At 43.1% G+C, this 62663-nt stretch overlaps 1 protein-coding gene across 3 annotated transcripts; it reads left to right on the top strand.

Moving 5' to 3' along the window:
- Nucleotides 1-37618: 37618 nt before the first annotated feature.
- SLC14A1 (solute carrier family 14 member 1 (Kidd blood group)) lies at nt 37619-60722 on the top strand. Of its 3 annotated transcripts, none has more exons than XM_032603685.1 (11): nt 37619-37671; nt 38340-38403; nt 40633-40784; nt 43949-44105; nt 44669-44858; nt 47428-47556; nt 49287-49479; nt 52358-52505; nt 52711-52845; nt 57493-57542; nt 59460-60014. In XM_032603685.1, exons 3-11 carry the CDS (start codon nt 40638-40640, stop codon nt 59631-59633), a joined length of 1323 nt encoding a protein of 440 aa, XP_032459576.1. In that variant the 5' UTR covers nt 37619-37671; nt 38340-38403; nt 40633-40637; the 3' UTR covers nt 59634-60014. The 3 variants fall into 3 exon arrangements, with proteins under 3 accessions (XP_032459576.1, XP_032459575.1, XP_032459577.1); XM_032603684.1 differs by having other exon boundaries at nt 40629-40784; XM_032603686.1 differs by lacking the exon at nt 40633-40784 and having other exon boundaries at nt 37637-37671; nt 59460-60722.
- Nucleotides 60723-62663: the final 1941 nt, after the last annotated feature.

Raw genomic sequence — 62663 nt, 5'->3', positions numbered from 1 at the left:
GTCCCAGAGGTCTCTGAGACTGTCCTCAGTTCTTTTCATTCTTTTATCTTTATTCTGCTCTGCAGTAGTTATTTCCACTACTTTATCTTCCAGGTCACTTATCCATTCTTCTGCCTCAGTTATTCTGCTATTGATCCTATCTAGAGTACTTTTTATTTCATTTATTGCGTTGTTCATTGTTGCTTGTTTCATCTTTAGTTCTTGTAGGTCCTTGTTAACTGTTTCTTGCATTTTGTCCATTCTACTTCCAAGATTTTGGATCATCCTTACTATCATTATTCTGAATTCTTTTTCAGGTAGATTGCCTATTTCCTCTTCATTTGTTAGGTCTGGTGGGTTTTTATCTTGCTCCTTCATCTGCTGTGTGTTTTTCTGTCTTCTCATTTTGCTTATCTTACTGTGTTTGGGGTCTCCTTTTTGCAGGCTGCACGTTCGTAGTTCCCGTTGTTTTTGATGTCTGTCTGCAGTGGCTAAGGTTGTTTCAGTGGGTTGTGTAGGCTTCCTGGTGGAGGGGACTAGTGCCTGTGTTGTGCTGGATGAGGCTGGATCTTGTCTCTCTAGTGGGCAGGTTCACGTCTGGTGGTGTGTTTTGGGGTGTCTGTGGCCTTATTATGATTTTAGGCAGCCTCTGTGCTAATGGGTGGGGTTGTGTTCCTGTTTTGCTAGTTGTTTGGCATAGGTTGTCCAGCACTGTGGCTTGCTGGTCGTTGAGTGAAGCTGGGTGCTGGTGTTAAGATGGAGGTCTCTGGGAGATTTCCACCGTTTAATATTATGTGGAGCTGGGAGGTCTCTTGTTGACCAGTGTCCTGAAGTTGGCTCTCCTACCTCAGAGGCAGAGCCCTGACTCCTGGGCTGGAGCACCAAGAGCCTTTCATCCACATGGCTCAGAATAAAAGGGAGAAAAAGTAGAGAGAATTGGTAGAAGTATGAGGAAAGAAAGAGGGAAAGGAGGAAAGGAGGGAAGGAAGAAAGAAGGAAAGAAAGGAGGGAGGGAGGGAGGAAGGAAGGAAGGAGGGAAAGAAGGAAAAAAGGCAGAAAGAAAGAAGATACAGTAAAAATAAAATAAAGTATAATATAGTTATTGAATTAAAAAATATTTAGAAAAAAAAAGGGACGGATAGAACCTTAGGACAAATGTTGGGAGCAAAGCTATACAGAGAAAATCTTACACAGGAGCATACACATACACCTTCACAAAAAGAGGTAAAGGGGGAAAAATCATAAATCTTGCTCTCAGAGACCACCTCCTTAATTTGGAGTGATTCGTTGTCTAAAGGAGGGAAGGAAGGAAGGAAAGAAAGAAAGAAAGAACGAAGGTAAAGTATAATAAATTTATCACAATTAAAATTAATTATTAAGAAAAAAAATTTTTTAAAAAAACCATGGCCGGATAGAGCCCTAGGACAAATGGTGGAAGCAAGAGTATACAGACAAGATCTCACACAGAAGCATACACGTACACATTCACAAAAAGAGGAAAAGGGAAAAAAATCATAGATCTTGCTCCTAAATTCCCCCTCTTCAATTTGGATTCATTCCTTGTCTATTCAGGTATTCCACAGATGCAGGGTACATCAAGTTGGTTATGGAGCTTTAATCCGCTGCTTCTGTGGCTGCTGGGAGAGATTTCCCTTTCTCTTCTTTGTTCTCACAGCTCACAGGAGCTCAGCTTTGGATTTGGCCCTGCCTCTGTGTGTAGGTCGCTGGAGGGCGTCTGTTTTTTGCTCAGACAGGACGGGGTTAAAGGAGCCGCTGATTCGGGGCCTCCGGCTCACTCAGGCCGGGGGTTGGGGGATGGGGGAAGGAGGGGCACTGCGTGCGGGGCGGGCCTGCGGCGGCAGAGGCAGCGTGACGTTGCGGCAGAGGCCGGCGTGACGTTTCACCAGCCTGAGGCCCTCCGTGCGTTGTCCCGGGGAAGTTGTCCCTGGATCCCGGGAACCTGGCAGTGGCGGGCTGCACAGGCTCCGCGGAAGAGGGGTGTGGAGAGTGACCTGTGCTCGCACACAGACCCCTTGGTGGCGGCAGCAGCAGCCCCAGCGTCTCCCGCCCGTCTCTGGGGTCCGCGGTCTCAGCCGCGGCTCGCACCCGTCTCTGGGGTTTGTGCTTTCAGCCGCGGCTCGCGCCCGCCTCTGGGGTTCGCGCTTTTAGCCGCGGCTCGCGCCCGTCTCTGGGGTTCGCGCTTTTAGCCGCGGCTCGCGCCCGTCTCTGGAGATCCTTTAAGCAGCGCTCTTAAACCCCTCTCCTCGCGCACCAGGAAACAAAGAGGGAAGAAAAAGTCTCTTGCCTCTTCGGCAGGTGCAGGCTTTTCCCCGAACTCCCTCCCGGCTAGTCGTGGTGCACTAACCCCTTCAGGCTATGTTCAAGCCGCCAACCCCAGTCCTCTCCCTGAGCTCTGTCCAAAACCGAAACCCGAGCCTCCGCTCGCAGCCCCGCCCGCCCCGGCGGGTGAGCAGACAAGTCTCTCGGGTTGGTGAGTGCCGGTGGGCACCGATCGTCTGTGCAGGAATCTCCCCGCTTTGCCCTCTGCACCCGTCGCTGTGCACTACTCCGCGGTCCCGAAACTGCCCCCTCCGCCTCCCGCAGTCTCCGCCCGCGGAGGGGCTTCCTAGTGTGTGGAAACTTTTCCTCCTTCACAGCTCCCTCCCACTGGTGCAGGTGCCGTCCTTATTCTTTTGTCTCTGTTTTTTCTTTAGCCCTACCCAGGTACGTGGGGAGTTTCTTGCCTTTTGGGAGGTCTGAGGTCTTCTGCCAGCCTTCAGTAGGTGTTCTGTAGGAGTTGTTCCACGTGTGGATGTATTTCTGGTGTATCCGTGGGGAGGAAGGCGATCTCCGCGTCTTACTCTTCCGCCATCTTCAAGGTCCCCCTCTCATTGCAGTTTTGATTTGCATTTCTCTAATGATTAATGATGTTGAGCATTCTTTCACGTGTTTGTTGGCAGTCTGTATAACTTCTTTGGAGAAATGGCTATTTAGGTCTTCTGCCCATTTTTGGATTGAGTTGTTTGGTTTTTTTGTTATTGAGCTGCATGAGCTGCTTATAAATTTTGGAGATTAATCCTTTGTCAGTTGCTTCATTGCAAATATTTTCTCCCATTCTGAGGGTTGTCTTTTGGTCTTGTTTGTGGTTTCCTTTGCTATGCAAAATCTTTTAAGTTTCATTAGGACCCATTTGTTTATTTTTGTTTTTATTTCCATTTCTCTAGGAGGTGAGTCAAAAAGGATCTTGTTGTGATTTATATCATGGAGTGTTCTGCCTACGTTTTCCTCTAAGAGTTTGATAGTGTCTGGCCTTATATTTAGGTCTTTAATCCATTTTGAGCTTATTTTTGTGTATGGTGTTAGGGAGTGTTCTAATCTCATGCTTTTACATGTACCTGTCCAGTTTTCCCAGCACCACTTATTGAAGAGGCTGTCCTTTCGCCACTGTACATTCCTGCCTCCTTTATCAAAGATAAGGTGATCATATGTGCGTGGGTTTATCTCTGGGCTTTCTATCCTGTTCCATTGATCTATCTTTTGGTTTTTGTGCCAGTACCATACTGTCTTGATTACTGTAGCTTTGTAGTATAGTCTGAAGTCAGGGAGCCTGATTCCTCCAGCTCTGTTTTTCGTTCTCAATATTGCTTTGGCTATTTGGCATCTTTTGTGTTTCCATACAAATTGTGAAAATTTTTGTTCTAGTTCTGTGAAAAATGCCAGTGGGAGTTTGATAAGGATTGCATTGACTCTGTAGATTACTTTGGGTAGCAGAGTCATTTTCACAATGTTGATTCTTCCAATCCAAGGACATGGTATATCTCTCCATCTGTTTGTATCATCTTTAATTTCTTTCATCAGTGTCTTATAATTTTCTGTTTACAGGTCTTTTGTCTCCTTAGGTAGGTTTATTCCTAGATATTTTATTCTTTTTGTTGTAATGGTAAATGGGAGTGTTTTCTTGATTTCACTTTCAGATTTTTCATCATTAGTGTATAGGAATGCCAGAGATTTCTGTGCATTAATTTTGTATCCTGCTACTTCACCAAATTCATTGATTAGCTCTAGTAGTTTTCTGGTAGCATCTTTAGGATTCTTTATGTATAGTATCATGTCATCTGCAAATAGTGACAGCTTTACTTCTTCTTTTCTGATTTGGATTCCTCTTATTTCCTTTTCTTCTCTGATTGCTGTGGCTAAAACTTCCAAAACTATGTTGAATAAGAGTGGTGAGAGTTGGCAAACTTGTCTTGTTCCTGATCTTAGTGGAAATGCTTTCAGTTTTTCACCATTGAGGATGATGTTGGCTGTCATATATGATGTTGGTTTGTCATATATGGCCTTTATTACGTTGAGGAAAGTACCCTCTATGCCTACTTTCTGCCGGATTTTTATCATAAATCAGTGTTGAAGTTTGTCCAAAGCTTTCTCTGCATCTATTGAGATGATCATATGGTTTTTCTCCTTCAATTTGTTAATATGGTTTATCACGTTGATTGATTTGCATATATTGAAGAATCCTTGCATTCCTGGAATAAACCCCATTTGATCATGGTGTATGATCCTTTTAATGTGCTGTTGGATTCTGTTTGCTAGTATTCTGTTGAGGATCTTTGCATCTATATTCATCAGTGATATTGGCCTGTAGTTTTCTTTCTTTGTGACATCCTTGTCTGGTTTTGGTATCAAGGTTATGGTGGCCTCGTAGAATGAGTTTGGGAGTGTTCCTCCCTCTGCTATATTTTGGAAGAGTTTGAGAAAGATAGGTTTTAGCTCTTCTCTAAATGTTTGATAGAATTCGCCTGTGAAGCCATCTGGTCCTGGGTTTTTGTTTGTTGGAAGATTTTTAATCACGGTTGCAATTTCAGTGCTTGTGATTGGTCTGTTCATATTTTCTATTTCTTCCTGATTCAGTCTTGGCAGGTTGTGTATTTCTAAGAATTTGTCCATTTCTTCCAGGTTGTCCATTTTATTGGCATAGAGTTGCTTGTAGTAATCTCTCATGATCTTTTGTATTTCTGCAGCGTCAGTTGTTACTTCTCCTTTTTCATTTCAAATTCTATTGATTTGAGGCTTCTCCCTTTTTTTCTTGATGAGTCTGGCTAATGGTTTATCAATTTTGTTTATCTTCTCAAAGAACCAGCTTTTAGTTTTATTGATCTTTGCTATCATTTCCTTCATTTCTTCTTCATTTATTTGTGATCTGAGCTTTATGATTTCTTTCCTTCTGCTAACTTTGAGGGGGTTTTGTTCTTCTTTCTCTAATTGCTTTAGGTGCAAGGTTAGGTTGTTTATTCGAGATGTTTCCTGTTTCTTAAGGTAGAATTGTATTGCTATAAACTTCCCTCTTGGTACTGCTTTTGCAACATCCCATAGGTTTTGGGTCGTCGTGTCTCCATTGTCATTTGTTTCTAGGTATTTTTTGATTTCCTCTGATTTCTTCAGTGATCACTTCGTTATTCAGTAGTGTATTGTTTAGCCTCCATGTGTTTGTATTTTATACAGATCTTTTCCTATAATTGATATCTAGTCTCATAGCGTTGTGGTCAGAAAAGATACTTGATACACAGTTTTCTTAAATTTACCAAGGCTTGATTTGTTACCCAAGATATGATCTATCCTGGAGAATATTCCATGAGCACTTGAAAAAAATGTGTATTCTGTTGTTTTTGGATGGAATGTCCTATAAATATCAATTAAGTCCATCTTGATTAATGTATCATTTAAAGCTTGTGTTTCCTTATTTATTTTCATTTTGGATGATCTGTCAATTGGTGAAAGTGGGGTGTTAAAGTCCCCTACTATGAATGTGTTACTGTCGATCTCCCCTTTTATGGCTGTTAGTATTTGCCTTATGTATTGAGGTGCTCCTTGTTGTGTGCATAAATATTTAAAATTGTTATATCTTCTTCTTGGATCGATCCCTTGATCATTATGTAGTGTCCTTCTTTGTCGCTTCTAATAGTCTTTATTTTAAAGTCTATTTTGTCTGATATGAGAATTGCTACTCCAGCTTTCTTTTGGTTTCCATTTGCATGGAATATCTTTTTCCATCCCCTTACTTTCAGTCTGTATGTTTCTCTAGGTCTGAAGTGGGTCTCTTGTAGACAGCATATATATGGGTCTTGTTTTCGTATCCATTCAGCCAATCTTTGTCTTTTGGTGGGAGCATTTAATCCAATTACATTTAAGGTAATTATCGATATGTATGTTCCTATTCCCATTTTCTTAATTGTTTTGGGTTCGTTATTGTAGGTCTTTTCCTTCTCTTGTGTTTCTTGCCTAGAGAAGTTCCTTTAGCATTTGTTGTAAAGCTGGTTTGGTGGTGCTGAACTCTCTCAGCTTTTGCTTGCCTGTAAAGGTTTTAATTTCTCCATCAAATCTGAATGAGATCCTTGCTGGGTAGAGTAATCTTGGTTGCAGGTTTTTCTCCTTCATCACTTTAAATATGTCCTGCCAGTCCCTTCTGGCTTGCAGGGTTTCTGCTGAAAGGCCAGCTGTTAACCTTATGGGGATTCCCTTGTGTGTTATTTGTTGTTTTTCCCTTGCTGTTAATATGTTTTCTTTGTATTTTACTTTTGATAGTTTGATTAATATGTGTCTTGGCGTATTTCTCTTGGATTTATCCTGTATGGGACTCTCTGTGCTTCCTGGACTTGATTAACTATTTCCTTTCCCATATTAGGGAAGTTTTCAACTATAATCTCTTCAAATATTTTCTCAGTCCCCTTCTTTTTCTCTTCTTCTTCTGGGACCCCTATAATTCGAATGTTGGTGCATTTAATTTTGTCCCAGAGGTCTCTGAGACTGTCCTCAGTTATTTTCATTCTTTTTTCTTTATTCTGCTCTGCAGTAGTTATTTCCACTATTTTATCTTCCAGGTCACTTATCCGTTCTTCTGCCTCAGTTAGTCTGCTATTGATCCCATCTAGAGTATTTTTCATTTCATTTATTGTGTTGTTCATGGTTGTTTGTTTCATCTTTAGTTCTTGTAGGTCCTTGTTAAATGTTTCTTGCATTTTTTCTATTCTTTTTCCAAGATTTTGGATCATCTTTACTATCATTCTGAACTCTTTTTCAGGTAGACTGGCCTATGTCCTCTTCACTTGTTAGGTCTGGTGGGTTTTTATCTTGTTCCTTCATCTGCTGTGTGCTTTTCTGTCTTCTCATTTTACTTATCTTACTGTGTTTGGGGTCTCCTTTTTGCAGGCTGCAGGTTCGTACTTCCCATTGTTTTTGGTGTCTGTCTGTAGTGGCTAAGGTTGGTTCAGTGGGTTGTGTAGGCTTCCTGCTGGAGGGGACTAGTGCCTGTGTTCTGGTGTATGAGGCTGGATCTTATCTTTCTGGTGGGCAGGTCCGCGTCTGGTGGTGTGTTTTGGGGTGTCTGTGGACTTATTATGATTTTAGGCAGCCTCTCTGCTAATGGGTGGGGTTGTGTTCACATCTTGCTAGTTGTTTGGCATAGGGTGTCCAGCACTGTATCTTGCTGGTCATTGAGTGAAGCTGGGTGCTGGTGTTCAGATGGAGATCTCTGGGAGATTTTCACTGTTTGATATTATGTGGAGCTGGGAGGTCTCTTGTGGACCGGTGTCCTGAAGTTGGCTCTCCCACCTCAGAGGCACAGCACTGATTTCTGGCTACAGCACCAAGAGCCTTTCATCCACACTGCTCAGAATAAAAGGGAGAAAAAGTAGAAAGAAAGAATTAGTAGAAGTAGAAAGAAAGAAATGAAGGAGGGAGGGAGGGAAGGAAAAAAGAAAGAAAGAAGATAAAGTAAAATAAAATAAAGTAAGATAAAATACACTAAAGTTATTAAAATAAAACATAATTAAGAAAAAAATTTTTTATTAAAAATAATGGACGGATAGAACCCTAGGACAAATGGTGGAAGCAAAGCTATACAGACAAAATCTCACACAGAAGCATATACATACACATTCACAAAAAGAGGAAAAGGGGAAAAAATCATAAATCTTGCTCTCAAAGTCCACCTCCTCAATTCGTGATGATTCATTGTCTATTCAGGTATTCCACAGATGCAGGGTACATCAAGTTGATTGTGGAGCTTTAATCCGCTGTTTCTGAGGCTGCTGGGAGAGATTTCCCTTTCTCTTCTTTGTTCTCACAGCTCCCAGGGGCTCAGCTTTGGATTTGGCCCCACCTCTGCACATATTTCGCTGGAGGGCGTCTGTTCTTCGCTCAGACAGGACTGGGTTAAAGGAGCAGCTGATTTGGGGGCTCTGGCTCACTCAGGCCGGGGGGAGGGAGGTGTACGGAGTGTGGGGAAAGCCTGCAGCGGCAGAGGCCAGCGTGACATTGCACCAGCCTGAGGCGCGCCGTGCGTTCTCCCGGGGGAGTTGTCCCTGGATCCCGGGACCCTGGCAGTGGCGGACTGCACAGGCTCCCCGGAAGGGGGGGTGTGGATAGTGACCTGTGCTCGCACACAGGCTTCTTGGTGGCAGCAGCAGCAGCCTTAGCATCTCATGCCCGTCTCTGGGGTCCACACTTTTAGCCACAGCTCGCGCCCGTCTCTGGAGGTCCTTTAAGCAGCGCTCTTAATCCCCTTTCCTCGCGCACCAGGAAACAAAGAGGGAAGAAAAAGTCTCTTGCCTCTTCGGCAGGTCCAGACTTTTCCCCGGACTCCCTCCCGGCTATCTGTGGTGCACTAACCCCCTGCAGGCTGTGTTCATGCCGCCAACCCCAGTCCTCTCCCTGGAATCCGACCGAAGCTCAAGCCTCAGCTCCCAGCCCCACCTGCCCTGACACGTGAGCAGACAAGCCTCTCGGGCTGGTGAGTGCTGGTCGGCACCGATCCTCTGTGCTGGAATCTCTCCGCTTTGCCCTCCGCACCCCTGTTGCTGTGCTATCCTCCGCAGCTCTGAAGCTTTACCCCTGCGCCACCCACAGTCTCCACCCACGAAGGGGCTTCTAGTGTGTGGAAACCTTTCCTCCTTCATGGCTCCCTCCAACTGGTGCAGGTCCCGTCTGTATCCTTTTGTCTCTGTTTATTCTTTTTTCTTTTGCCCTACCCAGGTACGTGGGGAGTTTCTTGCCTTTTGGGAGGTCTGAAGTCTTCTGCCAGCGTTCAGTAGGTGTTCTGTAGGAGTTGTTCCACGTGTAGATGTATTTCTGGTGTATCTGTGGGGAGGAAGGTGATCTCCGTGTCTTACTCTTCCGCCATCTTCCCCTAGTCTCCTTGTTGCTTTTAATATATTGTCTTTGTCTTTAATTTTTGTCAGTTGATTACTATGTCTCTCAGTATGTTCCTCCTTGGGTTTATCCTACCTGGGACTCTCTGTGCTTCCTGGACTTGAGAAACTGTTTTCTTTACCATGTTAGGGAAGTTTTCAGCTATTATCTCTTCAAATATTTTCTTTGGTCCTTTCTCTCTCTCTTCTCCTTCTGGGACCCCTTTAGTGGAATTGTTGGTGCATTTAATATTGTCTCAGAGGTCTCTTAGACTATCCTCATTTTTTTCTTTCTTTTTTCTTTATTCTGTTCCGTGGCAGTGATTTCCACCATTCTGTCTTCCAGCTCACTTATCCATTCTTCTGCCTCTTTTATTCTGCTACTGATTCCTTCTAGTGTATTTTTCATTTCAGTTATTGTGTTGTTCATCTCTCTTTGTTTGTTCTTTAGAACTTCTCATTCTTTGTTATACGTTTCTTGTATCTTCTTGGTCTGTGCCTCCATTCTTTTTCTGAAATCTTGGATCATCTTTACTATCATTACTCTGAATTCTTTTTCAGGTAGAGTGCCTATCTCCACTTCACTTAGTTCTTCTTCCAGGGTTTTATCTTGTTCCTTCATCTGAGACATATTCTTCTGCCATCTCACTTTGTCTAATTTTCTATGATTGTGGTTTCTGTTCCACAGGCTTCAAGGTTTTAGTTCTTCTTGTTTCTGCTGTCTGTCTCCTGGTGGATGAAGCTGGTCTAAGAGGCCTGTGCAGGCTTCCTGGTGGGAGGGACTGGTCCTTTACACTGGTGGGTGCAACCAGGTCTTGTCTCTCTGGTGAGCAGGGCCGTGTCAAGGGGTGTATTTAGTGGGCAGCTGTGGGATTAGGAAGACTTTATGCAGCCTGTCTGCTGATTGGTGGGGCTGTGCTCCCGCCCTGTTCATTGTTTGGCCTGAGGCATGCCAGCACTGGATCCTACTGGCTCTTGGGTAGGGTCAGATCTTGGTGAGAAAATGGCGGCCTCCAAGAGGGCTCATGCCAATGAGTACTCCCCAGAAGTACTCCCACCAGTGTCTTTGTCCCCAAAGTGAGCCACAGCCTCCCCTGCACCTCTGCAGAAAGCCCTCCAATACCAGCAGGTAGGTCTGGCCCAGGCTTCTATGTGGTCACTGCTTTTTCCTCTGGTTCCTGGTGTGCAGGAGACCTTGTATACACCCTCCCAGAGTGGAGTTTCTGTTTCCCCCAGTCCTGTGGAATTCTTACAATCAAACCCCACTGACCTTCAAAGCTGGATGTTCTGGGGGCTCCTCCTCCTGAGGCCAGACCCCCAGGTTGGGGAGACTGATGTGGGGCTCAGAATTTTCACTCCTGTGGGAGAACCTCCGTGACATAATTATTTTCCAGTTTGTGGGTTGCCCACATGGGATTTGATTTTCATCATGAATGCACTCCTCCTCCCATCTTGTTCTGGCTTCTTCTTTGTGGATGTAGGATATGTTTTCTGGTAGGTTCCAGTATTTTTTTCATTGATGGTTGTTCACCAGTTAGCTGTGATTTTAGTGTTTTCATGAGAGTGGGTGAGCTCACCTCCTTCTACTCCACCATCTTGTCTCCACCACCCTCAGGAATATATTTTTTTTAACTTTATGTCCTTATTATCATTTCAGCTCAGACAGGCAGCAGCTCTTGTTGAAGGTGGCAAGATAGACTAGAAACTCAGTTTTAAAATAAATATTCCTTTTCATACATAATTCTCAAGGACTTTCCATTGCCTCTATGGAAGAGGAAACTTATAGGATTTATTATAACACCTTTATTGAGATATAATTCACATATCATCCAATTCACCGACTGAAAGCTTATAATATCCACAGAATTGTTCAAGCATCACCACCATCAATTTTAGAACATTTTCTTCACCCCAAAAAGAAACTCTGTACTCATTGGCAATCATTCCCCTTTTCTCCCCAGCCTCTCGAGCCCTAGGTCAACACTTATCTGCTCTCTGTCTCTATAGATTTGCCTAGTCTGAATGTTTCACATATATGAAACAATAGAATATATGATCTTTTGTGACTGGTTTCTTTTACTTAGCATAAGTAAGGTTTTCAAGGTCATCACACTGTAGCAGGGATCAGTACTTCCTTCCTTTTATGGCTGAATATGTTCCATTGTGTTGCTATACCACTTTTTGTTTATCCATTCATCAGTTAAGAAATATTTCGGTTGTTTCCACTTTTAGCTGTTATGAATTATGCTGCTATGTACATTCATGTACAAATTTTTGTGTGATTTAATTTCATTTTCTTACATCCGTAGGAGAGGAATTACTCAGGTATATGGTAACTATTTGTTTAACCTTTTGCGGGGCTGTCAGACTATTTTCCAAAATGGCTGCACCATTTTACATTTTCACCAGCAGGAATGTATTAGAGTCCCAAGTTCCTCCACTTGCTCCACAGTTATATTATCTGTCTTTAATTGTAGCTATCCTAGTGGGTATGAAGTGGTATTCCATTATGGTTTTGATTTGCATTTTCTTGAGGACTAATAATGTTGAGCGTCTTTTCATGTTCTTAATGGCCATTTGAATTATCTTCTTTGATGATATATCTGTTCATATCTTTTGCTTATTTTTAAAATTAGGTTGCCTTTTTATTATTGACGTGTAAGGGTTCTTTATATATTCTGAATACAAGTTCCTTATGAGATATAGGACTGGCAAATATTTTCTACCACTCTATTAGTTGTCTTTTCACTTTCTTGATGGTGTCCTTTGAAACCCCAAAGCTTTTAATTTTGATGAATTCCAATTTGTTTTTTTCTTTTGTTTCTTGTGCTTTTGGTGTCATATCTAAGAAACCATTGCCTAATCCAAGGTTGTGAATACTCTTCTTCTAAGAGTTTGACAGTTTTAGCACTTATATTTAGGTCTCTGATCCATTTTGAGCTAATTTTGGTATGCAGTGTGAGGTAGGATTCTCAGTATTTTTTTTTTGTTTGTTTGTTTGCGGTACATGGGCCTCTCACTGTTGTGGCCTCTCCCACTGCGGAGCACAGGCTCTGGACGCGCAGGCTCAGCGGCCATGGCTCACGGGCCCAGCCGCTCCGCAGCATGTGGGATCTTCCCGGACCAGGGCACGAACCCTTGTCCCCTGCATCGGCAGGCGGACTCTCAACCACTGCGCCACCAGGGAAGCCCAAAGGATTCTCAGTATTTTACAGGTGAATATCTACTTGTATCAGCACCATTTATTAAAGGCCACTCTTTCCCACTTATTGGAGTTTTCTTTCAGAACTCAGAAAAATCTTTAATTTGCATTCCTATTATTCTAGGGTAGTATTTCCCAAGCTGGTCTATTGAGAACTTTAATAAACATGTTACTAGAAAAAAGGGGAAAAAGTCACATGATCCAACAAGTTCCAGGTACATTAAGCTAAATAAAATTAAACATCTCCCTTTACTCTAGGCTTCTCAAAGACTTTAGTGCCAGCACGCTTTGATGGATCTCTCACCCTTACTTTATCAGTGAAGGCTTTTTATGTGGCCGCATATTAACATCTCTAGAAGCACACTTCCAGAACACTCACTAACACCATACACAAAAATAAACTCAAAGTGGATTGAAACCCTAAATGTAAGGCCAGACACTATAAAACTCTTAGGGGAAAACATAGGCAGAACACTCTTTGACATAGTGTTCACAGCAAAATCTTTTTTGACCCTAGAGTAATTAGAATAAAAACAAAAATAAACAAATGGGATGTAATTAAACTTAAAAGCTTTCACACAGCAAAGGAAACCATAAACAAGACGAAAAGACAACCCTCAGAATAGGAGAAAATATTTGCAAATGAAGCAACTGACAAAGGATTAATCTCCAAAATATACAAACAGCTCATGCAGGTCAATATCAAAAACACAAACAAGCTAATCCAAAAATGGATGGAACACCTAAATAGACATTTCTCCAAAGAAGACATACAGATGGCCAACAAACACATGAAAAAATGCTCAACATCACGAATTTATTAGAGAAATGCAAATCAAAATTACAATGAGGTATCACCTCACACCAGTCAGAATGGCCATCACCAAAAAATCTACAAATAAATGCTGGAGAGGGTGTGGAGAAAAGGGAACCCTCTTGCACTGTCGGTGGTAATATAAGTTGATACAACCACTGTGGAGAACAGTATGGGCGTTCCTTTAAAAGCTAAAAATAGAATTACCATGTGACCTAGCAATCCCACTCCTGGGTATTTGCCCAGAGAAAATCATAATTCAAAAAGACACATGCACCCCAATGTTCACTGCAGCACTATTTACAATAACCAGGACATGGAAACAACAAAATGTCCATCAACAAAGGAATGGCTAAAGAAGATGTGGTACATATATACAGTGGAATATTAGCCATAAAAAGGAATGAAATTCGGTCATTTGTAGAGATGTGGATGGACCTAGAGATTGTCATACAGAGTGAAGTAAGTCAGAAAGAGAAAAATAAATATTGTATATTAACACATATATGTGGAATCTGAAAAAATTTGTATAGATGATTTTATTTACATAGCAGAAATAGAAACACAGACTTAGAGAACAAACGAGAACAAATATATGGATATCAAGGGGGAAGTTGGGGTGGGATGAATTGGAAGATTGGGATTGACATATATACACTATTGATACTATGTATAAAATAGATAACTAATGAGAACCTACAGTATAGCACATGGAACTCTACTCAGTGCTCTGTGGTGACCTAAATGGCAAGGACATTCAAAAAAGAGGAGATATATGCATACATATAGCTGATTCACTTTGTTGTACAGTAGAAACTAACACAACATTGTAAAGCAACTATACTCCAAAAAAAAAATTTTTTTAAAGAAATTAACAGGGCAAATGACCTCCCAGAATGATCCCTGCAGCTTATCATTGACACATAAATAAATTCTGGTCAGCAGGGGGAAAAAAAAAAGAAGACACACACTTCCAAGAAACTCAAGTTTGGGATCCACTCTTTTAATAAACTTTTTCATTTGAATGCTCTTAAAATATTTTAACTTTTTGAGAATTAAGCCACCAGCGTGGCTGGGGGTTGTTTTGTAGAGTTGTATCTTTTATTTTTAACCAGGTGGTAGCAGAAATAAGATGGTAAACCTGTGAATTCCTCTGGATCTTTTTGGTAACTGGTTTAGGATGCATATTTTTGGTTTACTAATGAGGTATCAATTCTTAAAACTAAGTATTAAGCAGCGTGTTTTATTTATAGTGTGGTATAAGAACCATCTGTATCAGAATCACCTGGATGTGGTTTTAAAATGCAGATTTCTTTCTGACCTAATAATCAGAAACTCTCAAGCTGGAGCCCAGATGCTGCGCTCTCAGGCGCTCTGTTGATTCCTGTGCACACCAAAGCTTGAGAACTACTTACTGCTCAACCTTGGATCAATGGAGAGAGCCAAGTAGTCTGTAGCAAGATGGGAGGCGGGGATGGGGGAGCGTGGGCAGAGGCTGACAGGTAAGTAGGACCAGGATGGCTCTTCCTGTACTTCTTCCTTTCCTTCCCCATCTCCACTGACCACTTTGTGCCCTTTTGCATGTGTATATGCATGTATCCTGTGTACACATACCATCACTGAACTCAGGCACACAAAGCACTCCTTGGTTTCTGATACCTTCATGTTGTCACCAGAGGACGCCAGAGCATCTCCGAAAGCCACGCAAGTCTTGCCTTCCTCCTCACTCTCCTTTTGCACTACAAGCTCTCCAGCCAGAGTCCAATCTCACAATCTCAGGCCTGTCCCCCACCTCACTGATTCCCAAAAGGATATTACATCACACAAGAGTGCACAGCTGTTTTTTAAAAACCTCGTATTAGTTGTGAGGCCCTGAGGAATTTGCCTAATGCCTCTAAGCCCATGTTTCTCATCTTAAGGAAAAATACGAACCTGTTATCGTAGTTCTTTTAACAGTTCATTGAGATAATAAAATTAAAGCTCCTTGATCAGCTCCTGGATATTATTATTCTACCATAGGCAGTGATTTGCACTGCTAGAAAACCAGAAAACTTGAATTGCAAAAACAGTTTTAAAAATTGTATTATCGGGCTTCCCTGGTGGCGCAGTGGTTGAGAGTCCGCCTGCCGATGCAGGGGACACGGGTTCGTGCCCCGGTCCGGGAAGATCCCACGTGCCGCGGAGTGGCTGGGCCCGTGAGCCATGGCCACTGAGCCTGCACGTCCGGAGCCTGTGCTCCGCAACGGGAGAGGCCACAACAGTGAGAGGCCCACGTACCGCAAAAAAAAAAAAAAAAAAAAAAAATTGTATTATCAACAAATTATAAACAAATCCAAGTTCTGGCCTGGCTGTCTTTCATCCCTATATTCAGAAGCTTTTCTGCCTCTTCGATAATTTTTGGTCTGGACCTTATCATTTTGCTTGCAGCACAGTTCATGACACCAGTGGTGAGCAGAAATGCAGGTTAGCAAAGCAGTGCCTCCATTCCCACCAAGGGGCTCAGTTCCAGGCTCCACACTCACAGAGTTCTTCCCCAGGCCATGCTAGGTAATGACAAATAAATGTCATCTAAGTGTTGTTCCCTAATTAATTGTGCTATAATTAGCATTACGATAGTTCATTTTGTGGAGGCAGTTATTGCAGTAGGTGCTCTAGTGGTGGAGGCGGAAGTGAGGAGAGTAGTGGAGGTGGAGGTGGTGAAGAAGGTAGAGGTGATGGTGAAGTTGGTGGTTATGGAGCTGCTGAAGTTGGTGATGGAGAGAGGGTGGTGGTGGTAGAAGCAGCTGTGGGCTCTCCTACTTAGCAGCCTTCAGAGATTCCACCTGAAGGATAAATCCCAAACTCCTGAGCTTAACAGACAAAGTGCTTCACAAGCCAGCTGCTGCTTACTTCTTTAGCCTCACTTCTCACCAACCACACACACACACACTCACTAAACTCTTCTACATTAGAATATGTTATGAGCCTCAGACCCAATGCACCTTAATTTTATTCTGTCTTTCTACTATTCTTGTCATCCCATTCTTCCCACCAGAAACAGTCCTGTTCAGCCTTCAATACCCAGTTCAAATGTCACTGGCATCTTTTATGAGGGGTTCCCTGACTCTCAAGGCAAAGTTGTTTCCTTCCTTGACACGCTCGTGGTATTTTTTGCATACCTCCAGTCTAACATTTTTGATCTGGCTTGTAACAGGCTGGTGGGGTCTCCTTGCCCACCAGAGGTAGCCTTAAAATGACCTCTCCAAGGACCCCTTTAGACTGATCCAAGACCTCTGACCCAGTGTCCTCAGGCTGAGCCAGCAGGCACTCCGTTACAGTCTTGAATGCCTACTATGAAGTCAAGCGGCAGAGCTCAGAAAACCTGTAACAAATCCATTTTTAACATATATCCAGAAGAGTGAAAAAGTAATAAGTGAACACAAATAAATTTCCAATTAATGAACATACTCATGTAACCAGCACCAGGTCAAGAAACAGTATCACCAGCATCCAGAAGCCCTTCCACAATTGTATTGTAAAATGCAATTAACTCTTGGGACTTCCCTGGTGGCACAGTGGTTAAGAATCCGCCTGCCAACACAGGGGACACAGGTTTAAGCCCCGGTCTGGGAAGATCTTACATGCCGCAGAGCAACTAAGCCCATGCGCCACAACTACTGAGCCTGCGCTTTAGAGCCTGTGAGCCATAACTACTGAGCCTGCATGCCACAACTACTGAAGACCGTGAGCCTAGAGCCCAAGCTCCACAACAAGAGAAGCCACCGCAATGAGAAGCCCATGCACCACAAGGAAGAGTAGCCCATCCTCTCCGCAGCTAGAGAAAGCCCACATGTAGCAATGAAGACCCAACGTAGCCAAAAATAAATAAAATAAAATAAGCAAATAAATAAAATGCAATTAACTCTTGAAACTTATGATTTTTTAAATGAGCTATCAAATTCAAATATGCAAGTAGTTACTAGCTTTTCAAAGACATTTTAGAAATTACAGAAAACAAATGTCCCTGAGGAAGTCACTGAGAGGATCTGGAGACACTGTGTTCCTTTCCAGAGCAACACCCAAGCCCTTAGCCAACCTGGGCTGCACAGTGGGTGCTCCTGACCCTGGGAGCTGAGCCAGAATCAGGGGAGGCAGGTACACTATCTAATTAGTGAAACCACTTGAAACACAAGGTCATGTTGACTATCAGGACATTCCGGGTAGAGGTTAATGGAAGTGAGATGGAGAACAACTACTATTTGTTTTCTCTCTACCAGGGGCTTCCCGGATGCTACTCCAGCCGTACCACTGGGGGGGGGGGCATCCCCACCTTAAAGACAAGGAGACTGAGCAGAGTGCACAGGACTTGCCCCACATCTTCATATTATCATGCTCAGGACCCCCAGAACCAGGATTTCCATCCCTCTGACTCTCAAGAACATCTTTCTAGGAGGAACAGCCTAGCAAAGGTATGGGGTGGAAATGAGGACCATTAGTCCTAGGGCACTTGTACACTGAGGAACTGACACACCCTTCTGACATCCCATTGAGGAGCAATGAGAGTTACTGATGGAGGGGTGGGAAGCACCCCACTACAGAGGGAGGGTCCTAAAAACAGGTAGAGGAGCTTTGATAGAGGGCTTCTACCACTCACCCCCAACCAGCTACTTTGCCACTCCTGCCATCGCATGTGTAATGGTTAAGAATTCATGGTGGGGACTTTGGGGCATGTGTGTGTGTGTGTGTGTGTGTGTGTGTGTGTGTGTGTGTGTGTGTGTGTATCTTGATATGTATTTTTCTTCTGCATTTCTGCAGATGCCTTGATGTTTTATGTGGGTGTGTTTGGTAGTCCCTACTGCCCTGGTATTTTCCATTAGAGGAAATGTACTGGCTCTGTTATGGACATATTGCCTTGGCCCCCAGCACCACACAGGTGTTTGCGATGGCACCCTGACCTTCTGACCTACCGTGCTTACAGGGAAAGCACCAGCCCAGGAGCCCACATGAAGCGGTGGGACAACAAGCCTGTGTCACCTCTCTTTGTGTGCACGGATTCCAGCACATTGCTCCTTTATCTCAAGAGGCCCCTGTATTCCAAGGAGGAGAACCAGGCAGCTCATTGCCTACTCTCTCTCAGGCTAACCTTCAAGACCCTTCTGTGGGGCCTGCCCACCTGCCCAGATGCCTTGATGCCCTCTGCTGTCAGCAGCCGCAGGGTCAAAGGCATCACATGTCTTGCAGGTGGACGGCTGGGCTGGTGGCTCACTCCACCCTCACCAGTGTGAACCATTCACCTTGCCAGCCAGTCCTCTGTTTCTTCAGCTTTTAGGGGAAGATGATGGCACCTGAAGGGCTGAAGGAATATCTTTCCTCCACCCCATCAAAATAGAAGTCCCAAAAGACAGAAATCAGGGCTCACAGAGCAAAGCAGAGGGTCTTAGTGGAGGGAAGTGCTGAATTAGGCTTCTGATAAATGGCCCTGCTCACTCCTCACCCTCTTTCCTCCTTCTTATGAGACCTACTGCTCTTCTAGCTGACTGCTGTTTTAACTGCTCCCCTATTGTTCCAAAAACTTGCCCACACTCTCATCTTCCTGTCTCTTCTGAGTAAACAGCCCCCAAATTAAATGTCTCCAGGCCTGGGTTCTTGCCCAGACCAGAGTTCCCCATCTCCAACTGCATCCTGGGCATTTCCACCTGCCTGGCCAACCATCTCAAGCTCATTGTCACAAAATGGGCTTTCAATTGTCTTTACTTTATACTGTCATTTCAAAAACTTTTATTAAAGTGTAATAATAGATATTAAAGGGCAGATATCATAAGTATACAGCTTGCTGACTTTTCACAAACTAACACATCCAGGTAGCCAGTGATGGGTCAAGACACAGAACATTGTCAGCACCCCAGAAGTTCCCCTTGTGCCCCCTTCCAATGGTGATTAATATCCTGACTTCTCTCAGCTTAGCCTGTTTTTGAACTTTGGGTAAATAGAATCATACAGTCCGTACTGTTTTGTGCCTGGCTTCTTTTGTTCAACATTGTGAGATGCATTCATAGCACTGCATGGAGCTGTAGGTCATTCATTCTCTTTCTGTGCAAATAAATCATTATCTACTCTACTGTTGATGGGCAATTGACGCGTTTCACTTTTTTGGCTGTTAAGAGTAGTGCTGTGTTGAACTTTGTGGTGCTTGTCTTTCGATGTGATCATGTATACACATTTCTTTTGTGCATGTTCCTAGGAATGAATACTTGGACTGTGGATGTGCAGCTATCCACTCCCGTAGATGCTGCCAGGCAGTTTTCTAAGGTGGTTGTGTCCATGTGTGTCTCCTCTGGCACCATGTGTGAGTCCTGGTTGCTCCACTCCCTTACGCTTAATGCCATTTTGAGTCATCCATCCTTCACCCCAATCCTATCTCTTTTTCCTCCCAAATTATCTCACATTTGCAGCCTTTCTCCCTTGGCACTGCCCTGCTGCAGGCACCATGATCTTGTGCTGAGCATTCCCGGGATCCGTCCCTCCGTGCTCTCCCTACACGCTGCTCTCATCTTCTTGCTGTTCTGTCCACAGAACTTCAATCGCTCCTGATCTCCAATTATTTTAGAGCTGTATCTGTTTATTTGTCTGGTTGTTGACGCCTTGCATACCTAGCCGATGACCAAGCAGAGCCCATCTTTCCTTCCGGCCTCAGTGCTGCCTCCCTCATGTCCTTCTCCAGTGCCTCATGCCTCTCCGACATCAGCTTCTTTGGCAGGAAAACTGTCTCCTTTGTTAGCAGTTCTACAAGAAACCTCCAAGCTGGAGGGTTACTACTGGCAGAGCCTTCGAGAGACTGTTCCAAGACCCTCGTTTCCAGAGCATCCCCAAGAAACTTAAGAAAAAGAACTTAAGAAAAAAAGCCTAGTGACTTGGCATGACTTTCTCAAAGTGACAGCTATCACTTCTTATTTGCTGGTAACCTTTATTTGATCTGAAAGCAGGCAGAGTTTTTGGATATTAACTGGGTGGAGAGGAGAGGGGGTAACAGATAGAAATTGCAAGTTGGCTCTGCTTTTAAAACTGCTTCTCAGTGAGAGAAACGTCCTCATCAGCTACTGTTAACAAGCATCTGCCACATTTAAGGAGGTTTTGTTTTTGTTTTTGCGGTACGCGGGCCTCTCACTGTTGTGGCCTCTCCCGTTGCGGAGCACAGGCTCCGGACGCGCAGGCCCAGCGGCCATGGCTCATGGGCCCAGCCGCTCCGCGGCATGTGGGATCTTCCCGTACCCGGGCACGAACCCGTATCCCCTTCATTGGCAGGCGGACTCCCAACCACTGTACCACCAGGGAAGCCCTTAAGGAGGTTTTTGACCAGTAGAAAGTTTCATTATAGAAATACAGGCATGGGAAACAGAAAGCAGGCAAATTTTGCTTACTCTTCCCAAATTTTAAGGCGGCAAATAAAACTGAGTGTTCAGTGTTTGCTGACAGTATGTTATTGTTATTACTTGAATGTATACTTTACACAAGGGATCCCAATATACCCTAGTTAATATTGCCCATATTTAAAGCTTTGAGCATAATTTTGCTATTTAAATGGTCACAGAGTTTCACAATTCCATCTTTTCTTTCATAATGTAGTATTTTTCTTACCTATACTTTCTTTGATGCTGATTCCTTTGGTAGGGACCCAATGCCTGGTTAGTGTATTGTACCACGAGGAAGCAAATGTCAGAGTGCCTGTCACTTCAGATGCCTTATGCAAACATGAAGGAACATTGCTTTCCTTGTGGACACGAGTGGGGTGGATTCATGGCCTGTGACTCACAGCACACACTGTCCAGTGCAATCACGAGGCTGTTCACAACGCACAAGCATGCCATGCTTCTCTCAGCTGACACTCAAGTTTCTTCCTGAAAGGCTGTTCCCTCTTTTCCTGCCTTCACTAAGTGCTACTCAAATGTTAAGGGCCTTGGACTTCCCTGGTGGTACAGTGGTTAAGAATCTGCCTGCCAATGCAGGGGACACGGGTTCAATCCCTGGCTCGGGAAGATCTCACATGCCACAGAGCAACTAAGCCCATGCGTCACAACAACTGAGCCTGCACTCTAAAGCCCGAGAGCCACAACTACTGAGCCCGTGTGCCACAACTACTGAAGCCTGCGCACCTAGAGCCAGTGCTCTGCAACAAGAGAAGCCACCACAATGAGAAGCCTGCACACCACAACAAAGAGTAGCCACTGCTCGCCACAACTAGAGAAAGCCCGCACACAGCAGCAAAGGTAAATATAAACGCAGCCAAAAATATAAAAAAATAAATTTATTTATTTATTTTTTTTAAAATGTTAAGGGCTTTATGAGGCCCATATCCAACACAGCCAAAAATATAAATAAATAAATAAAGTTATTTTTAAAAAACTGTTAAGGGCCTTATGAGGCCCATATCTTCCGTAAAACTCCCTCTGCCTACTCCAGACGCCACCGATATTACCCAAACTCTTTTAGCTCTAAACTGTGTCTGCTCACAGTTTAGCACTTCATTGCACATCATCTCATATCATTTTAGAGAGCCTTAAAATCTGTCAGTTCTCAATTAAACTTGACAGGCATTCTGTCCCTCCCTGGAAGACTGCACGATGGGCTCCTTCATAGGCCAATGATATTACAGATCCCTTCTGTGCTAAGAAAAAAGTACTATTCTGCCCATAGAATGACCAGTGATCAGACACAGCCTTGACCCTGACACTAATGTTCCTTTGTGTCTTGTTGCTGCACCAGGATTCGAGAACTACACTTCACACCATGCCCTAGGGTCCCGAGGATTTACCTTTATCCACAGTAGGATGGGGAACCAGGGATGAACAAATGATGGTTAAGTGGAGGGGCAGTGCCTCAGAGCATGGCCTATAGCCTGAGAGAAGATGCTGAGTCCTAGGACAGCTGGAAGGAAGTGAACTGGCCAAGACATCATGAATTTATAGCCTAGGACCTAGGATGTAAAGGGAGGAGGAGCCAGCCATAATCCGCACCCAGTCTTTGGACAGCCCAGGCTTCCTGGGTTTGGATTGAGCCAGGTTTGGGCAGCTGGGGTAGGAACTGTCTTGTACCATCCACATTGATCTCTACCAAGGAGGCCCTGAAAATGCAGCTTCCTGTCTGCTTATCCACCTTCAGGATGACTCAGGTGCTTCAAGAACTGGCCAGTCTACACACCTGGAGCCAGAGCTTGGTCCTCCCCAGTTTTAGGAAAGTCTTAGAGGAAATTCAAAGCCTCTAATCACAGAGGTTGACCTGAAAACTGGAGTGCTGGGTGCTTGGTGCCTTAGGTTGATTGGCTTGTGGCAGCAGAATGAGAGCAAGGGCCACCTGTGTGTGTCCAGGCGGCAGGGGCTCTGTCCCATGAGCTATGTGTTCCAGCCATAATGTTGTACCCTGCTCTGAGGACTGTATTTGGGACAGATCTACACCAACCCCTTTGCCACACCAAAGACACACATGCCCATCTCAGTACAGTACTGTGCAAGAACTTGCCTTACCCTTCACGTTCCCAGAGTCGCAGAGTCATTCACCCACTCATTCACCTATGTGCTCAACTAATAGCTCACGAGGATCTCTGTGAGCCAGACACGGAGCCCAGAACTGGAGCCACAGCATGAAAAAGACCAGCCCGACTCTGCCCAGGAAGCTTGCAGTCCAGTGGGCAAATTCAATGAAACAAATACTCACAAAACCATGTAATTACGAACAATGGTCAACACTGTGAGAGAAAAGAGAAACACTCTGGGAGGTGTGTCCAGTGGTTCCAGCCCTGCCCTGAAGTGTCACCTTCCCTCAGATAGTGAGTCTTCATGGGGTAACATGTGTGGTGTGAAAGGTGTATTTAACATACCTACTGTTGTAATGTAGGCTGTAAAAAGTACAATTCCACACACAGATTTTTGCCTTTTGGCCAAAGGAGTTGTATACCAGAGTGGGATGGGGGGAAATCACTGAAGCGGCGCTAGTGTAAAAAGGCCAAGGAATCCAAGATGGAGGATTGAGGGATGGGGACCACCAAGGAAAATGCTAGAAAAGATCCCCAGAGCCTGGGGCCAGGGGCTGCTCATGCAGTGCAGGGAGTATCAGTCCTGTGAGTGGGCAGGATGCCGAGGTCTCTGGCTGGACACAGGAACAGCAGCAGTCCAGTTAGGCATGCATCACCCTCCCGTGACCTGTGATAATCTGTCATGGTGACTGGGAGCTGTGAGGCACTCACCAAGCCCATGTGAAGCAATTAGTACCAGGCAGAGGGTGGGACCTGACAGAGTGGCTTGATGGAGTCTAATGAGATTGAAGAGGCTTCGCCTAGAGTCCTGCCTTCTAGCGGCATGGCCCAGCATGTAACAGCATGCTCCCCGCTGCCAGTTGGAATGCAACCATGACTCACTTGGGCTCACCATGGCATCTCCAACCAAGACATTGGACTCCGTAAGCTGTCACCACTCCAGGAGCTTGAGTCCATCCCTTTTCACTTAGTCCCAAGGACAGGGAGGCTTGTAAGTGGTGCTTCCCAAACTTTACAGTGCATGCAAATCCCCGGGGGACCTGGTTAAAATGCAGATTCTGATCATGAAGTTCTGGGTGAGGCGGAGATTCCTTGATTCTAAACAAGTTTCCAGGGAATCACACAATGAAGACTTGAGAACCTTAGTAAGAGTGAATGAAAGTGAACCTTCCCCTCTCCTTCATGAGTGAGTATGGTCAGATCTACCAACTATTACTCATTCAGCAAGTATTAGTCGAGCCTGAGAACTGGGATAATGATGGCACCAGTGGTAGAAGTAAGGAAGTCAGAGGTAGGAACTATTTTAGGGGGAAATAATAATAAAGGTTACCTTTGCTTGAATGCCTGTCATGTGCCATGATCTTGTTTTATCTTTATGTTTGGCAAGGTAGATATTAGTAATCTTTATTAATTTCATAATGGAATAAAGTCTTGGAAAGATGAAGTAATTTCCCCTAGGGTGTTATATCTGGCTGAAATTTGAACCTGGTCTGTCAAACTCCAAAACCCGTCTGATCCCACAATGACACGCTTCCTCATTTTGGAAGGTAAGGAATTAGAATTAGATTCAGTCCAGTGGTTCCCAACCTTGCCTTCATGTTAGAATCATCAAGAGGACTTTTAAAGCTGCCCCACCCCAAACCAATGACATCAGACTCTTTAGGAGAAGGAGCCACTATCAACATTTTTAAAAGCCCTTCAGGTAATTCCAACGTGCAGACAAGACTGAGAATCAATGAGTTAGTCCAACTCCTCTTCTAATAAGTGAGGCAGTTGAGAAGTGATGGATGAAGTGCCAATCTTGTCAGAAGTAGCACCTCTCAATTCCTACTCCAGGACTCTTTCCAATAAACCAGCTAAACAAAAATTATGTAGTGGGATGAAGTAGAGTGGGAGAGGAAGTAGGATGGAGGTGCTTGCCAAAGGAATATATAGAGAGAAGAACAGAGAATCTTAGTGAACAAGAGGCATTTCACATTTAAGAGATGAGGGAAAGATTCAGAAAGATAGAAAAGCTCACCAAATGGAAATCTTTGAAGTTAGAACAACATCAAATTCATCCGTGAGTCCTCTACTTAGCATACATTAGACGATGGATGAGTGAATGGATGGAACAAGAAGGACAGGGTGGGTCCAATGGGCAAGAAAGTCTAGAAGTCAAGTTGAGTAGAGAAATGGGAGCCACACTGGAATTGAGGAAAAGGATAATGATAGAAGAAAGGACTTTACCTGGGATGAAGTGACTAATGTAAATGTGAAGGGTCACTACCAGGAAACCATGTTTGGGGATTTTATTTTTAGGACTTGGATTATTTTTTATGATAAGATGAAATGCACCAAGTGGAAAATAAGTGGAGCAACGTGTTTGAAGCAAAAGAGGCTTGAGGCTCTTCTAGGGATTTCAGTGCTTCATCTCTTGCCATAATCAAGGTAAAAGGCTGAGGCTTCCCACCACCTCCACAAATAAAAATCTCAGATTCTACACTGAACAAAGCTGTGGGTCCTCCACCTGCCCCCAAGACTGCCTTTAGGTAACTTTTTTCTCCCTTCAAGGCTGTAATGGATATTAATTTAAAGCTAGTTTCTTCTTGTAAGTTGTTGGGCATGAGAAGCTATTGAGAAATTGGTTGTCAGATTTACATGGCCGTTGACTCTTTCTGAGGTCTGTAAACCCCAGATTCTGCAAAAATGTGAGCCAGGAGGAGCCTAAAATCTAAATGATGCTGTGTATTAAGAGTCCACATGGGGATATTGTTTTGCTCATCACTTATCAGTATGTTTCTTTAAATTTCTTACTGGATTTTCCCCCTCACTCAACAGTGTTTAACTCATCATCAATGTCATATCTGGGTTCAATCATGAGCCCACAGACCCTCATCTTCAAAGATGGCATCCCTTGAGCTGTGTCCTAAGCACTCTTCTGTAAGGAAGAAGGACTTTTCCTCATCCATCCACTCTCCCTGGCCCACTCTGTGACCTCAGCTGACACGTGGGTATGGCTGGCCAGTGCATTTGGGGGCCAGAGAGCTTAGGTAACCTACTCAGGACTCTCATAAAACTACTCATAAATTCTGTGACTTCACTCACATCAGCACATCCTAACCGCCAAGGCCACCTGACATAATTAAATATTAGCTCTCTATTCAAATATGTCCCTTGATCCAGGTATTGGGAGAAAATAAACAACAACCTGGGCTGAGAGAGAAAAGACTGTAGGCAGGGGAAGTGGATAAAGCAGTGGAAAATCTGTTCTTCCCTGTCTGTACCCTACTTCTTTCCATATTAATATTTCTCCCAGTCCCAGAGTTACCCCTTAATTGGGAGAAGGCACCACTAGCTCCTAGAAGCTGAGTTCTAACCTGGCTTCTTCCATTTAGAAACAAAGTGAAACAAAGTCATTTCTCCAACTAAGGATAACAACAGGGAATTCTCTGGCTGTCCAGTGGTTAGAACTCCATGCTTTCACTGCCAGGGACCTAGGTTCAGGCCCTGGTCGAGGAAATAAGATCCTGCAAACCGCATAGTTCAGCCAAAAAATAAAAAAAGGATAAAAACAGTGTTGAGAATTGCTATATTTTTTTTTAAAGTGTTTGTGGTTAATTATGAATGTTTCTAGTTCTATCACTATTTTTGCATCATAATATTAAGTAATAAATTAATGTTTCATTTCAAATAACTATCTGCAGAGAATAATGGTGCTATAATGTTCAGCTGAATTTTTTAAGGTCTAATAAGAATGGTTGCATCAAAAAATATCTAAGTCCTTCTCCACCAGGTTTACTTTTTTTTTAAATACAGCACATTCTTATTACTTATCTATTTTATACATATTGGTGTATATATGTCAATCCTAATCTCCCAATTCATTCCACCACCAACACCATCACACACACCCTGCTTTCCCCCGTTGGTGTCCATACATTTGTTCCCTACATCTGTGTATCTATTCTTGCCTTCTGAACTGGTTCATCTGTACTATTTTTCTAGATTCCACATACATGCATTATTATATGATATTTATTTTTCTCTTTCTGACTTACTTCACTCTGTATGACAGTCTCTAGATCCATCCACATCTCTACAAATGACCCAATTTTGTTCCTTTTTATGGCTAAGTAATATTCCACTGTATATATGTACCACATCATCTTTATCCATTAGTCTGTCGATGGGCATTGAGGTTGCTCCCAAGTACTGGCTATTGTAAACAGTGCTGCAATGAACATGGGGGTACATGTGTCTTTTTGAATTATGGTTTTCACTGGGTATATGTCCAGTGGGGGATTACTGGGTCATAAGTAATTCTATTTTCAGTTTTTTAACGAACCTCCATACTGTTCTCCATAGTGGCTGTATCAATTTACATTCCCACCAGCAGTGCAACAGCGTTCCCTTTTCTCCACACCCTCTCCAGCGTTTGTGTTTGTAGATTTTCTGATGCTGCCTATTCTAACCAGTGTGTGGTGGTACCTCATTGTAGTTTTGATTTGCATTTCTCTAATAATTGGTGAAGTTGAGCAGCTTTTCATGTGCCTCTTGGCCATCTGTATGTCTTCTTTGGAGAAATGTCTATTTAGGTCTTCTGCCCATTTTTTGATTGGCTTGTTTGTTTTTCTAATATTGAGCTGCATGAGCTATTATATATTTTGGAGATTAATCCTTTGTCCATTGATTCGTTTGCAAATATTTTCTCCCATTCTGAGGGTTGTCTTTTCATCTTGTTTATAGTTTCCTTTGCTGTGCAAAAACTTTTAAGATTCATTAGGTCCGATTTGTTTATTATTCTTTTTCTTTCCATTACTCTGGGAGGTGGGTCAAAAAAGATCTTGCTGTAATTTATGTCAAAGAGTGTTCTGCCTATATTTTCCTCTAAGAGTTTTATAGTGTCCGGTTTTATATTTAAGTCTTTAATCCATTTTGAGTTCATTTTTGTGTATGGTGTTAGGGAGTGTTCTAATTTCATTCTTTTACATGTAGATGTCCAGTTTTCTCAGCACCACTTATTGAAGAGACTGTCTTTTTTCATTGTATATCCTTGCCTCCTTTGTCATAGATTAGTTGACCATAGGTGCATGGGTTTATCTCTGCACTTTCTATCCTGTTCCATTTATGTATATTTCTGTTTTTGTGCCAGTACCATATTGTCTTGATTACTGTAGCTTTGTAGTATAGTCTGAAATCAGGGATTCTGACTCCTCCAGCTTCATTTTTTCCCCTCAAGATTGCTTTAGCTATTCAGGGTCTTTTGTATCTCCATACAAATTTTAAGATTTTTTGTTCTAGTTCTGTATAAAATGGCACTAGTAATTCGATAGACATTGCATTGAATCTGTAGATTGCTTTGGGTAGTACAGTCATTTTCACAATATTGATTCTTCCAATCCAAGAACATGGTATATCTCTTCATCTGTTTGTGTCATCTTGGTTTACTTCATCAGTGCCTTATAGTTTTCTGAGTACAGGTCTTTTACCTCCTTAAGTAGGTTTATTCCTAGGTATTTTATTCTTTATGTTGAAATGGTGAATGGGATTGTTTCTTTAATTTCTCTTTCTGGTCTTTTGTTGTTAGTGTATAGGAATTCAAGAGACTTCTATGCATTACTTTTGTATCCTGCAACTTTACAAAATTCATTGATTAGCTCTAGTAGTTCTCTGGTGACATCTTTAGGATTATCTATATATAGTATCATGTCATCTGCAAACAGTGACAGTTTTACTTCTACTTTTCCAATCTGTATTCGTTTTATGTCTTTTTCTTCTCTGGTTGCCATGGCTAGGACTTCCTAAATTATGTTGAATAATAGTGGTGAGAGTGGATATCCTTGTCTTGTTCCTGATCTTAGAGGAAATGCCTTCAGTTTTTCACCATTGAGAATGATGTTTGCTATGGGTTTGTCATGTATGGCCTTTATTACATTGTAGTATGCCCACTTTCTGGAGAGTTTTTATTATAAATCAGTGTTGAACTTTGTCAAAAGCTTTTTCTGCATCTATTGAGATGATCATATGGTTTTTATTCTTCAATTTGTTAATATGGTGTATCACATTGATTGATTTGCATATATTGAAAAATCCTTGCATCCCTGGGATAAATCTCACTTGATCATGATGTATGATCCTTTTAATGTGTTGTTGGATTCTGTTTGCTAGTATTTTGTTCAGGATTTTTGCATCTATATTCATCAGTGATATTGGTCTGTAATTTCTTACTTTTGTAGTATCTTTTTCTGGCTTTGGTATCAGGGTGATGGTGGCCTCATAGAATGAGCTTGGGAGTGTTCCTTCCTCTGCAATTTTTTGGAAGAGTTTGACAAGGCTGGGTGTTAGCTCCTCTCTAAATGTTTGGTAGAATTCACCTGTGAAGCCATATGGTCCTGGACTTTTGTTGTTGGAAGATGTTTCATCACACTTTCAATTTCATTACTTGTGATTGGTCTGTTTATATTTTCTATTTCTTCCTGGTTCAGTCTTGGAAGTTTATACCTTTCTAAGAATTTGTCCATTTCTTCCAGGTTGTCCATTTTATTGGCGTAAAGTTGCTTGTAGTAGTCTCTTACGTTGCTTTGTACTTCTGTGGTGTCTGTTGTAACATCTCCTTTTTCATTTCTAATTTTATTGATTTGAGTCCTCTCCCCCTTTTTCTTAATGACTCTAGCTAAAGGTTTATCTTCTCAAATAATGAGCTTTTAGGCTTATTGATCTTTGCTATTGTTTTCTTTGTTTCTATTTCATTTATTTCTGCTCTGATGTTTATGATTTGTTTCCTTCTACTCACTTTGGGTTTTGTTCTTCTTAGGTGTAAGGTTAGATTGTTTATTTGATATTTTTCTTGCTTCTTCAGGTAGGATTTTATTGCTATAAACTTCCCTCTTACAACTGCTTTTGCTGCATCCCATAGATTTTGTGTCATTGAGTATTTGTTGTCATTTGTCTCTAGGTATTTTTTGATTTTCTCTTTGATTTCTTCAGTGATCTCTTGGTTATTTAGCTGCTTATTGTTTAACCTCCATGTGTTTGTGGTTTTTATGTTATTTTCCCTGTAAATTGTTTCTAATCTCTTATAATTGTAGTTGGAAAAGGCGCTTCATATGATTACAATTTTCTTAAATTTACCAAGGCTTGTTTTGTGACCCAGGATGTGATCTATCCTGGAGAATATTCCGTGTGCTCTTGAGAAGAAATTGTAATCTCCTGGTTTTGGATGGAAGGTCCTATGAATATCAATTATGTCTATCTAGTCTTTTGTGTCATTTAAAGCTTGTGTTTCCTTATTAATTTTCTGTCTGGATGATATGTCCATTTTAAGTGAGGTGTTAAAGTCCTCCACTATTTTTGTGTTACTGTTGATGTCCTCTTTTATAGCTGTTAGCATGTGCCTTATGTATTGAGGTGCTCCTATGTTGGGTGCATATATACTTATAATTGTTATATCTTCTTCTTGGATTGATCCCTTGATCATTATGTAGTGTCCTTCCTTGTCTCTTGTAACAGTCTTTATTTTAAAGTCTATTTTATCTCATATGAGTATTGATACTCCAGCTTTCTTTTATTTTCCATTTGCATGGAATATTTTTTTCCATCCCCTCACTTTCAGTCTGTATGTGTCCCCAGGTCTGAAGTGGGTCTCTTGTAGACAGCATATATATGGGTCTTGTTTTTGTATCCATTCAACAAGCTTGCGTCTTTTGTTTGGAGCATTTAATCCATTCACATTTAAGGTAATTATCGATATGTTTGTTCCTATTACCATTTTCTTAATTATTTTGGTCTTGCTTTTGTAGGTCCTTTTCCTCTCTTGTGTTTCCCACTAGAGAATTCCTTTAGCATTTGTTGTAGAGCTGGTTTGGTGGTGCTGAATTCTCTCAGCTTTTGTTTGTCTGTAAAGTTTTTGATTTCTCTGTCAAATCTGAATGAGATCGCTGCTGGGTAGAGTAATCTTGGTTGTAGGTTCTTCCCTTTCATCACTTTAAATATATCATGCCACTCCCTTCTGGCTTGTAGAGTTTCTGCTGAGAAATCAGCTGTTAACCTTAAAGGAGTTCTCTTGTATGTTATTTGTCATTTTTCCCTTGTTGCTTTTAATAGTTTTTCTTTGTCTTTAATTTTTGTCAATTTTATTACTATGTGTCTCAGCTTGTTTCTCCTTGGGTTTATCCTGCCTGGGACTCTCTGGGCTTCCTGGACTTGGGTGGCTATTTCCTTTCCCATGTTAGGGAAGTTTTCAACTATAACCTCTTCAAATATTTTCTTGGGTCTTTTCTCTCTCTCTTCTCCTTCTGGGACCCCAAAATGCTAATGTTGGTGCATTTAATGTTGACCCAGAGGTCTCTTAGGCTGCCTTCATTTCTTTTCATTCTTTTTTCTTTATTCTGTTCCACAGCAGTGAATTCCACCATTCTGTCTTCCAGGTCACTTGTCTGTTCTGCCTCAGTTATTCTGCTACTGATTGTTTCTAGTGTATTTTTTGTTTCAGTTATTGTATTGTTCATCTCTGCTTGTTTGTTCTTTAATTCTTCTAGGTGTTTGCTCTTTCATTCTTCTAGGTCTTTGTTAACCATTTCTTGCATCTTCTCGATCTTTGCCTCCATTCTTTTTTCTGATGTCCTGGATCATCTTCACTATCATTATTCTGAATTCATTTTCTGGAAGGTTGCCTATCTCCACTTCATTTAGTTGTTTTTCTAGGGTTTTATCTTGTTTCTTCATCTGGTACATAGTCCTCTGCCTTTTCAGTTTGTCTATCTCTCTGTGAATGTGGTTTTCATTCCACAGGCTGCAGGATTGTAGTTCTTCTTGCTTCTGCTGTCTTCCCTCTAGTGGATGAAGCTATCTAGGAGGTTTGTTGAAGCTTCCTGATGGGAGGGACTGGTGGTGGGTACAGCTGAGTGTTCGTCTTTTGGGCAGAGCTCAGTAAAACTTTAGTCCACTTACTGATGTGTTTCCTCCCTGTTCTTTGTTTGGCCTGAGGCAACCTAGCTCTGGAGCTTACAGGTCCTTTGTTGAGGCTAATGGTGGGCTCCAGGAGGGCTCATGCCAAGGAGTACTTCTGAGAACTTCTGCTGCCTGTGTCCTTGTGAGCCACAGCTGCCCGCAATCTCTGCAGGAGACCCTTCAACACTAACAGGTAGGTCTGGTTCAGTCTCCTATGGGGTCCCTGCTCCCTCCCCCTGGGTCCTGATGAGCACACTACTTTGTATGTGCCATCCGAGAATGGAGTCTCTGTTTTCCCCAGTCCTGTCGAAGTCCTGCAATCAAATCCTGCTAGCCTTCAAAGTCTGATTCCTGGGAATTCCTCCTCCCATTGCCAGATCCCAAGGTTGGGAAACCTGATGTGGGACTCAGAACCTTCACTCCAGTCGGTGGACCTCTGTGGTATAATTGTTCTCCAGTTTGTGAGTCACCCACCCAGCAGTTATGGGATTAGGTTTTATTGTGGTTGCTCCCCTCCTACCATCTCATTGTGGTTCTCCTTTGTCTTTGGATGTGGAGGGTTTTTTTGGTCAGTTCCAGTGTCTTCCTGTCGATTTTTCAGCAGTTAGTTGTTATTCCAGTCCTCTCACAGAGGGAGTGAGTGCCCGTCCTTCTATTCCACCATCTTGAACCAATATCCGGGTGCATATTTTTATAGACCGGGTTTAATTTTTGTTTTGAATAAAACATGGAATCAAGTTTATTCTTTAAGAATAGAATGCAATATTAGAGCTCCATGGGAATTCTCCTCCATGTCTGTCATAATATCCCCACACAACTGCATTTCCTTAGCCAGTGTTATTATAGGATTACTAAGGCTCTGTTATAAATCTGTGGCCAGTTGAATCATAATAGCTCAATTTACCAACTCAAGAAGTTGAGGGTGCAGTGTAGTCCAACTTTAAGCCAATTGACCAGACAGGTAGTTGAATAATGTCCTCTCAAGGTCCCTCTGCCTTTGGTCCCCACCCCAGCCTTGGCAGGTGCCGACAGTAGAGAAAGAAGAGGCAAGGGGAATGGGAGGAGGAGTGAGAGCCAAGAGACTCTGAATCCTTCTGTAAATCTTGGCAGCCAACTGGTGTGAGGCAGGGAGATGATAATAGGGAGCATTTCTGATCTTTAAATCAGGAGGAGCTGGCAACACTGTGCAACCAGCAGACATTAAGCCTCTAGTTAGGGCAACTGTGAGGAGGCTGAGCCAACTGCCACCTCCTTAGCTCCCGAAAGCAACTTTAGTTTAACATATCTACCCCGGCCTTTGCAGCTTCTTGGCTGCATTAAAGTCAGCTCTCTCCAAGAGACCCCCTAGTGAGTAACCCCAATTCATGTGCCTGGCTAGGAGAGAGCCTCAGCCCATCCTACTCAACCTCCAGTGGCTGATGTCTTTGCCAAGAGCCTGTAACCCTTGGCCAGCCCACTGGCTCAGAGAGCCTCATTCGCAATGCTTGTGCTAGGCCATCCCCCTTCTCTTCCTGGCCCAATTATAAATTAAAGCTTGACTTCCTAAGTTTAGGAATATTACAGGTAAACAGAGCCATGCCAGTCCCCAACACTCATTTTCCTCTACACTCCAATCTCTTCTTTCAACCTAGTCTATATAGATTACAAAAACTCTCCTCCTACCCTTTTCCCTATTGTTCCTCATTGGGAAATTATTATTTTTTAATCCTGAATAAACAAAAGCACCAGCAGGACCATTGTTAGCCAGTATGGCCCTTTCATTCAAAGGCACCCCAGCACCCCTTTCATCAAGACATTTTAGCACCATCTATAGGAGTTTTGTTGCAATAAATACATAAATGTCTAGGATGTTAAAGCTGCCCCTTTAGCCATGGTGCATTTTTGCAGTGCACACCCTTAGGTACTGGCTGAGGACACCAGATACCTACATGATGGGCCTGAAACTCGCCTGAGTTTAATTTAAGAGCTGGAAAGAAGGTGATGCATGGAAGGAAGGAATCTGATAGAAGTCATGGGTAGGGATGGAGGTTTTCTCACTCTTCTGCTGTGTGCAGAAGGACAAACAACCAGATACTCAATGGGGCTGAATAATTGCACAAGTGCATTTAAGAGCTAAAAATGTAGGTGCCTCAGTGCTTCCTACCATCTCCCATCCCCATGCTCCCCTGGCCAGGTGGAGAGATGTGTGCACTTAGCGCCTGCCTGCCTCTTGGCTCCACATCTAGGGAATGTCTACCACAAAGGGTACCCAGAGTGGTATTCTGGGCCAATGGGGGTTTTGGCCCTTGTCTGGAGCCTCTTTGTCTGACTGTTTACCAAACCAAACACTGTGGTCCCAGAACACAGTGCAGAGGGACACTCTGTACTCCATGTGCTTTTCTCTGTGGGGCGCAGGAGGACAGGAGAAGACTGAGGCTGCTTTTTCTTTAATGCTCTCTCTCCCATTTAGAAAAGCCCTGCTCAGGATGCAGAATAGCCCTCTGCTTGCTTGTTCCTCTCCTGCAGAATTCCTGAGTGTGGACACTGTCCTGTTATGCTGTGGTGCAAATTATTTGTAAAGTTAAATTGCCTATAGAAACATCAATATCAAGCAGCAACCAAAATGAAATAATGTTGGGATAATTTCTGAGTCAAACAATACATATTTTAAAATACCTACAAATGGGGGCTTCCCTGGTGGTGCAGTGGTTAAGAATCCGCTTGCCAATGCAGGGGACACAGGTTCAATTCCTGGCCCGGGAAGATCCCACATGCCACAGAGCAACTAAGCCCATGCGCCACAACTACTGCGCCTACACTCTAGAGCCCACGAGTCACAACTACTGAGCCTGCGTGCCACAACTACTGAAACCCACGCACCTGGAGCCCATGCTCCCCAACAAGAGAAGCCACGACAATGAGAAACCTGTGCACGCCAACAAAGAGTAGCCCCCACTCACCGCAATTAGAGAAAGCCTGCACACAGCAACAAAGACCCAACACAGCCAAAAATAAAAACAAATAAATAAATTATAAAAAAATAAAAGTATCTCTTATTAAAAAAACCTACAAATGCAAGACATTGTAGGAAAAATACTTAAATCACATCATTATCCATAGTTTTTTTCTCCTTTCTTCCCCATTTATTTATCTATTTCTTACTTCCTCTCACATATATTTTTATGAACTTCCTCAAAACCTTTCTGGAAAGAAAGAGATCTGTTATCAATAAAAAGAACTATTAGTATCCTCCAGCCCAGGTGGGACTGCACACCATAAAGTATTTTTTTAAATAAGAGACAATAGCAGATCTGTCGCAGGGTCCAGGGGGATAGCCACTTCTCCAGTGAGAAACGTGGACATAATTGCTTTCATTTCCCAGGAGCATAGTGTGGACGGGCGGAGGAAGAAAGCTGGGTGTGGATGCTTGTGCAAAGTGGGTGGGGAGAGAGGAGAGAAAGAACTTTCTAGGGGCAGAAACTCTATGGAGAAAGTCAGAGGAGGGAAACCTCATATGTTCATTGTGATTGAGGCAGAGAGAAGGTGACAGATGAGTTCCAAAAACGAGAAGAGGGGGGCATCTCCACCATGAGGAGGCCTGGAGACAACTCGGGAAGGAAAACAATGTCGGTGCTCAAACTCTCAATAAATGATACCAGGAGAGGCTGAAAAAAAGGCATTGAATTGTGTAATTAGAGCTGTTTAAAAGCACCTAAGAACCTATGTACGCACTTGTTATTGGGTGCCCAATTTTCCCTCTAATGTCCAGCTCAGGGTTCTCTCCAAAGCCACAGCCACTGGGCAAGGGCAGACCCTGGTATCTTGGGGTCTTGCAGTGTGAGAACTTGACTCCCACCTACCCACTTCAGGGTTCTTCCACGCTCATAACTACACCACTTTGGATGTCAGAGCCAAGAAGCCTTTTCCCCTGGTTCAGGCAGGGAAGAGGGACCATTTCAGGAATCCCCAAGGACAAACCAACCCAAATTGAGAAGAGCAGACATCCGAATGGTGACAACTCCATGTGTCAGGTAGAGATTTACATACATAGTTACAAAACTTCATCACAACCTTACAAAGGAAGTCAGCTTACCCAACTTTACAATGAGAAATCCGAGGTCCAGAGACAGTAACATATCTCAGGTCACACAACTAGTAAGGGACAAAGCCAGGATTCAAACTCTCAAACTCAGGTCTGCCTGACTTGGAATCCCACGTGCTTTGCACTACTTTAAGTAAACCGTATAGTACGGCTCTATCTTGTAATCAGCAACTTAAGGTGTGCCTTTACAAAGATCAGGGAAGAGGGCAGGGAGGGAGGGCGGGGAGGAAGTTGCTCTGCAGAAGACTTAAGACTCAGTACACACCCTCCACCCCTGAGCAGCCCACTCAGGCCACTGAGGCAGAAGGCTGCTTGGGTACCATGTGGAGGTGGCTTTAGGATGAGTTCTAGAGATACAGTTGATGGCTGAGCTCATTGAGTTAATTAATGAATTAAAGAAAGACGAACAATAGGCAGAAGTTGGAAATACTGGATGATACTAGAGTACATCCAAGTACAAACCTCAGTGTTAGACTTGGGGCAAGTTATTTAAATTCTGTGAGCCTGTTTCCTCCTCTGCAAAAAGGGGATAATGGCATTCACCTCAGAGGATTTTAGTGATGGTTAAATGACTAATGCATACAAAGCGCTTAGCCCCAAAGTGCAGTGCCCAGCACATAGAGTGAATGCCCAACCATTTGTGCAATTCCAATCATTAACATTAATACCATTATTACTATTATTACCACGAGGGATTGTAGCCTATTTGCATAAGGAACTCATAGAAACACTAGTGTGATTCCTTTCATTCCTATACCAGGCCCTCAGACTATCCTCTTGTGATGCATTTTTCTCCTTCAGGGTAACCTGAGGAATTTATTTTACCAGGAAGAAAATGTTGAAGGGAGATTTGCCTGAACCTCAAAATTCTGGTCATAAACCTGGACCTGTGGTCTCCCTCCCAGGCCCCAGACACACATACCCTGAGCTGCAGGGGGACACTTGGAGGGAGGGAACCCCCCCCCCGCCCCGCGACCACCCACTGCATGGAGCCCTGTGGTTTGGCTGGTGTCCAGGGGGTGGAGCCAGAGCATTGCTGGCCGCCTCCCTGATGAGGATTATCAGCTCGTCCAGGTGGGCGGGAGGCCCCGCTGACACCTGCACGGCTTTCTGTGTGTTTTATTGGTTTTTAAAATTCTGTGCTCATAGAAGTGAACCAGAGTTCCCATGATTTCTGTCATCACAGAACAAGCCACAAAAATGAAATTTAAGAAAAATGGGGAAGAAAGGGATTTCTCACTTGAATTTTAGATTCCTCTGCTGTGGAGTGTTTGCCTCCTGACTTTTAAAGGCAGCAGAGTTTGTCCTGGGATTCTCACCTGGAAAGGGGGACAATTCCAGGGAAACATTTATATTTTTGTTTTCCTCCTCACTGGGGACAAGGGCAGGTTGGTTTCCAGAAAACAACTTGTGGACCCCGGTTCTCCCCCACACTCGCACCACACTCTGCAAGGCTTTGCTGGATTCCTACACCTATGCAGAAGCCACGTCAAGTCTGAGAGAACATTCCACCCCAGGAGCCGATGCTTAGCTCCAGAGTCTACTGTGTAGCAACGTGTCTCTCAGTTTTTAGTTTGAGTGACACTTGTTGATCCTTTTCAGTTACAAATCCTCCCCAGAATATCTCAGGGTAGAGGAAACAGCACCGGGAAGACAACAATGAGCGTGAGCAGGATTGCTGCTGGACAAAGACCTGGGAGCCCGCAGAAACGATGGCAAAGCTGCTGGCACCCAATCAAGAACAGAGACAGACAGACAGAAGGCACGGGACAGGGGGCCAGTTGCTCGGCAGTACTTTGGCCCTGGTGCCTGAAGTGGGAGGAGAAAAAAAGAAGCACAGATATGCAGAGTGGGTTCTGAGTATCAAAGTGCTGGGTGCCTCCCCTAGCACCCTCCTCTTAAGCACCTCCCTTTTAATAGAGCCCAGCAGGGCTTTATCAGCCAGTGCCTTCTGCCCAGGAAGCCAGCTGCAGTGTGAGTACTCTCATCTCTGTTCGTTTCTAACTGTTCCTTATCGGGGGGTTGTCTTCTTAGACCTCTCTAATTTTTGCTCTTTTTCGCTTTTCTTTTTTTAATGGAGAAATATGTTCAGATGATTGGAACTGAGTAAAAGCAGCAAAGACAGAGTTCTGGTATACTAGAAAGCCATTTACCCAAACCATGGGCTTCTTCCTGGACGCTTGCAAGCAGCGTCTTGGTTCATGGTTTCTACAGCAGGTGGATCAAACTACAGCGTGATTTCTTCCACCGGAGTTCGTGTGGAAGAGGGTTTCAGCAAGGAGTCCACTTGAGGTGCTAAAGGACTCAGCTCACCGACACTCTATAGGAGTTTCAGGCTGTGTTTTTGAAATAAGTAAAATTGGAGATGTATCAATCCGACTCAAAAAAAAAAAGTGGGTACTGGGAATGGCCCTTTCCAACTATGGTTTTATGTGCTGTCGTGCTGGAGGGAGGGTGCTGGAACACCCATTGGGAGAACGAGTCAGTCCCACTACAGGCACAAATTTGGCAGCTTCTTTGCAGCTACCCTTTCTGATGTGGAATTCAGACCTCAAGGCTTCTAGGGAGTATGTTCTGAGGAGAGAAGTGTTTTAATCAGGAGACAGGATAGCTGACAGCATTTCCTTTGTTTCTGATTACAGCTTTAGAGAAACCTGAGCACCTCCCACTGCTTAGAATCAAAAACTACCTAAAATAAAGATTACTGTAAGTATCAGATAAATGTCAATGCTGAAAATTCTCTTATGTGTGATAGAGCATGAATCTTTATATGCTTTCTTCTATATCTCTATCCAAAACTTTGTATTATTTTTAAAAGTGATACTTGAGGCATAGAAAATTAACAACTTTCAGGGCTCTCTAATTGTACAAATTTCTAATGTATGTTGACAATAGAATGAGCTGTACTTCCTGTAATAAAACAAGGAATGTAGTTGAGCTGAAATCTTGATATTTCAGAATGATGAGTACTGCTTTGTTGCACTAGTGATCTGGGCTATGAAAAGTGTTTTCTAACTCCTGCTGTAAGCTCATCGGGTGCAGCTTCCAGAACATTCTTGGGATGTTACCTTCAGCACATATAGGCCTTGTTGTAGATATGTCAGCGATGCAGGAGAGTGAGGCTTACTTTGAGGCACGGTGAGATGTTTGTCAGAAGAGTCACTGCTTCGGGCAAGGGCATGGGGTGAAACCAGGCGTAGCAGAGCCCTTTGCTGCTGTTCAACACTCCTTCCCCAGGGTTATGTCAGGGAGGCCACGAAGACAGGCTGTGTCTACTGTGTCACTGAGCCCTAACGCCCCTTACATCCCGGCATTCAGAAGCTGCTCCTTCACTGTGTGTTGACTTGAATAGAATCTTGGGGGCATCAATGTGTGTGGCTCCAGCCCGGAAGACAAAGAGCTACCAGGGCTTACCTATTCCATAAGGCTGACCCTGCTGAGTGAACGTGGATGGTCCCCACTCTGGACCCCAGTTTTCCCTTCTATAAAATGAAGCCTCAAATTATATGCTCTCAACTTTTTCCCTCTCTCTCTTGGCTAAGAAAATATCATTGTTGAGCTCAAGGATGTCATTCTCCAAGACGTGGTGATTTTGGTGGTGGGGAAATGTAAAAGGGGAATGTGACAGTCCTACCTGTCTCTTTCTCTCCTTTTTTTTTTTTGTTTTGTTTTTGTTTTGCAGTATGCAGGCCTCTCACTGTTGTGGCCTCTCCCATTGCGGAGCACAGGCTCCGGACGCGCAGGCTCAGCGGCCATGGCTCACGGGCCCAGCCGCTCCGCGGCATGTGGGATCTTCCCGGACCAGGGCACGAACCCGTGTCCCCTGCATCGGCAGGCGGACTCTCAACCACTGTGCCACCAGGGAAGCCCTCTTTCTCTCCTTTTTATTTCATTCATTCTTTCTTTTTTTTAAAATTGTGTATGAGTGCCCTACAATTGGGTTTCTGCATGTTGTTCTTTATCAAACAAAAATATACATAATGCAACCCCCTGGTCAGGTATTTGCCAGATTGTTTAACCATGGATAAACATACACATACACAGTTTTTTCCTAAGAAATGTCAGTAATATTTTCCACGGTTGTGGATTTTTCTGAGTCACTCTAGTAGAATGTAAATTTTCAGATTTCAAACCAAGCCAGTAGAAGAAAGTAAAAATTAAATAAAAGAGGAAGAAAAAAAATAAAGAAATACCACACCTACGACTTTCCTGGGACCTCTGAAGGAAGAATACTGTCCTTGGATGTGATGGAAGTTTTTTTTTTAATAAAAAAAAAAAGGAAACAAAAAGTTGCCACACTTGTTGAATTCAACTAAGAATTGTTTCTTATAAACAAGGCGGTGTCCAATTTTTACCAATTCCTATTCAGATACAAGGGGGGAAAAATGTCATTTAGCAGTTTCTTAGACTGGGCTTTTGCTATGCATACAAAGTGTGGCTAGCATCTTATCACAGAAAATAGAACCCATACCAGACCTTCTCCTTCTCACATTTGTAAAGATCAAGGCTGAGGGAAATTTTGGCATTGGCTTTGACCCCCAAGATGGAGCCCTAACAGTTTGCCTGAAGTGTTTCAGAGCCTGAGCCCACCCCTCCTTCTGGAACAGGCTTCAGATCTGTCAGCTTCCTGATAGTGGAGAAACGCAGCAGAACAAAATCTATGCATAGGTCTCTGTGCAGGATGATTTGCCATATTTTTCTTTTGTTCTAAGTGAAGTAAAATGAACATTCAATGTCTGCAGTCAGCTCATCGTCTCTCTTTGCTGATGGAGCTCTTGTTTATGGAGAAGTTGGCCTTCTCTGTTAAGATCTCCTCTCCCCAGGAACTCCCTGGGAGAGCTCCTGCCTCTCTCTACCTTGCATTTCGCACCACAGCCAGGGCACGAATCCTGCTGATTCATCTATTTTTGCCCTTTGTCATGTATGGAAAGAAAGAAAGGATGAATGGACGGTCTTTGATTGGCGCCGCTGGTGACGCCCCTCCTGGTCCTCTTTGGAGGGACCCTTTTGGAAAAAAAGCTGGTGAGGCAGCACGCAGAGGCTTCCCCTGGCTAAGCTTGGCCCTGGCCCATGGGCCACCAGAACAGGTATGCTACCTTTGTGCAGCTTCTCTCTGTGACTCTGCTGTGTCTTTTCTGAACAGAGCCTGGGAAGTGGGTCCTCGTGCTCTGCTGAACAGTGCAGCTTGGGCTGAGCCAGATGCACAGGGGTCTTGGTCAAGAAAGTCACAAGACACTCATTTGGGGTTGGATGCTGGACCTTTGTGCTGCAGAGTTTTGACAACCTTGGAAAAGCGAGGAAAAAGTAGTCTGGGATTTTTAACTTATGCTCCTCCTATTTTATAGAGTTTTTTCCTTTTATTTTCTGGTCCTGTCTTTTTAGTTGAAATTTAATGACCTACTTAGATTTGAGAAGCTTGAGCATCAGTTTAAGTTCCTGCTTTATCACCTTGCATTGCCTTTCCAATTAGGATGTGTGGATTCTTAAAGTTCCCTAAAGAAATGCAAACAGTCTAGCATGATAAAATTCTAGGGTGAACCACAACCTTTAAGTTACTGGTTTCTCATAACCAATTCTCATGCCTAAGTTCTGGAGCAAGTAGTCAGGGTTCCCAGGGCTCCAGAGTATTCAGGATTTCAGAATAAATGGTTCCTGGGGGTTTCGGCCACAGCAGCAACTGTCTGCTCAACTCATGAGAAGACCCCTCTCCTCTAGGACATGGCAACCACACAACCTACCCCAATATGTGGATACTGGAAAGACAAAGCACAGCAAGCCTTCTATACGTTGGGCTGTGGATTCAGATAAATGATTCAATCTTTATCCAACTTCGGGTGGCTAGGCAGGGAACTCTGGCCAGTCAGGTTCTCAGTCATGTCTGGCCAGTTAGAATATCAGGTTTCATATTTGTTATCTCTAAAATCTCTGAGGTGATGATGTATTTAAAACCCTCTAAAATAAATACCTAAATGCTGGAAATTTTGAGAACATGAATTTGTTCACCCTGGAATAACCCATATACCTGTTTCTGTACTTGATGGAAAATGTCCACGTTAATGTTTTCATTCGGTGCTGCCTCTGTAGGGCCAGATCTACTCAGTCACAGCAACTCAAGGCAATTTCTTGTCATTGCCTGGACTGGAGCCTGATGCCTCTTACAAGATGCATGGCTTTGAGAATGGGGTCACTGTAGCTGAGGAAAGGGCCTTCCAAGCAATATTTTCAGTTATGATGTTTAAAGAGGGAGATAAATAAAAATAAATGATAGTCATCACTTAGATTATGAAATAAAATCCAATTTTTCACAATTGCTTAATAATTCAAACAGTTTTCCTTGTTTAACTTTGGGGCCAGCTGAATTCCATATAGACTTAGTTTTGGTTCCTGACCTCCAGCAGTTTTCAGTTTAAGAATTTCTTAATGCTAATGTTCATTGGCAGTCTCACAAATGCTAGTTTCTATCACTATTTTGCCAAGACAAAATGACCTTGGTCTAGAATGCATTGCATGAACAGCTTCTACTTTCTGGAATGGTTGGCCACTGTTCAAAAGCAGAATGGTTAGTTGGGCAATGAAATAATACAATTGAAGTGTAATTGTGACTCAATAAAAAAATGTTACACTGATTTCTGTACTGGGATTAATAGAAGCCAAAACTAAAATCTGGATTGGAAAAAATAAAAATTTAGAAAGCCATAACTTTTATTATCTGTTAATAGCCATTTGTTGGCTATGGTAAATGGAACAACGATAGGACCAAAAATAGCCACGAGAACCCCTTATTCACAGCCTGGCCACAGAGAGAAGACGAGCTGGTTTAACTGCACGAGTTTGGGGTGTTTCCTTGGTCATGTCTTACGTGCCTGTGGCTTCCACATTCCACACTTGTGCCTTCTGGGGTCTGATGGTTTTGGTGTTCCCCTGCTTCACACTGGCCTGGCTGTGCTCCTTGCTTCCTTGCAAACTCAAGGTAGTTTTGCCATTGTCTTTCTCCCTTTGCCTGTTTCTGGGACGACATCATTGGTATTCTTTTATATCTAGCATCGGCACCATAAAACCATTTTTGTCTACAGGGTACCATACTTCTGTTGATGCTGGTGCTTAGTCCTATTAACACTTATCATGAGAAGTGAAGAGTCTCACAGTGAGCACCAGTCACGGTTATACTGTTAGTATTTCCCCGAGGCATGCTTACTGTAAGTATGCCCTGTACATTCTTATAGCATACAATTCTTTTTTTTTTTTTTTTTTTTTTTTTTGCGGTACGCGGGCCTCTCACTGTTGTGGGCTCTCCCGTTGCGGAGCACAGGCTCCGGACGCGCAGGCTCAGCGGCCATAGCTCACGGGCCCAGCCGCTCCGCGGCATGTGGGATCTTCCTGGACCAGGGCACGAACCCGTGTGCCCTGCATCGGCAGGCGGACTCTCAACCACTGCACCACCAGGGAAGCCCCATAGCATACAATTCTTAAATTGTAATTCTTTGGTTTTCAACAGCTTGGTCCGCCTCCACCTTTCCCATTTTCTACACCTTTGTGGAATATTATTTTTCCAGTCTTTAAACATTTAAATAACAAATTCCAAAAATAAAGAATATCTGAGGCAGTTGCCTGATGTGACGACATAGTCAAGCAATCTTTGACTTGGAGAGTGAGTAAGAGGCGGTTTTCTTAGGCTGTGTTAACACACACACACACTGTTTTGTAAACATTTCTTCTCTTTCAAACTTTTAAAAACAAAACTTTTTTGTAAAATAAAAATTTAATTTAAAATGGCTGCTTGTCTTGGAAAGTAGCTGATTGGTCTGTAACCTGACATCTGGCTCCTTTCATTGGCGGCAAGAAGCTTAAGTACTTATCTTAGCTATTTCTATATCATTATCTGACTCCTTACATTGAAATTAACTATTTTTCAGTCTTTCCCACTAGACTGAGCTCTTTGAGTGTAGGATATAGGTGCTCAATAGATATTTGTTGAGCTAAAAACTGAACCTTATGAAATTAAAGACCACAACCTTTTTTCGTGGTGGCATTGAAAACAGTGATGACAAAAGTAGTAGGGGGTTTGGGTCTTGGTAATAATCTCCGTGACAACATTTCAAGAGGAAAATGGTGTTTTCTTAGTTCCATGGGATGTCATGGTCCAGATAAAGTGCCTTTAAACTCATCCTCTGTGGCTACTGTGACCAGGTCCCACACTGGCCAGTCGAAGTGTTCTGCAAAGGATGTTTATGAGCTCTGTTCTTTCCTTAAGGAGCCAGAGGAAGAGCTATCCATGGAGGACAGCCCCACTGTGGTTAAACTGGACCAGGGTGGAAATCAGGGTCCACCAGTTCGCAAGAGAAGATGCCTCCCCAAGGCACTTGGCTACATAACTGGTGATATGAAAGAATTAGCCAACTGGCTTAAAGGTATTTACGCTTCCACCCCTTGGAGCAGTGGCTTTGGGGGAAATTGTTTGCTGGTTCTTCTAGTCATATCTTTAGTTATACTCCCTTACCTTCTATCTATCTCTTTCCTCTCCCTTTTTTTAACTTTTTATCTTATAACCAGCAAACTTCTTCAAATTTTTTTTAATGGAGATAGTGGTCAGGGCCGCAGTCCAGTTGATATCAGAGGAAGGCACCTGGTTCCTCCTTATAATTTCGGTACTTAAAAAGTGAAATTTTACTATTGGTAATTCATTCCTTTGGTGTATGAATCTGAACCTCTAAGCATAGTAAATAAGTTCATTCGATGCTTTCTGGAACTGAGATTCTAGTAGGGGCAGTTGGATTGAGAGGAAAGAAACTGGTTGCTTTCAGGGATCTGAAGGTCACTAAGGGGAAAGGGTTCAGAGAAAAAGCTTCAAGGAATATCAAAAATTAGCTTCACCTTCATGAGAGGGGATTTTGCTCAGGGTGGGCCCTGGACTTGGGAAGGAGCCCCATTTGCCTCGCTGTTTCCTTAGCTCTGCCCATCTCATCTCTTCCAGACAAACCCCAGGCGCTCCAGTTCGTCGACTGGGTCCTTCGGGGCATATCCCAAGTGGTGTTTGTCAGCAACCCCATCAGCGGAATCCTGATTCTGGTGGGACTCCTGGTCCAGAACCCCTGGTGGGCGCTCAGTGGCTGTGTGGCAACTGTGGTCTCCACCCTGACAGCCCTGTTACTCGGTCAGGACAGGTAGGCGCGTCCCTCCAAGCCTCCGCTTCTTGCTTCTTAGAACACAGGAGCCAACCAGTTACCCTGGGCAACAGTGATAAAGCCCCACCCTCCCCAGGAGAAACAACCTTTATTGCACAGAATGCTTTATATGTGCCTTTAGTCAGAGGTCAGGAAATCATTTATATCCTCTTATTCGTGGTACCTGAATAAGCGGCCAGTCTGAATGATGCCAGATGCTCCTGGCACTACACGGTAACCAGAACAAAGCTATAAGTAATTCCCAGGGTAGGGTCCAAAGGGATCTGCTTTAATGATTGACCAATTATTTATCATCAGCATTTTGTTTATTTACAAAAAATGAATATGGGTTCAGGAAAAGTTTTAGTGGCTTAAAAATCCCACTAATCCCATTATATCTTATTTCCATGCTTAGCTTAGTAAATTCATCCTTCATGGACAGTGCAAAGATTAGCTCAGCTTCCAGAGAGACAAACTGACATACATTCCAAGTAAGCAAGTTCTGACTTAAGTAATGTTAGTGTGTCTTCTGAACTATGTGTCAGGCTAAACATAGCGTGTACTTTATAAACTATCTGCCACTGAAGAATTGATGAGCTGACTCCTACCATGGGAGGAGACGGCTCCTGCCTGACCAGTTCCTTCAGGGAGGCTGCTGGTCTTCTAGGTGGCCAGGATCCATGCATCATCCCCAGTGGATGGTCATTATACAGCTAAGCTCCTGTAACACTTACTGTAAACTGCCTAAGGGGCTTCTTGGGGAGAGAGTCCGAAAATGCTCCACTTTCCCGTCAGGTCCAAGGAGCCTGACTTGTTCTCTACGGAGGGTGATTTTGTACCTTAGGTCAAATTCTGTTCTAATGCACATCAAGAAACAGTGTGTCCAGTTTGGAGGTGTGGTCCAGGATTGTATCATATCAAATCTTCTTCATTGTTTTGCCCCAGTAGAAGTTGACCCATTGTCCTTATCAAGTATGGTTTGAAACAGGGGTCCCCAACACCCCCTGTTAGGAACTGGACCACACAGCAGGAGGTGGGTGGCGGGCTAGCAAGCAAAGCTTCATCTGCCACTCCCCATCGCCTGAACCATCCCCCCCACAACCCAGTCCGTGGAAAAAGTGCCTTCCATGAAACCAGTCCCTGGTGCCAAAAACGTTGGGGATCAATGGTTTAAAAGACCAGCCATATTTACATGGGTTAGTTTTCAGATCTCTTTTACTCTCCTCGGTCCTAAAGGGCACATGAAAAAGGTAATTCTGCTTTAAGTGAATACACATCTTCCTGTTGATGAAACTGTGGCATTCCACAACATGTAGGCATTGCAGTTAATTTTTTGTTGATCAAACTCAAGCCTTCAATCCGAAAGTCAGTTGCTGAGAGGACAAGCCTTGCATAGCTCCCCACTGCCCTCAGGTATGGCCTCAATTATCATTTCCTGGGTTAAACCAATACAAGTTGCATCACCTGCCACATATCCTGAAGGATTATTTAAGGGAGACAAAGGGCTTTTGAGCATGGAGTCTCACCTCTAATACTCTTGCCCAGATGAATATCACCCTGCGGTTGAACTGGTGCCTCCTGCTCCAGTGACAAACAGGCGGGGAGAAGCTTTCACACTATCCTGTACTGCCCTGTAGCGTGACTCATTGCTACATCACCTCCCCCTCAGGCCCTGTGTTCAACCTCGCCCACCCACTTCACCATCTGCAAACCCGTGACTCCTACAGACTTCATCCTTGAATGCTGGGTACCTTCAAGGTGCCAATTCTCAGAGCCCTGGGGGGCCTGGCTTGTCAGCCCCGGGGCTTATTCTATAGAAATCATTCCATTTCTCACTTGGAGCTTCTTGTCCCCAAATATGAAATGGGAACCATTTTGGCCAGGAGTAGAAACTTACCCAGGACAACATTTAGAAGTGAGGTTAAATTCTGGGAAGCAAAAAGGACCCAAGAAATAATTAGGTGCTAAATATGCACATAATTAAATGGAGTAATTTGCCAAGTAAAAGTAATTGTTTTTCTTTGCAATAACTTGGAAATGTATATCAGGAGACAACAAAATGGAAGCACAGGAAGATGAAAATATATGCTAAGTTGGAAGATCTGTGTTTATAAGATCAAAGACACCATAGAAGTAAATTTACATTTTAAGAATCTTACATCTCTCACCAAGAAAATCAGACTTAGGAAACAGTTTCACATCAAAGCTCTATTCAAGTCAGAGGTCCTAATGACTTAAAAGAAATAATAACTTTTGGAACAAAAGGGTAAAAGGAAGCAGAATAGGTTGGATTGCTGATTTCCCTTTCCTCCCCTAGATGTTGGAATTCTATCTTTAGCTATGACACCTCTATAGGGGTTGTCCTATGTACACATTTGCATTTTATCCATGTATATTTTACTTTTTCATGCTTTTATTAGTATTTGGCTTCTACAGACTTTGCAATAAAATCCTAAATATAATCTCATTTTCAAATGTAAATATTATCTGGAAGTTACAAGTGTCATTTATGTGCACGTCCAGCCAACATCCTCCTGGAAGCTGTCCAAGCTGTGCCTTTTGCCCACAGGTCCGCCATTGCAGCAGGGCTCCAGGGCTACAATGCCACCCTGGTGGGAATCCTCATGGCTGTCTTTTCAGACAAGGGAAACTATTTCTGGTGGCTATTATTCCCTGTATCTGCCATGTCCATGACTTGGTAAGTTGTACCTGGTTTTCGAAATGCCTTTTTGAAAAATGTATAGGGGAAGAAGGCAATGGGGGAAGTTATTATTTAGGGAGTACAGAGTTTCTGTTTTGCAAAATGAAAAATGTTCTGTGAATGGATGGCGGTAATAGTTGTATAACAATGTGAATGTACTTAATGCCGCTAAACTGAATGCTTTAAAATGGTTTAAATGGTAAATTTTATGGTATGTATATAACACAATCTTTAGAAAAATATATTTTTAAATTTAGATTCAGGATATGTCTATTGGAAACATTCAAACACACCGATGCGTGTGGTCTCCACACACACCTCACAGCCACCCCCCCCCCACAAGATTCTGATGTAATTGGTCTGGGGTATTTCCAGGACATTGGGAGTTTGAAGGCTCCCAGGAGGTTCTAAAGTACAACCAAAGTTGAGAACCACTCCCCACATCAGTGGTCCTCAAACATGCACACTATCGGCCTCACCTGCAAGGCCTGTTAAAACACGGACTGCTGCTCCCTCCCCCAGGCTTCCTGATTCAGTCCATCTGGGGCAGGGCCTCAGAATCTGCATCTCTAACAACTTCCCAGATGATGCTGTTGTGGCTGATCCAGGGACTTCACTGAGAACCCCTGTGCCTGTCCCCTTCAAAATAATTCTTTACTGAATTCAATTCCTTTTTTAACCCTAAATCCTTCAAACTAGTTTCTATGTTGACACTGTCTTAAATCCTTTTTTTCTTTTTCGAAAACAAACATTTCCTTCTTACCATGGTATATTCAGAATATAAAATATTAGTATCCACACAAATGATACGTGTAGCCCACTATGGACAGCGTGCCCACCCTGGCTGCAGCACAGATGTGTGGAGGAGAACCTGCCGGCACGGCCAACCTGCTCAGGAGGGACTTCCCACCTATTCTGAAGATAAGGCTCAAGGGCAAGAGGCATCACCTGCACATGGTCACTCACCCTCTCCCCCAATTCGGGAAACCTGGGATTCTGACCTTAAAGTGATGGCTCCTTGATTGGATCAACAAGTGAGGGAACAAAATGGGCCCAGAGACCATATAATCCAATCTCCCAGTTTACAGATGAGGGAACTGAAAGTACCTCCCTGCCCTCGGCCACACAGTTCAACTGCTCAAGGACTTAAAACTCTGCCCTCCTGAGTTTAAGATCTCTTTCCTCCAGTCCACAGCACCTGCATCCTTCCTGGGACCATTGTTTTTCTTTTTCAAGACTAAATATACTAAGACTCGTGGAGATGGTATACAAGTTCAAGATCAAGTTTGCCTCTGGTGGGGAGGGAGGTGTATATGATCAAGTAGGTTACAGAAGGGGCTTTAACTGTTTAGACAATATTCTTTTCAGATGTCTTAAATACTTCAAAAATATTTTTAAAATCTAGATTTATAACTCACTGTGAGCAAACCCAGAGCATAATTTTCCACAAGCCAAATAAGCTGAGAGTTTATTTTTGACTGTATGTAAGAATTATTCTATGACAGGATTTATTCCAGGTGTGTTTGGGTTTGGGTTTGTTTTTATTTTTGTTTTTATTTTTCCGTGGAAAGTTTGGCAACACTCTTTAGGGACATATTTGCCAATGAAACAAAGCCCCTCCATAGTATAGAGATTCAGTTTGTCAACCTGGCTTCCATTCCAGGGCATTGGGAGTTTGGAAGGTTTCGCATGCGTATTCTTCCATTCTGTTCTGTTGTTGTTTTTAGTCCAGTTTTCTCAAGTGCATTGAACTCCGTGTTCTGCAAATGGGACCTCCCTGTCTTCACTCTGCCCTTCAACATGGCGCTGTCAATGTACCTTTCTGCCACGGGACATTACAATCCATTTTTCCCAAGCAAATTGTTCACACCTGTAACCTCAGTTCCCAATGTCACCTGGTCTGACCTCAGTGCCCTGCAGGTAAGATACACTATCTTCTTACACCCCCAACCCCACCCCCACCACTGGCTCTGGAAGACACCCCGCGTCCTCCTGGTTAATTATTCATGGGCATCAGAAGTTTATAGAGACTCAGCACTGGGGGGACCTTGCCACCTTCCTCTTTTTTTTAAGAATTTTTTTTAAAATACGTATTTGGCCGCGCCAGGTCTTAGTTGCCGCACGCGGGATCTTCGTTGCCGCATGCGGCGTCTAGTTCCCTTACCAGGGATCAAACCCAGGCCGCCTGCACTGGGAGAGCAGAGTCTTAACCACTGGACCACCAGGAAGTCCTTTAACGCCTTCCTCTTGCCGTCTAAATGCTTATTTGTTCTACTCCAAAGCTTTGGGCTCTAAGGGATTTTTTAAATGACTATTTGGTCAAAGCTAATTTTTCTTCCTCTTTTCCTAAAATCTGCAGTGCTAACTCCAGAATATATCTCCACTGAAATTTAGACACTCTATTTCAAACTTGGCCCTTATTTGTGGGGTATGATGGAGGCCAGCCCTTGAGGCAGGGGCCTCCAGCCTGGTGTTAAGTCGTCCCTGACCTACCTCCTCCAATCAAAAGAACTGGCTGCTTACTGTTAGATCCTGTTGCAGAAGCTCTCTATTCTGCTTTTTCTTATGGTGGATCTCATAGAATACGTACAGTGATTCAGATTTCTCAGGCTTTGGAGGCATAAGAATCACTGTTTTTTAAATACTAATACAAGCTCCATCTCGACTCCCTAAATCATAATCATCGGGGTGGAGCCTAGGAGCCTGTATTAACAAGCTCCCCCAATAATAGTGACGTGGGCCAGAGTTTGAGAACCACTATCCTAGGATGTATGCTGTGTATTTCATCACAGTTGTGCATAGAGAAAGCACTAATTTTAAAAGCCTGGTTAACCCAAATCAAATTCCAGCTCTTTGTATTGGTGTTTATTTAATAAATCTGTTTAAGGTTTCTTGATTATTTAAAAAAAGAAAAAGAAAACGCTTGAAATCAGAAGAAAACCAACCTTACCTTTTTTAGGATGCAAGAGACTGATTTTTCGGCTATCAGGTTATAAAATACCTTTTGCTGTCCTCTTTGCTGAGCAGTCAAAACATGTGAGGAGTTCAAGTAGCCTTTTCTTTAGCTTCTTGCCCAGAAAATGAATGGGAGCATTTGGAAATAACTCAGAAGGAAAATTAAAAATTTATCAGAACTGCCCATGAAAAAATAGCATTAGTTTAACTATCTAAAACTGCCCTATCTAATACAGTAGCTATTTTAATTTAAATGTAAAGTTAATTAACATTAAATAAAAGTTAAAATTTAGTTCTTTAGCCTCACTAGCCACATTTCAGGTGCTCAATAACTGCACGTATTGGACAGCACAGATACAGAATATTCCATCACCACAGAAAGTGCTAGTGGACAGTGCTGACATGGGGAAAGGGTGTCTTGTCCTTCTCCTCACTCTGAACTACCTCTCCAACATCAGCATACTTATTTCCCATCTCATCAAATCCCCATTTCCCTGGGGAGGGATACCTGAGGGATAGTTCTGCTGTCCAGTTCTGTGATAAAAGACCACACAGTCTGCCTGTGTCAAGTTCCCTGGTCTAGAAGAAACAGGAAATGATCCTGTGTAGACGTGAAGATCCAGCATGGGCTGGAAGAAGTTAGGCCCATCTTAGGTTAGAATCAAACTCACAGTATGATCCTGTGCCCTGGGCAAGGACCAGACTAGCATCAGAAACCAGCATTGGATCCAGCCTAATTCATGGAAGGAGCGGACACTTCCTTGTGCCAAAGCTGGCCTCCCTGCATCAGAGTCACTGCCTCCCAAAGGTCCTTGCCAAAAGGTGGAAGGAGTGAGATGGGAGGTAGGGAGGGCCCCTTTCAGTGATAGCCTTGGTCAAAACAGAACTAACACAATTAATTATGCCTATCCTAGCCCTACCAGAAGTGTTGTTATAAGGAATTATCATTTGTTAGCTTGAATCAAACCCTGTACCTTGTTCCTAGGAACTGCCACTCCGTGAACACATTACCTGAGTTCAGAACTCAGCCAGAAAGCTAGAATTTTGATATTTACATGGATTTTTGTGTTCTGAGGACTGGCAGTTGTTGATAACTGGAATAAGCTAAGGATATCTTGGTTTAAATTAATACAAGCTCTCTAAAAATGAAAAATATAAAGAATTTTTAATTTAAAAAAATTTTAATAAAAAACATAAAAAGTAAATAAATAAATATAAATTTTTAAAAATCAAGTAAAATTAATTATCTAATACATGTTCTCATTAACAACAGAAGTGTAAATATGGTCCTGACTCATGAACCTGCCAATAATTGCTTCGGAGTTGTGGATAAGATAACCCGACTTTGGGTCTCTGGCCTTAGCACTAATAACTAAATTACATGGGAGTAATAATACTTCTATTGACCATAGAGATGCATTGATTTATTGGTCTCAGAACTGATGGAGAGTTGAAAGCAATAGAAGTGTGAGCTGTGGTCCCTGCCATCCTCACTGGGAGGCATGGCCGATCCTCACAGGATCAGTGAGGAACAGTGACACAGCACTGGGAGCTTATCAGCGACCAAAGCGAGGTGACAGTGCAAGCAGTAGAGCCAGTGAGTGAAGGGTCTCGGAAAGGCATGCTCAGCACGCAGCAAGGAAGGGCTGGTGTATCTCTGGGGATAAAGCAGAAGAATGACTGAGATTTTTCCATAGAGAGAGAGAATTTTAAAAATTAGTAGCACTGATCTTGGAAGATAAGATATGCTAAATCTAAAATGACATTGCATTGTGTTTGTGGGTGCCCTATGAGTTTCTGTACAGTAGTTTTAATGACCGCATTTTCTAAATTGTTTCTGCAGTTACTGAAGTCCCTGCCTGTGGGTGTTGGTCAGATATATGGCTGTGATAATCCGTGGACAGGGGGCATCTTCCTAGGCGCCGTCTTCCTCTCCTCCCCACTCATGTGCCTACATGCTGCGATCGGGTCGTTGCTGGGGATGGCAGCAGGTGAGTGTAAGACTTGTTACCAGATACTGAGCGCCTCCTCTGCTCCATCCATTGTCTCAGGCATCTTCTATACCCCAGACCTTTCTTGAAGGTCTGCTTCCAAGGGACCAGTGGGAGTTCTCGGATGACTTCCCCACCCCAAGACTCCTTCCAGAGCATCCTACATTTAGTCCGAAGTTCTGACTCCTCCTGTCTTGCCTAATAGGACTCAGTCTCTCAGCTCCATTTGAGAACATCTACGTTGGACTCTGGGGTTTCAACAGCTCTCTAACCTGCATTGCAATTGGAGGAATGTTCATGGCGCTCACCTGGCAAACCCACCTCCTGGCTCTTGCCTGCGGTGAGTATCCTGTGCATCTGGGGCATGGCTGCTTATGATTATGGGATCAACATCAAGGACAAACAGTCAGAAAGGACTGTGTGAGAAACTAGAGCAGGAGTTCTAGTTTGAGCCCTCTGCTATCTGCTGAGGATGGGACCAGGGCAACTGGCCTCCCCTCTCTGGGAGGGTTTGGGTCTGCTCTGTCTACCTCATTACTCATTTTGAAGATGAGAGAACCATTTTACAATATGTGTATGTTGAGGGATAGAAACTTGACTTGTCCTATGTTCTTCATACTAATTGTTTGACCCAAGAAACTAAAATGAAACAAGCTAAGTATAGAGTCGTTTCTCCTGGTGAATCAGGTGGTATTAAAGGGCCCTTTAGAGAATCACCTTAATCCAGCTGTTCTCAAAAATGGAGCAAACATCAGAATCAACTGGAAGCCTTGTTAAAACCCAGATTGCTGGGTCTCACCCCCAGTCCCTGACTCATTGTTAGAGGTAGGGGGAGGAGTTTGCATTTTTAACAAGGTGCCAGGTGGTGCTGATGCTGTAGCTCTGGGGACCACATTTTGAGAACTGCTATATGAATCCTTTCTAACCTCTGTTTTCTAGCCAGACTCAGCCTATGGGAGCTAGAAAGGGTTCTGGAGATCTCCACTCCATCCTTCTCATTTTACTGTTGGGGTTCTACATAAGGGCAGAGAGAGAAAGTGACACATGGAAAGGCATCCATTGGGGTAAATATAAGTCCAGAATCCACATTTGCTAACAACTTCCAGAGTTACGCCCACTACACTACTCTCCTTCCCTTTAGTACCATTCAGGCACTTAGGTGAAAACAGACCTCAAGTCCTTTGGATATGAAAAGCTACCATGGATTTCTCTGGCCATTGGAAGGGGAGCTTATTCACTTATAGCTTCTGGCATCCCTAATTCAACACAAATAAAAGTGTGTAAGATAATGTGCTAGAATGAAGGAAATGATACTTCCTTGGGGACAAAGGGGTGGAGGGATATTGGAACATGCAGAAACTTTTGTAATCTCATGGAAACATTTGTCTAGAGTCATTTTATCACCAGATTAATCAATCCAGCCATTACTAAAGTGGTGGGCTACATGTCAGGCAGGATTTAGAGTGAGTTCCTGCATTGGGCAGAACATGGGATGGAACAAGATTTCTAAGGCCTAATCCAATTTTGATTGTCTGATGCTCTAGGAAGATTAACAAAACTCAGGTTGCTGTGGTGTTGCCATTCACATGTCATTTTGTCAATTTCTTTATAGTTACATAACTATTTCACCTAATAGTCCTGTCAAAATTTTTGCTCATTTTTCCATACTTGTTTAAAGCTTAGGGCAAAGGAGAAGGGTAGGAACAGATTATGTGGCCTCCTGAGCTCACCTGGGTTAGACTTTTTATTCTGAGGTTGGTTTGAGGTTTCAAACCTTTATTTTTTCTGTATTGACAGTAGCAGCAAATATGTATTAAACACTCATGGTACAACCCAGACAGTACTAGGAAGAGCTAGAGGTTCAGAAGCTTTAGATCCCAGATGGTTTTCTGTACAGAAAACAGAAGCCAGGTGAGTAAGAGAGAGAAGCCCACAGAGACCACAAGATGCAGAGCTAGGAAACACCTACAGTGCAGAGTAAGTCCCTGGGGGAACATTATAGTTCAGAATCACCAAAAAGCACCTCCTAGAAAGGGTGGCTTTTCTGTAAGTCCTAAAAAGTAAGAGGAGGAATTCCAGTTGGTAGAAAGCATGGTCTGGGCCAGCATAGGGATAGTCTGAGCACATCCTTAAAGATAAGCAGAAACTGTCTTGGTCACGCGTGTTGCTGATGTCTGTGAAGGTCTCTTCACAGACTATGGGAAAGGAAAAGCCAAAGATGTTTACAGATGTGTGCTTCCCAAAGCTGTGATATCATCATTATTTTCTTTCTATACTTCTATAGTTGTACAGGCCTATTTTACCAAACAACAAAACAAACAAAAATTCAATCAATACAGAAAAGTATAAAGCAGAGAATGAAAACACTCCATCCTACTCCCTGGACAGAACTTTCTTGCCTCCTTCTTATAAGGACCCTGTGATCACATTGGGTCAACCTGGCTAATCCAGGATAAACCTCCATCTCAAGATCTTTAACGTAATCACAACTGCCAAGTCTCTTTTGCCATGTAAGATAACATATTCACAAGTTCTGGGAATCAGGACATGGACGTCTTTGAGGGCCTTTATTCTGCCTATCACATCTCCCTTCCTTTGGATAGATCAGATTTTCATTATTAGTAGAGCATACTGGTTAAGTCAGTATATTGAATTAGTTAAGAGCCCAGACCCTCCCTGGTGCCCAAATCCCAGCTCTGCCTATTTTAATTTCAATAGATGCCAAATGCACCCCACAAAGGCTGTACCAATTTCCCCTGCCACTGACAGTATATGAGAGTGCCTGTTTCATCCACACTGGGTACTGTCTTTTTCATCTTTGGACATAAAGTTTTGAGACAGACCTCTAGTCCCTCTTAAAAAGCAAATCTCACTGTAAAATTGCACAGCAAGTTTATGCTTGCCCATATCACCCCGATACTGCCAAACAAAAGATAAACCTTGTCAGCCAAGGTAAATAAATAGCAGGCATTTATCACAGAGATGCTCTTTTATTAGCTCCTATGGCTTTATCGGAAAGAGGACTTCGGAGTCACTGATAAAGCCTGGTAAAGCTGCCTTCCCTGTGTCCCTAACCCAGAAACTGCATGGCCAGGGAACTCCTCAATTTTGTTATTTTATCAGTGCAAACTGTAAACACATTTTGTATCTCTTCTTACAGGTTGGGTTATCATAGTAGGACTCACACATGGTGGTCTGTGGGGAGGGACGTTGTCTATGAAGAACTAGGATCCAGTCCTCCCTTCCACACTCAAGGGCCTTTTCTCTCCCTCAGCTACTCAGAATGCTGTCAGGGTCATCACCTCCAAACCATGGTGTACAGAACTTCACCTCTAATATAAGGCTTTCCCAGCCCAACCCAGCTAGTCTTAAGTGATGAGCAGCAACTTTTAGACAATCTGATACTCTTACTATAGAAAGAAAAGCAACAGGGAATTGAAAGAGCATTACAATATGAGACTCGAGCACCAAAAGTACGTTAATAGGTATTAAGCTATTGCACTTCTAGGAGAGAAATAAGGTCTCACGTGCTCAAGGGAGTGTCATAGAAAAGCTGGTACTCAGGAGAGAAGGGACAGTGTCCCCTCTACTTAGCCAATGGCCAGTAAATATTTCTTGAATGAGTGAATGAATGAATGAACTAAATGGGGGGAAAAGAGAAAATCTTCTAACCCTTCTCCTCAGAGCAGTACTTCCAACCCATGGTGACAGAGATGAGTTTATAGCTGCTGTTTGTGAAAATATATGATTTCATTTGAGATTCATTACCTCCCTGTAAAAAACCTCTTCAAGTTGCCTTTTTACAGGTGATGAAACTAGATTCCTAGTTCAGTGATTTGTTGCACAGCAAACAAAATTGCAGAACTGGGATTTGAAGCCCAGATCATTTCCAAAGATGAGCCTTTCCCATTAGCATGAGACAATTCAGATGTGAAAGAATTAGGTATACTGTTGAACAAAAACTATCAGGATAAAAATATAAAATATTGATAAAAGGATGGATGTCTATAGTAAAGTAAAGGAGGATCATAAGGTCCCTCCCACCACCGCTGCCCAGCTCCCCAGAGTAGCAGATGTGATTTCTCGATGGACTTGAGGATCAGATGATGAGTGTGTCTAACACTGAGTGCTGCTGGCCCAAGTGACCATGTGGCCATCATAAGAAGGTTATTCTTCAGGCCGCCTCTGTGAAACCTAAGGGCTTACGCGAGCCCCCTTGGGGCCAGGAATTGAGTTAGCTAGTTGAGATCTTTGATTTTGTTGTTCTACATTGAAAATCATACATATAACTCAAATTACCTACTCTAATTTGTGCTCAAAGTAAATAAAAACAGGATGTTAATTAATTCATTGACCTGTATGCCAACCTTAATGGTATTTGGGAAAATGTTATTATGGGGAGGAATCCCAGGTCTGTGTTCAGTTTCTGCCAATTTCTGAGTTACTACATATATATATATACACTATGATTTTTGGAACTGTGAATTCTAACCATTGATCTGAGAATCCCAGATGTCATGAGATTGTATGCTGTCTCAAGGAACATAAGTTTAATTTTAATTATTATGCTTGGATAAAATAATGGGGAAGTTTATTTACCATGGAAGACTTTTCCTTAAGTGTTATCAATAATAGCAACAAAATAGTACCACAGAAAAGCTACCTTTATTGAGTACTTACTGTGTGCTAAGCCCAAGCATTATCTTCTTCACACTCACACCAACCCGTGAGAGAGATTCCTATTACCTCCTTGTACAGGTGAGGAAATGGGACTTCGAGAGGCGGCACCAAGCTCCTACAGGGTGGAGTCTGGATTTGAACCCAGAGCCGCTGACTCTAAGCTCATACTTGTAACCAGGATGCTGGGCTCGCTGGTGAAACGCACAAGTTTACATTCCAGGGATTTATACCTAAAGGCAGTCTTTCCTGTAATGAAAAGTGCACCTACCAAGCATTCTTCTTTCCTTTTTTTTTTTTTTTTTTGTAGCCCTGTTCACTGCCTACGTTGGAGCCAGCATGTCCAACCTGATGGCTGTGGTGAGTTTGCTTTAATCTCATTTTCTCATCAGTGTGATCGATCAGTTTTCAACGATATGGAAGCCTTCCTGAAGTCCACTTTCGCAGCATCCTGGGTCAGGATCCATGACAGATAGCCACTACTTTCCATCTGTCAGACCCACCTGTCCTCACTTACCCTCCAGCATCACAGTAAACCTTAGTCCAAACTACAATCACCAGGCTTGCTAAAAATATCAGATTGTTTGATTTAAAGGAGTGAAATTTAGAGTGTATAATATATTATCAAGTTCATACTTTAACTCTGAGTGTCAAGAAGTTGACTTTAGAATATCTTTCACTTAAACAGAAAACTGGGACTATGTATTAGTTGATAAATCAGAAAAGGGAGGAAAAAGATAGTTGGTTAAAGACCCAGATTTTTTTTTAATTAAGCCAACAGTTTTTCATACCCCTTATCTTTTTTTAATCCCCAGTCAGTCATCAGTAAGACTTTTTTAGACCCATGTCCTGGCTGAATTTTTTTTTTTTTTTTTTTTTGGCTGCATTGGGTCTTCATTGCTGTGTGCGGGCTTTCTCTAGTTGCAGCGTGCAGGCTTCTCATTGTGGTGGCTTCTCTTGTTGCGGAGCATGGGGTCTAGGTGCACAGGCTTCAGTAGTTGTGGCTCGTGGGCTCTAGAGCACAGGCTCAATAGTTATGGTGCACCGGCTTAGTTGCTCCACATCATGTGGGATCTTCCCGGACCAGGACTCAAACCTATGTCCCCTGCACTGGCAGATGGACTTAACCATCTGCACCACCAGAGAAGTCCCTGGCTGAATTATTTAGTAGCCAAAATGGTTGCCCATTAAGAGCATCCTGCTTCTCTCTCCTTCCTTTGACTTTGTCCTTCCCCTCCCCTGAGGAGCCCAGTATCCCCAGAGTATTCTGGGGTCCCCCACCTCTCAGTGCTCTTCCTCACTGACCACTGCAGATGATGCAGGGCCGGTTCATGATAACTCTATCCATGTAGATGTGGTCATGGCTGCCACTGGGTTAGGACAGCATCTAGCCCTCTCAACAGCAGCTTCGAGAGCTTACCTGGGAGGGTCCTTCTGGAGACACAGTATCTTTATGGTGGAATGTCAAAGCCCTGTTACAGGCATGATGGGATGCCTTAGAGCTTGTGGGGCCCTTCACATCCCAACAAAGGTTCACAGACCTTGGCCTGTGGGCCAGAATTGGACAGGCTGCGAAACAGAGTCAGCTAGGGAGATTTTGAAAAATGCAGATCCTCAGGCCCTGTCCCTTGGCATTTCTGGTAGAGTAGATCTTGTATGATGCCTAGGCATCTGTGTTTTTTTAAACTCTTCCAGATGTGATGTGAAGTCAGGTTTGTGTACCATCATACCATGAGGGTCCATGTATAAGGCCAAACCTAACCAAGTACATGGTATGTGCTCAGAATTGTGTGAGTTGCCATGGATGCACAGAAGGAAGAGCTACCATCAAGGAGCTTACAGTCTTTTTGAGAGATGGAACAAAAAGAAGTAAAGCAAGTAGAGTCCAAGACCTAGTCTGGGTAGAGGTCAAGGGGAGAGAGGGCTGAACTAATCAAAAGTGGCTTTTTGGACCTGATGAGTGGTCAGGAGCCATTGGTGGTTGGCGAAGTGTCATCTCTGGGAGCAAGGTGTCATGTTTGCACATCCAGTGTAGGAAGTCTGACTGCATGAGAGGGAGGGAAAGACATACATCAACACTAAGGAATGCATGCTGACATTTCACCTGCAGAATGCCCTGAGATCTTAGACTCAGTCTCCACAGGGACAAGCAGAGTCCAGAGCAGTGCCCCCAGCAAGTCATCCCCTGAGCTGAATGACAGTGGAGTGAAGCATGGTTCCTTTGAGATCCTCCAACAAGATCTCAATGGAATGTGTGACTTGTCTCTTTTGCTCCAGGTCGGATTGCCGTCTTGTACCTGGCCCTTCTGTTTGGCGACACTACTGTTCCTCCTGCTGACCACGAAAAACCCCAACATCTATAAGATGCCCCTCAGTAAAGTCACTTATCCTGAAGAAAACCGCATCTTCTACCTACAAGCCAAGAAAAGGATGGTTGAAAGCCCTTTGTGAATGCAACCCCCATCCACAGCCATGGTCACAAGTCATTTCTGACTAACTACCCCAGTTGACTTCGAGGGTCTCAAAACTGTTGTTTTTACTACTAACAAATTTCATACTAAGCCATCGGTGATCTGTTCTTTTTCTCATTTTGTATTTTTCTTTCAGACTCCAAAACATGCCCAAACAAGTGACAAGACACATCAAGGTGATGTGCTCTGGCTATGGAATTTTAAACCCCAGTGGGGCATTGGCACTGAGACTGTACTGTATTTACAAAGTCAGAATGGTCCACCAGAAAGAGGAAGTAAGACCAAAGCTAATTATTGATATTCTTGGTGCTTGGTTGCACATGATGTTAACAGTATTAAAAAATTAATCTCTATAAACCAACTAAGCCTTAAGTGAATGGAATTCAGAGTCACAAAATCAAAGTCAACCCAGAATTCTCAGATAAGCCATTTGGCTTACTTAAAATCAATGCAAGTTACACATTACAGCAGTGGTCAACATCACAGGGCCCATCACTGAGCTTTTTCCCCAGCTCCTCAGCAGAACCGCCTCCATGCTGTCCCATGTGTGTGACATTCTCTTACAGGAGACAGTCAGTTTGTTTCAGGCTGGCAGAGCTGCAGAAGGGAGAATGGGATCCCATCCTTCAAAATTATTCTGTATTGTCACTTTTCTTGGATATTGCAAAGGATTTTTTAGGTAGTTTATTATCTTTTTTTTAGGAGGATAGATTTGTTTTCAATGAGGTAAAATAAGAGAAGTTCCTGGCTTTACCAGTTCCTAGGTATTAAAAAGAAAAAGTTACATTTTTCTAAAATACTCAGGATAGCTATTTTTACTTTAATCTACCTAAACTGATTTTGTAAATGCCACAAAAGCAGAGAATCAAATACCAAATCATCAACATCCAAGGGCCCTTTAAAGTCACATTTTCAATTCATTTAAGGATGTTATATATTATAAAGACTGAAGGTTAATGCCAGATTGCTTCTGGGTGTTTAGAAGTTGTTTAATTCTTACTTTAAAAAAAATCACTATTTTCTGCACGCTTACAATATTCTCACTCAGAAACCAATGGTATTTGAACCATCAAAAAGAAACAGGTAGGGGGCTTCCCTGGTGGCACAGTGGTTAAGAATCCACCTGCCAATGCAGGGGACACGGGTTCAAGCATTGGCCTGGGAAGATCCCACGTGCCGTGGAGCAACTAAGCCTGTGCGCCATAACTACTGAGCCCATGTGCCACAACTACTAAAGCCTGCACACCTAAAGCCCATGCGCCACAACAAGAGAAGCCACCGCAATAAGCCCACGCACTAAAATGAAGAGTAGCCCCCGCTCACCGCAACTAGAGAAAGCCCACGTGCAGCATCAAAGACCCAACGCATCCAAAAATAAATAAAAATAAAATAAATTTATTTTTAAAAAAAAGAGAAATACAGGTAAAGGAGTCTCCTGTTTTGCTTTGTTTGTGTAAGTTATCAATCCTATAAAGATTCTATAACCAAACATGCTGAAGACGGCGGTGGGAAGCTCCGAAATTTTGGAGAATTGGAAAATGACACTGGAATCCTAAAGGTGTCTTTCTATTTGGGTTTGAAGTACTCAGTGCAAACTATACAGTTTGCTGAATGAACAAACAGAAGAAGGGAAGTAAACTTACAAATATTTTAGGGAAAAGTTCACTTCTTCATTTACTCAGGGAAACACTGTTCCAATTTAAAAACCTTGTGACCAAAGCCTTTTGAAACCATGACTTTGCAGCTGTCATAGAGTCATGTATATTCCTGTGGAAAAACTAAATTTTCAGTGCTGGAACTGAAATCTCCCTTGTTAGGGAATTTGTAAAATAAGAGTTGGGGGGGGGGGTACAAAAATGCAAGCAGACCAAAGATCACCAGGACTGGAGACCCTGGGGCAAGTTTGAGGGAACCAGAGCCTCTCAGTGTCTCCAAGTCCGTGTTCACAGGGAAGCCCTAGCAGGCTGACCATATGCCCTTTTCCCACGTGCTCACACAGACTTGTAAATAGGAACATTTTAAAACCTTGTACATTGTCTAATTTAAATAGTATTCATTTTCTCAAGCTATTTTTGTTGCTAAGTATTATCCTAATAATTTTAGTGAATATTTTATTGATTTTCCTAAGGAGTGCTTATATTCTTTTCTATTGCCTGTATGACAAATTTCTATGTAAGAATATGAATAAATTATACGCACAGCTCAGTTTTGTGTAAATTTTGTTTAAAAGTCATATATGCCTTTTATAGCCGTCGTGTACATTAACAATCACACGCATAGGTATGTATTGCTTATATTTCAATGTACTAGAATCCTTATTCCTTTCTTATACTTCATAGTCACACCAGATGCATAGTTGAGAAAACCCTGTTCAATTTCAGATTTATGAGCCCATCCCCTTGGTTATCCCCTCAACTATCTATTGGTCTCCTCACTCAAGAATTAACATGCATTACTGAGGACAGCTACAGATGTTCAGGGCACTCTCCTAACACTTGGAGAAGAGTATCCTGAGAGCCAGCTACCATGCATTCCCAGACAGGCCCTGGGTACCCATCAGGACTGACACTGGGCCATGACCTGCCTCAGAGGTCATTGTTCTAGGACAAACTACTGTTCAGAATGTCATCTCCCGAGGGTGAAGGCCAGTGCTTGTCTCTGCCTCCTTTAACCCATGGTTAGCATATTTGAAAGAAAGCACACTAAAAATTGAAAGTTAGTCCAACCAGTTTCAAAAAGCTGCCCGAACAGGAAGCAAAAGGAAACCACAATGACTCGGACCCTTGGAGTGCTCTCTGTCAAAACAAAACCACTCCCACCTATCGTTTCAAGATAATAAATTTTACAAGAGTGATCTGCCTCCTTTGGTATGAGGTAGAAAACAGCGAGAAGGTTTTGAGCCTTTTTTGCTAAAGACTCCAGACACTATATAATTTCTGAGTTACAGGTGCCAATTTTCTTGCTACCCAGACACTTGATTACTGTGGAATATGTTGAGATTGGAAGGTTA

Source organism: Phocoena sinus, chromosome 14 (assembly GCF_008692025.1).
Source record: "Phocoena sinus isolate mPhoSin1 chromosome 14, mPhoSin1.pri, whole genome shotgun sequence".
In the NCBI taxonomy this organism is placed as follows: Eukaryota; Metazoa; Chordata; class Mammalia; order Artiodactyla; family Phocoenidae; genus Phocoena; species Phocoena sinus.
The sequence above is the reverse complement of the archived record's forward strand: the minus strand, read 5'-3'. Positions and strand labels throughout refer to the sequence as shown.

Bases quoted from the DNA above. Each gene is read 5' to 3' on its own strand.
- SLC14A1 (XM_032603685.1), top strand. From the start codon at position 40,638: ATGAATGGACGGTCTTTGATTGGCGCCGCTGGTGACGCCCCTCCTGGT. The intron at 44,859-47,427 runs GTAGGCGCGTCC...TTTTGCCCACAG, and splicing joins CTGTTACTCGGTCAGGACAG to GTCCGCCATTGCAGCAGGGC. The intron at 52,506-52,710 runs GTGAGTGTAAGA...CTTGCCTAATAG, and splicing joins GTTGCTGGGGATGGCAGCAG to GACTCAGTCTCTCAGCTCCA.